The sequence below is a fragment of the Watersipora subatra genome, chromosome 9 (genome assembly GCF_963576615.1).
Source record: "Watersipora subatra chromosome 9, tzWatSuba1.1, whole genome shotgun sequence".
NCBI classification, from domain to species: domain Eukaryota; kingdom Metazoa; phylum Bryozoa; class Gymnolaemata; order Cheilostomatida; family Watersiporidae; genus Watersipora; species Watersipora subatra.
Window position 1 is genome coordinate 54,613,239 of NC_088716.1, and position 72,089 is coordinate 54,685,327.

Consider the following 72,089-nt stretch of genomic DNA (forward strand, 5'->3'; position numbering starts at 1 on the left):
GGGCCTTTTATGTTAAAACAATAAAATCAGTTACTTGAAAAGAAATTTCCTGTAGATGAATGTATTCAATTTCTTAAACTATTAGTTATTTGCCAGGAAATAACTAACAGAAATCTCTACATTACATACATATACTCACGTAGTTTAGCCGACAAAGATCTCTACTAAACATTAGTAGAGAATCAATCGACATCATTTAATTGAATTAAAAGAGACCTCTAGTGTAAATCCTTTACATATTTTAATGCTAAATTTATAGTGAACTGTCACACCAGAAGTCATAGCGGAAGGTAAGTTTGTAAGGATGGTAGATTTGTGTGATTCGTGTGATTACTTGTGTTGCTATAATTGTTCTGAAAAAAGACTATGCACAATGATGTCATACATCACTCATTATTGAATCACAAGTAAAAACAGCTTAAACTAGAATGAATAATTGTCACTTGAAGTTGGTGTGTTTGAATTGACTGACTTTGGTCAGTCACATATCTATGCTAACATCTATTATGTGGAGACGTTAGGTTGAATTATAAAGGTAAAGGACTCCGATTAAGGCCAGCTGTAGACTAACTCCTTTGGTCATGTGTGGGCAAAGTGTTCATATACATCTAGTACATAATAATGGGTATCAGCAGAAATGCTCAAAAGCCTTTCTTCAGTTTTTCAGTAAGCTACAAGCAGCTAAGACAGCCAACACAACGATTTTAGCATTGATGATTATCTGTATTTTGAGCTTTTGATGTGCAATGGATTGTTAGAAAGACATGGAATCACGCAATCACCCCAAAGAAAAAATGAAAATGCGTGAAAAATGCGTGAGATTTTTGCCCCAATTTTCACAATTTTATATATACTATCATTGATACATCAATTGCCCCAAAACCAAATCTCAAGCATTGCCCCACTCTTGGGTTGGCAGGCTTGTACTCCAACGTGACGATGGCTGAAAATCTAGTCACAAGTAAAATAAACACATTCAATGCGAAAAGAGTGTTGATAATAGTATTCTGGTATCAGTACTTGTTATCAAGCAGCCAATGTTTGTCTTTTTATCTTATAGACTCGTGTATGGTAAAGTAAAATGTTTTTGTTTTATCTCCTAAATTATAGAAATATAAAAACTTATAAATTACACGTGATATTAACAAAAATATGTATGTTTTCTGTACAGATAGCTTGTAGATATTATAAAGTGGTTGGACTTAGATAGCATATCTTATGGTTAGATTATCTATTCAATATTTCCTTCTTAGTAGCGGACAATCTCACTCTGACGTAATTTAATCAATATCATTTTTGAGCCATGCATTTTATTTGAGGTTATTTCACTTTGTATTCCCTAATGAAAAAGGAAGATAGCTAGAAGATGTTGCAGATCGATCAAATAGATGTTACCCTGTAAAAACAGGCTTTCAGGGACTACAGTGACTATATAGAGCTCAATCTCAATTTAGAAAATGCAAGGACATATATGAGAGAATATGGCTTTTTAAATCAAATGCACTAACTAATAGCCAACTTCTCACAAAATCATCTCTTACAAACAATAGTAGGTTCTAATTTATTTGAAAAAGCCATGACGGTCTGCTCTATAAATAGAAATGTGTTAGAACTTGCTGATGTACAAATCTCAGATTTACTTGCCACGATGACTGTCTCCTGCTAACAACTCCAGAGCAATTGATTCTCTTTTTTCAACACTCAAAACATTTCTTACTACCTTTTATGTATTTTCTCATCATCAACTTACATAAGCATTGATAAGGTACACTTTAATAGCATTAAGTTCAAGTCTTATGATCACCATGTGCAGACAACTTACAATCATACAACCTTTTGTTAAGCTGATGGGAAGTTTTAATCTAAACGTAAGCTCTAGCGTTCTAATTTCCACAACTTAAATAATTTTAATTAAATAAAAAGTATATATGTGACAACATAGAGAAAAGATTCTTGCTAGGGATAGATCTTGTTCAAAACAAATACATCATTTTATTTGTATTCTATGTTAGCCTTTTGAAACTTGACACTTTTTAATTAGTGTAAGTTGTACTCATTTTATTAAGACCCATTTTTACACTGTGGGATTATGCAGTTGGCCTATGTACTATGCAAAGCTTGCAGCATTATAAAGAAGCCTGTATGCTTTTAACTATTGTAGTAAAATTCATTTGAAAATTTAGAACAAAAAAGATAAAGCAGTACCATATTTGCTGAGGTTTTGTACTTTGATCTCAGTTGTTGAAAATCTTTGTTGAAAGTTTCAAAGGAAAATGCCAAAAAAACCTTTATAGCCTTGCACCTTTTACACTGTAGTGTATATTTGTCAGTAAGCATTTAGATTCCACACTATTGTATATATACCTGTAAGTAACCATTTTAGGTTCTATACTGTTGTATATACACATAAACATATATATTCTCGCTAAGCTCGAGTCTTCGCCACACTCCAGTCATACAACTACTACAGCTTTGATAATTTATAAGCACTCAAGATGCTGATCAGAATTAAACGCCTTGTTAAAGATGTGGTTGCGTCAAATTTGAGCTGATTTTAAAAGAAAGTATTTTCTTTTGTGTATCAGTTGATATGTTGTTTGTTGTGTTTAGCAATCTTATTGTCAAGATATTTTCAGGTTAAATTTGAAAAAAATTGATCGCTGTAAAAACGCACAGGCCAAAAAACATGCCCAGACTTGCCAAAAATGATGTAACACTTGATACAACTTGTCTCTATCTCTCGTATTCACATCGGCAATTGCGATAAAAGTTTTGTCCTACGCGGCTCTTATGGCCTATATTTTATTGTGTACTTGCTCATGTTGGCTAGAATAAACTTTCAAATCCAGCTACAGATACATTATTATCAGTGTCTCAAACAAGCGAAATTAAAAACGTGTCATATTAGCTTCTTTTGAACGCTGTATAAACATCTTAGTACCGACGACCAATTCTACTGGTCTACGGTGATTATGGCAAGCGAACTATGTGAAAAAAGGCCTTTGTATCAGCACAGTTTCGTCGCTACCCACACTAATGATGTACAGCTTTTCAAAGCCCCACCCACATGATGCCCGTAGCCTATTCTAGGGAAGGGGGCTGTATATCGTTGCCCACACCAAAAACTAGTTTCTCACTAAGTAAAATAAGCAAGCAGCATTTTTGAAAAGAATAGGTATGCGGCAAAAAAACTACATCCCTAAAAGTCATGTACATTGTATAGTCGACTGTCAATATTGTCCGAGTCATTATTGGTATCATCTTGTAGAAAAAAATTAACTGGTCACATTTGATTAGTTGATTCAAGTACTAAACCAACGGCCGAGCTATGCAAAGACGCCTGTCCATGCAGCTCTGATTGCACTTCATAAATCCATCTATCAGACAAGATTTCAGCACAGGTGTCAACGGGGATATGATGTATTTAATGTTCTGCAAATCATGTTTTGCATTATCTTCAACAATATTATTTTAACATATAATTTTTACAAGCAAAAAAGTTCTCATACCATCATAAATCTTTTATTAAAAATATCCACCCAAGTTGTGGTCACTCACATAGGTCCAGCTCATACAATAGGGCAAATTCATCTACTGCAGCAAACTCAAACAGAATATCATGGTTTATGCAGCACACATTCAAGTCTCTCTTTCCCACTTATGGCAGTTTCCACAATGATAAAGCTGCTTCGGCTGGTGGGACCACATAAACATCCTGTAATCAATAAAACAAATGCAATAAATATATGTCATTCATAGATATGCCATTCTAACGAATATCTACTGAAAGCTCTCAAATTGGGAGTTATAAATCTTTAACAAAAGCATAAGTACGCCAAGCCAACGATTCGAAGCTTTGGTTCCGGAAGTTAAAGATGTGCGTTGATCAATTGATTTTCTTCATTTTCTACAAGTGAGAAGTGAACATCTAAAGTCAAATCATAAATCTAATTTACTAGTTAAAACTACCATAGAAAATTTGAAGCACATATAGCTAGGTGATACGATAAAAAATTATAAAACGATGATTGGTGATAGCAAAAAGTTATAATTTTATTAATTAGTAAACGTGTTTGTGAGTACTAAAATAATTACTTTTAGTATATTCATCAATCTAAGCCATTGTGTTGCTAGATGCTATGGATTAAAAAGAAGCCGTCAAGAACTCACTGTGCGTCCTTATCTCCTTATCTCCGTTAAATTACATTATAACCTATAACAGGAAAATATAATCTGAATGTAAACACAACAGTGTATCTATAACAGACTCAAAGTAAAAGATAAATTTACCTCCATTCTCCTATTTTTCTCTGTAGCACTTTAACCCCCTGATGCTCAAAAAACTCGGGACTCACCTTCGCAGTAACTTTACAGTAATTTTAAAAATTCTGCTGTTCGCCAATAAAATGTGTCGATCGAGTAATTCATTAAAGTACCGATGTTAATTAATTTAGTAAATACCGATGTCCATGCAATTTAATAATAGAGTAAAATCTTAAATTTGATATCGCAGACAATGCGTTTTACGAGTGATAAAATTTATTATGACCTATATAAAAATTTCGCACTGATGATTGGCTAATGAAGCGATCTTATATTTATCACTCATTGACTCTTTTCAGATGTATCACTAGTTACGTCACAAATGAAGCACCGGCTGGAATGCGAGCTTTTTAAAAGATGAGCTCATTCAAACGCATATACCTCTGGACAAGGTTGTCTACAAAGACAAAGATGACATCAAATCGTAACTGATGTTTTAGCCTTTTATTGGTTTTAATTTCATTAAAACGACCTTTTTGACGCAACCACATCTTTAAGATCGCCAATAAAGCTCAAGCTGTCCAGATGCCTGCTAATGATCATAAAAAAAGACAAAAGTACTAATGAACCGTGCATGTAAACAAGCTGCAGCCAATATAATGGTTTAATGCCATCAACCATTAGTGTCTAGACCCTAGTGTATCAGGATCATCCAGGGATTGTATGACCATCCTGGATTTTAATAGCATGTCACTATACAACTTCATGCCATCTTTTCTTATAACTTTGTGTTCAATTGTTTCAACATCTCTACATTACAGCGTATTAGGCTTTGAGGCAGCATATTTCCCATGTTTTTTATAATTATCATACCTCTCATCTCTTGTACTGTATGTAGATTCATTGGCACCTTTCCAACTTCACATCGAAAATTTATTTTAATAATAGTAATAAAATGGTAATACAGGACATGACCCATAATCAATCATGTAGTGCACAATTGAAATATTCAAACAAGCTTTACCTGTGTAATTTCAAGAACAGGCTCCATTGTGATGAATTAAGCTTTAAGAACTGAAGCTAAAATAAAACATCTTAAAGATCAAAGGTCAGTCTGAAACTGGAAAGGTTGAAAGTCAGCAACATGATCTGGGTAGTCTAATTCAATCTCTCGCAGAGCAGGTCCCAGTAAAACTGCCTGGTAGCGGTTGTCACAGCTAGCTATTCTTGTGACAACCATAGCGACGGCAATCCTCTTCACTCCAATCTTGAAATAAAGGATTGAGCCACTCTCTCCAGGTTCTAGACGCTCACTGTGCAAAAAAAGGTTTGTTACATAAGAAAACTTTGGATTATTTTAGAATATTCACATTATTTATTCTTTGTTAATACTGTTAGGTTTAGTTGTAAAGAAACTATCATAGTAGAGGTAGCAATCTTGACATCCAGCTTTTAGGCAATAACAGTTAATCAAATAATTATAGAAGCATTTTGCTTGAATTTCAAGAAAATACCTTAACATCCACACAATAACCTATTTGCCCTTCTGCGCAGAAGCTGAAATCCAGATATTTTGCGTACGTTTGTCCTGTTGTGTTATCAACCATTTCGTAGGGTGGGTTGATACTACATTTTCTTTCTCCAAGAAACACTTCAGATCCGTAAAGGTCAGTAATAGCATCACTAGGCCTAACATCAAGTATGCCATCAAAGTGAAAATTCATATCACCTTTCAACTCGGCACTCAGTTTTAGCATTTCATCGACACATATAGGAAACACAGCCCAGTCATTAGCAAAAACAAGTGGGGCGGCGTCATTGTCTCGATAGCTTCGACTTTGGGCACGGTCGGGGATGCAACTCCTATTATCATAGTACACCCGGTATGCGATCATTATGCGCTGTTCTAGGCTAGCGTATAGGCTGACCAAGTAATTGCTGTCTAGAACACGGACTTTGTAATCCGTATTGAAAAGCTGAGAAGCAACTTCTTGTCGTACTTTTGTCATGGTCTCCGTATGTGCGTGTAAGTTAACTTTTAGACGATAGCACTGGCTGCTACCTAAAAGTAGATGCCCTGCAGTCAGCAGATAGGCCTTTCTCTTATATGAACCCGGAATAGATTTGTCAATAGCCGTAACGATCAGCTGACATGAGGAATCTTTAGACGTAGTCCAAATATTTAAGTTATCATCAGCCCTTCTCTGAAAGATTTGAGTGTTTTTGAACAAGTGTTCCATTTGTAGAGGCCCACTGTCTGTAGTCACAAATGTGAAATCTGGAAACTGAGATATCTTCCTTCTTTTACTAGCCTCCTGTGTATTTTGATAACACCAGAACCATGAATGTGGATCTCTTTGCAGTTGCTTGGTGACTGCGTCTACACGGCATCAGTAATTCGATTCGCATCGCAAAGCCTGTGAATATCATTTGGCAAAGTCCATGTTTGATCAACCAGCGCAGTCATATTGAGTGTATATAGTGTTCAACAATCTACTAGTAAACTTTTATAGCTAAGGCTAGTTGTAACAACACTTGAATTTACATTTAGTTTCCAGTTACAGTCAGAGAGTTACACAATGTACACAGCTGAGAATTGTTTACCCTTGCTAAAAAGTATACAAATATATAGCTGCCAAGGGCTCAAACTTGTTTTTATTTCCTTCTTTGAAGACATTGATTCTAGTAAATTGCATTTTGTGCCAATTCATTTTAAAGCTTCAGCACAGATTTATAGTAGCAAATATAACAATGTAAGTGAATAATATAGATTTGGGTAACAGTTGGCTCATTGCTGCAGAAATTTTCTATTGTTATTCACTTATTAATACTCATAGAAAGTATCACACTAAAAATATGAACAGAATACATATGACTTTATACCTGATGACAATCTTACGGATTCCGTCAGGGATGGGGTGGTAGTTTCTCCCAACAATCGAGCTCCTTAACGAACCAACAATGTCTTTTATACAATAAGGTCTATGGAAGGTCTGCTAGTAGTGATGATCATCTAGCTGAACTAACATCTAGCTCTCCATTGAGCTATTGGATTTGACAACTGTCGACTTTGTCAAAATTTTATAAAAATAAGACACAGCCGAGTGCTGTTATTTAACAAGTTGGAATCACTAAATTTTCCTTTTAGCTTTTATTTTTTTATACGTGATTATAAGTAGTTATATTATATATATTATTATATGTTATATATGTTGTTATATATATTATATATATTATAAGTAATATAGTTGAGTCCCTTTTATTATACAGCCACCATTATCAGGATACAATCAAGCAAGGGAAGAAGAAATAGAATTGTGGGTAAAATATAAGTTGAATAATAATAAAGACGAGCAGACAACTCTAAAACATAATCCAACATTATCTAAACTACTATGATATAATAATATTTGAACACTCCCACATAGTTTTGATAATTTCACAACAAAATAATGTATGCAAATACGAAGCGTACACCTTGTAATAATAATGTTCCTAGTTACCAGCCAGCCAGGCGTCTATCCCACATTTAACATAACACAAAGTTTCTCGAAACGAATTTTAGGTAGAGGTTTGGTGAAGATATCAGCTATCATATCATCAGTTGGACAATATTCTGTGACTATATTGTGGTTTTGGACTTCTTGTCGAATATAATGATATTTTATATCCATATGCTTGCTGCGCTTACTAACGTTAGTGTTGTTTGCTATGCTGATGGCCGATTGGTTGTCTATGCGGAGGACTATTGGTGGTAATGTCTCTCGAGTAATGTCAACGAATAATTGCCGTAGCCAGGCTGCCTCTTTTGCAGCTTCGAAAGCTGCGATATACTCGGCTTCTGTTGAAAACAGAGAGATTGTCGATTGGCGTTTACTGAACCAGCTGATTGGCCCATTGCTAGACATAAAAACATTTCCGAATATCGAGTGTCTAGATTCGTCGTTCTCAGCCCAGTTAGCATTTGAATAACCAATGGGTTGTGTGTCAGTTTTGTTGAATGTAATCCCATAGTCCATGGTGCCTTTTAAGTAGCTGAGAACGCGCTTTGCGCCAGTGAGGTGCGTTTGGGTCGGCATGAAATTGAATTTCGACAACACTCCCACAGAATGTGCGATGTCTGGTCGTGTAGCTGTAGATGCGTAGAGAAGGCTGCCTACAATCGATTGATATAGAGTGTGATCCACAGATTTACTGCCATCATTCTTCACTAGTTGTATATCTGTAGCGAACGGGGTTGCTACACTTTTGCAGTCGGACATATCATACTTCTCAAGAATCTGCTGAATGTAATGTTTCTGGTGCAGCTTCACTGAGGTGTCTGTGAATTCCGCGTTTATACCTAGACAAAATTGCAGTTGCTCTAGGTCTTTCATCTGAAACTTTGAACTTAACGATTCTTTGATTATTTTCATTGATTGATCAGTGTCACTTACGATTACGATATCATCAACATAGACCGCTAATGTCGTTTGATTGCCATGGTCGTTACGTACATAGACACATTGTTCAATGCTCGAAGGAGAGAAGCCAAGCTGCCACAGATACTCATCGAGGACTAGATTCCAACATCGTGATGATTGCTTTAGGCCATATAGAGAGCGATTCAATTTGCATACCAAATCTTCATTTCCAGGCGATACAAATCCATCAGGTTGTGTCATAAATAATTCCTCAGAAACTTTACCATTGAGAAAAGCTGTTACTACGTCCATTTGATGTATCAACATGCCTCTATCCGTGCCATAATATGGCACGGATAGAGGCATGTTGATGGAAGCGTACCCGATGGAAGGCATGGAAGGCACCCGATGGAAGGCACCCGATGGAAGGCACCCGATGGAAGCGTGGACAGATTTAAAGCTAGATTAGTAGCCAAAGGGTATAGTCAAAAACAAGGAATAGATTACGATGAAACATTTGCACCAGTAGTGCATCGGTCATCACTTCGAGCGCTTCTATCATATTATGATAGAAGCGCTCGAAGTGATGACCGATGCACTACTGGTGCAAATGTTTCATCGTAATCTATTCCCTGTTTTTGACTATACCCTTTGGCTACTAATCTAGCTTTGAATCTGTCCACGCTTCCATCGGGTTTGCACTTGGTTTTGAACACCCACTTACTACCAATGGCTTTACGACCAGCCGGTAGTTTTACTAATGTCCAGGTTTGATTATCGATTAATGCGGTGTATTCTTCGGAGGCAGCGTTCATCCATTGCTTCAATTGGGGACTAGACATAGCCTCTGACATTGTTAGCGGTTCGGTTATATTGCTGGTGAGGCAAGCCACATGATTGACATACTCATCAACCTCGAATCTTACAATAGGATTGGGGTTTTGCTGTGATTTTCGTGTAACTGCTGAGTGATTTTCAGGTTCTGGTAGTTCAACTGTCAGCTTTTCGGAGTTGTCTTCATTCTCACATTGGTTAGTCTCGGACTCTGGTAACCCTAACCTATTTTCATCTATCACGACATCTCGGCGTACTACGACTTTCTTAGTAGAAGGATTATATAAACGATAGCCTTTCGATCTAAGGCTATAGCCAACAAACATCATTGTCTCTGCTTTATCATCCAGTTTCTGACGGAGCTCACTTGGTACATGAGCATGGGCTAAAGAAACAAACACCCTTAGATTACTAATATCTGGTTTACAGTTGTACCATTGCTGGTATGGAGTTGTGGGCTCATGGTGAGCAGTAGTGGGGGCACGATTCCTAACATAAACAGCTGTTGAAATGGCTTCAGCCCAGAAATGTTTCGGTAATGCGGCGTCGATTACAAACGCGCGGGCTAATTCACATACAGTGCGATTATACCGTTCTGCTACACCGTTTTGCTGTTGTGAATATCTAACGGCTAGTTGATGCTGAATACCTTGAGAGCGCAGGTATTCTTCAAATTCGCTTGATACGTATTCCCCTCCACCGTCAGTTCGAAGGGTTCCGATTGGCTGGCCGGTTTGGTTGGTCACTAAGGCTTCAAACTCTTTAAATACTGAAAATACATCCGATTTCTCATTGATAAAATACACATACGAAAATCTACTAAAATCATCAATAAAACTCACAAAATATCTACTGCCACCAATTGATTTATTCTGCATTGGACCACATACATCGCTATGAACTAGTTCTAGCACTCTAGTAGATATAATACCATCTCTAGCTATAAACGGTTTTCGAGCCATTTTGCCTTTCACACAAGGGTCACATATGGTACCTACACTTGCGTTAGACAGATCGGCACCTGTAACAAGCTGTTCACGGTTCATAAGTCCGATGCTAGTAGGATTGATATGAGCGAGTCTCTTATGCCATATATCGTTACACGACGACGCTAGATTAGCTTTATGATCAGACGACTCCAGATCTAAATAGTAAAGTTTCCCAACGAGCGTTCCCATAGCATGTATTTGGTGGAGTTTGTTCTTAACCCAACATCTACTGTGGCCAAATTGTACTATCATACCCTTACTAGCGGCCGACTGTACAGAGAATAGATTTTGTTTCAAATCTGGTACATGAAGTACATCGTGGAGAGTGGCTTTTCTTTTCACTTTCCGGCTAACGGACACTGATATCATAATGCTACCTGAGCCTATGGCATCCAATACTCTGCCGTCCGCTATAGCAACTTTCTCAGGCTGGTCAAACTTTGTGTATGTACTGAAACCACCGTTTTCAGGAGTCATGTGACGAGTTGCCCCGCTGTCAATGAGCCATTCTTTCGCTGCCGCTATATTTTCTCCTACTAGAAAAGCACTCTCCTCACTTTGAATTTCAGTTGCTTGGGATTCAGTCACAAATTTAGCTCCATGCTGATTCGTCTGACCACGGCCCTGACCACGACTACGGCCCTGACTACGACTGTAGTTTCCGCAACTATAGTTTCCACGATTGTAATTAACACGATTGTAGTTACCTCGATTATTCTGTTGCGCTGTGCAATCTCTGACCATGTGATAAGGTGAATTGCAGTTATAGCATTTTCTCTCATACGTGTTATCTCCGACAGTATATAAGGCAGTGTCAGAATTTGAAGTCGTTTTTCCATACTTGCCACTTTCCCCAGAAATCATTTCGGAAGCTTTTACGCCATGTTTCTGCTCTTCATTGAGTAACGCGTTTTGAACAAATTCTAATGTTAGGGTTTCAGGCTTTTGCGCTTCTAAGGCTGTCACGACAGTTGCATAGCTACTCGGCATACTGCCCAACAGTGTTACTACCTGATCTTCCTTGCTCACCGGGGCTTTGATAGCCGTGAGCTTGTTTACAATATCCTTCGTATATTTTAGATGATTTTCTATAGATGTACCATCACGCATGATAGCTCTGAAATATTGTTTCTTTAGATATATCCGATTTGCTAGTGTGTCTCTTTCGAAGTGAGACTGTAGCTTCTCCCACGCTGCTTTCGGTGTCTCACACTCAGTGATCAAATATATGAATTCATCACTGATCGCCAATACAATATGACTAAGAGCTCTCTGTGATTGTTTTATATAAGCTTTCTTAGCATCTGCACCTTCCGTTGGCTCTGCAATACTACCATCACAATGTTCATAAAGTTCCTTTGCAATGAGCAAATGTTTTAGCTTGAATCTCCAGGTAGAATAGTTGGACGCAGTAAGTTTATCCACAGACAGTTTATCATCCATGGTGCTTGCTTGATATTAGAGTCTTCCTGGGCCCATAACCTATTGTTTTATACGTGAATATAAGGGATTTATAGTTGTGTCCTTTTTATTATACAGCCACCATTATCAGGATACAATCAACCAAGGGAAGAAGAAATAGAATTGTGGGTAAAATATAAGTTGAATAATAATAAAGACGAGCAGACAACTCTAAAACATAATCCAACATTATCTAAACTACTATGATATAATAATATTTGAACAGTTTTTTGCCACAGAACTGTTGAAGAAACCTTCTATCTATAAAAAGACATGAAATAGGATCGAGTCAGCTGATACAACAAGGGTATATATGACATAACTAAAAGGTACGACAACTCCAATTTATTGATGTTAAAAGCATTACTTACAACACTGCTGATAACTTCATCCACTAGGTGGGAGTAAGGCAAGGAAAGAGATTAAAATGATCAAACAAGATCAGATGAGAGGTAGTAACAGCATGACACTGCGTGGTAAAAATACTGACCAAGTAACTAAAATGCATGTTATATTATTTATGTAAACAATCTATGTAAAACTACAGACTTGAAAACATGAAAACATAATTTTAAGTTTAAATATCTCTCTTTAGAACTATCATTTCAAGACTAGACTCTTTCTATGAAACTAAAAAATTCAAGCTTGTAGCTCACAGTCTAATCATGTAGATTGAAGCATTATAAAGTGAAATATTAGCTTTGTCACTCCCAGTAAACTATGGTTATCATTACATGAAACTAAATTTAAATTTTAAACTCAATTCAAACTTGAGCGCTCAAAAGAACATGGTAAAACAACTCCGAAAAGACAGTCTCACATGCAAAGGTTTATATGAACTACCGTGGATATTTTTTAGACTAAATTCTAAAACAGAATTGATAGAAATGGCACTCCAACAATGTAATCTATCAATCCTTCCTGAACACAATTAACGAGTTGTAATTTAATTATAAATCTACTTAGTGTTTCGATTAAAAGGTAAAAAGTCTGTTTTTACTGCGTATTTACTTTGTATATATCGCTAGATTTATTTACATAACAAGCAGAGGCCATTCAATGAGCTTCATATAATGTTACTCTTTATGTTTCTGTGCTAACAACATGTAACTATGTTATATGGTTATTTAAGGAACTTGCTTCACTCGAATACCACACTAACATCAGTGATTAATAACTACCATTTCCACTTCAATCTAGCCAAGTTGCTATGGTTGTTTAGGCACAGGCAAGCTGCCTTGTTTCTTATGATTGTCAAAGGTGGAGAGTTCAATTTATAGGACTTGACTCAGATCTTTAGTGCAAGTCTAACTATGCTAAACCTCAGATGTTTGGTATAGCAATCAAAATATCTTTTATTCTCATGAACCACAACCTAATACACAAGTAGCAACATTCTAAAATATACGATAGATAACAAGTAGTAAAAGCTAAGTAAAATAAATGTCTTACGCCAACAGCTAGCTGTAACTGCCCTTAAGCTCGGTCTTGTACGTCTACAAGATGTCACTGTCAAAAGAGGATGAGCGAATAAATTAGTTCGCTTTTATAGGCATTTAGGATAGCCTGAGGACGGGTACATATAATGTTCATATCATATTTTATGTTGTAGGAGTAAGTCCATTGGAGGGAACACTGTCTTTGGGTATGTCATCTGAAGAGCGCTGTTTTTGTGGGTGGGGTTCCAGGATTGCATAATATTGCTTCCGTTGGCGCTGTACATACGTCAGGGAAAGGTACTGGATAAGTGTGAGGGTAAGTTCAGTTATTTTTGGTGGTGCTCGGTGGGGGATCGGAAGATGCCATTGTTTCTATTTCCCTTTGGCGGTTTCCTCTGGCGGGTATTGATGCGTTTTCCATGGTTGATGTCATTTCACTTTGGCGTTTCCAACTAGTGAATCTTTTGATGTTTCTTAGCTGGCTTGCTGCTTGTGGGTATCACATGCTGTGGTTCGGCTACATCCCCTGTTGGTATCTCGTTTTTGCAGTATTTCCATACAACAACTATCTTAATAGCCAAAAACAATATAATATTTTTAATTTAGGTAGCAAGTCATGACCTTGAAAACAATGGTGACAATGATAAGCAATGTCCTTCAGCATCTTTAATAGTTTGTAGAATGTGAGAGCAGCTGTGCTAACAGCTGTATTTTAAAAAATATACTCAACTAAAGTTATGCGCGACATCAAAAGCAATATACACTGATGTCTCTAAGCATGCTACGATCAAAACAAAAGAAGTTTTGCCAGCGATTATTAAAAACCTGTATGCTTTATTATTGCACTCCATTACACTGCTGACCTCGACTTTTAAAAATCATTGATTATTTGATAAGTATTGATATGTAGCAATCACTAGTGTTACATGCTACGAAGTTTTGAGCTTCGAAGTTGCGGTTTTGATCGGAGGAATGAGTAGGACATATTTACATGAAACGAATGAGTGGTCGCACAACTTCGAATTGTTCGTAGCTGGCGAATTTACGTGCTACGAAGAAATTGTCGCACGATTCCGCGTTTTCTATATTAGCCTGTTGCACTTTTAAATACAGCGGGGCGAATATTTTATATCGCAACTAAAATAATAAAAATGCGTCCAAGGTCAAAAATCAATGTCAAAACGTGAGAAAATTTTGCTTGCAAAATCGGCTTTAGTATCGTACGTTCTGATCACCAAATCTAACAAGCTATGCTTTCACTTGGACTATTTATCACTATACTCTCTTCACTGTTGATTGCTAACTTTCTCGTTCAACAGCATTTAAACTTTTTAAATTTCATCCAGTCGAGAGAAGAGGAAGAGGAAGTTGTTATAAATGCTTTTGTCTTAGGAAACTAAAGAATAGATGAATGAGGCAGAGTTGTGAGAAGGTCTGCTAGAAGACAAAGGAGAATGTGGATGAGCTTACAGTCTAGTAAGCATTTAAGTAAGTATTTAATACCCTAAAGTACAATTACTGTGGTAGCCACTGTTTCAGAGCTCAAAATCTGATGCATCTAAAAATAAAATGAACTTTTAGTTTAGTAATAATGTGGTGTTGATTACATAAAAAAATGGTAAAGTCTAAAGGAAAGCATTTATATACGTTTTTGCTTATACTATTTGTACTTGCTTATACTATACCATTTTAAGGTAATAACATTAAACCATAATGTTATTACATAGAATATAAACTCATTCTAGAGAACACCATCCTGGTATGACAACGTGCTCCTTAACAGTGAGGACTCAATCTGCCAAGAGGAAGTGTTGAAAATCTATGTACCATCTTGGCAGAGGAACTTTCACCTGCTGACCTCACAGTGCGGGAGCCACTATCACTCATGAAGAGGTAAATAACTAAGATATGGATATTGTTTTTTTAATCGCATGCTCTAGCAGAAATAGAGTAAACCTATATTTTAGTGCAAATTTTCAGTACCTATTTTTGCACAAACATGTAGGCCTACTAGCTCAGTTGACCAGCTCATGATATACATTGCATTCAAATGGTTTTTTTCAATTACAGGGTCTGTAGAGCATTCTATAAACTGGCTAGTTGCGCAGAATATAGAGCAGTGGCTGCCGTGTTTGGTGTGAGTACTGCCTCTGTGCATATCTACCTCCACAGATTCACCAAAGCCATTTGTAAAATCAAGTCACAGTACATACAATGGTACACAAATGAAGAAGCCATAGACATGGCTGCCTTCATAGAAAAAAATTATAAATGCCCTCAGGCTATAGGTGCTATAGATGGTAGCCACATACATGTCAAGCCACCATTGGACGAAAAGGCAGACTATATCTGTCGAAAAGGCTACCCTTCAATTGTGCTACAGGGTGTTGTTGACGGCCACTATAGACTTAGAGATGTGTACGTTAATACACCAGGCAGTGCGCACGACGCCGCTGTTTTTGCCAGGTCACCCCTCTCATGTAAGCTTGAAGATATATTCCCAACAAATGACATGGTCATTGATGGTGGTGTTGTGCCTCTTCACTTAATAGGAGATCCAGCATATTCTATGTCGAGCATGATCGTGAAAGGATACATAGGAGCTGGCATCACACCAGAGCAAGACAGCTTCAATGTTTATCAATCGAGTGCGAGGATCTGTGTGGAGATTGCTTTCGGCAAGCTGAAGTCTCGGTGGCGAATTCTCCAGAAAAGGATTGATGTCGACACACCCTTTGCACCGATGATTATTACAGCTTGCTGTATTCTTCACAATATGTGTGAAAATCTCAGAGTTCCATCTCCTGAAACTACTGACGAAGACCAGGAAAATGAAAGAGCATTTCCCCAGCCAGAACACTTACCCACAGTGAGAATGCTCAATCCTGAGGGTGCCAGGATTAGAGAGAGGATCACCAACTTTCTAGGTACCACTCAGCCTTTACGTCGGTCTTTTAGATCTTAATCTCGATGACTCACTGTATATGTTGTGTTTTGTACTACCAAATGGTATTAACAAATTTTTTGTTTTTCTATTCTCAACCTGCTTTCATTATTACTAATAACTCATTTTCATTTAGTTGTTTGCACTTCTAACTAATTATTATTATCGTATTATATTGCTGAATAAATAGCAACTTGAAAGTTTAATATGAAATATATTATTATATTTGTAGTAGATGAATATATACACACAGTAAAACTATGACAAATAAAAGCGACGGACTATATAATACAAAATAATAAATGATTAAAATTAGAATTATGCATGCGATAGTATTATGCAAACAGTATAAAAAAACTAAAAACTAAGGAGAGTAATGGACAAAATAATAATGGAGAGCAAAGGACTAATAATGTGTAAATTTTTCATGCAATGTTATGCTACTTATCTATTAAAAAAATTGCTATTTAGTGGTTGGAATGGCGGTGGTTGCAAATTGTTGGGCGGGTGATTGAGAAAATGGTGGTGGCTGTTGAAATTGCATAGTTGGCGATTGCCATGGTTGAGGAGGGTGAAACTGGAGAGTTGATGGCTGTGATGGTAGAGGTGGATATGTGGGTTGTGCATAGAGTTGGCTAGTCCCAGGAGTAGCAGCAGAAGTAGGTTGAGTAGGTGGAGGGCAGCATGCTTTTATGGCTTGACTAAACATATTCGTGATGTTGCTTAAAAATTCGCCTTGTTGTTTCGCCATCATCTCCATGTAATCTTTCATTTCCTTCGATCGCTCCTCACGAAGGCCCTTCAACAGGTTTTCTAGGTCACTCAAGGTGGATGGCTCCCTATCACTTGTGTTGGAGGATAGTGTCCTTGGTGGTTTGTCCGTATCCGCGTCTCTACTTCCTGATGTCTTTGACTGTTTCTGTAGCTCTTCACGACTACAATGATTGCCAAAACTGCTCATGTAATAACTAGCCTCACAATTAAATGTCTTCAGTAACGCTAAAAAGATCTAATACCTAAAATGGTATACAAGCATTCTTCCAATTTTCCATACATCTATATGTGAGTATTAAAATTTTTTGTATGTATCAAAGCTGCCCATGATCATTTGAATACTTATAGTATCTTGACTAGTATGAACCCTCCCCCCTCCTTTCCTATTTTTCCATGGCAGCCAACTTTTCAGATACATCGTTAACTATCGGTCTATGCCCCATCACTCCATGCATCTTTTCGTAAAATCTCCATGTTGACGGAGTTCTACCTATTAAAACATTGTGATCATTATTATCTACATTATCCATGTACTACGATTAAACACCTTATGAATCACATTATTCTGTCAAAACAATAATTAATTTAGCATTAACAAGCTGCCCATAGTAAATAAGAGTAAAAAGAAAACAAAAAGTTTTTATTTAAGCCAACACACCTGACTTAGAAGACTTAATCCTCTCCTCTTTATTAGTTGACTTCAGAGTCTTCCATTTGGTGTTGATCTGCCTCCCGGACAGTTTGGCCTCTCCTTCCAATTTGCGATGCTCCTTAACGGCATCTGCTAGTTGGTTATAAATAGCCGTATTTCTCTCTCTTCGGCCATCTATCTTTACAAAAATGTTTAGAGCGACAATTAGATCGAGCATCACCGTCACCAACTCGTCTGAAAACAGTGCATTCACCATATTAACGATATTATAAAAACAAGTGCTTTAAAAACAGTTGCACCGAGGATGCCGTAAGGACAAGTACCAATGAAGAACGGTTAAAATCCAACCTCCGATCGCAAAGATTTGTGTAAAAATACGAATATTTATGTTTACATCATGCGCAGTACATCGTTGTTGATTTGGCGTTTTCAAAAATACCCCTCCTTGAAACAGAGTGATTCGACGTTTTGGACCATTTACATGCTACGAAGATGAAAAATACAACAGAACTTCGTAGCATATAACACTAGCGAATATGTGCAGCTCAGGAAGGGTCCAAAATCATTTCTTTTTATTTGTTGCCAACAGAAGAATACAAATTCTAACAATTTAAAATCAGCTGAATAATACAAACAAATTACTTTCTAACGTTACTACCAGATACAGATAGGTACCAAACGTTTTTCCACAGTATCACATTCCAATAGACAAACATGAAACAACAATTGTCACAACTCCATTATGAAGATATTCTTCTTGTAGTGCAGATGGGTTAGTGTTAATGACAAGTAAAGACAAGTGTGTGAGGAACTGTAGTTAGGTTATTTGCAATGACAAGAAATGACAAGTGTTTGAGGAACTGTAGCTAGGTTATTTAGAGAGGAAAATACCATACAGAAACGGGAAGAGACGATCACATAACTTGGTCTCCTTTGATCCACTGCATGAAGAATACAGCGTAAGTATGTGTAGATATTACTTGAAAAAAGATGTTCACTATTATTAAATATTACAGTTTGGACGGCAAGTTTTAAAATGATGCATTTTGTGCTCCTTTAATTACAGTTAAATTTGTTTTGCCTTAAATAGCTAAAGATGGTTTTATTTACAATGCATATATCTAGCTAGTGCACCATAATGATTATAACTTGACTAATGATATTCATATAAGCACATTTGTTACACAGCAATATAAAGGTAAAATATACTTTAAACAGTAGCCAAATTGTACAAATAAAATAATTTTAAAACACATTTTTAAAAGAGTTGCTTAAAGCACATCTGAAGAATGTCGGTTTATGAAGGACACCCAATCAAAATTAACTAGCTTGAACTTTAAACTTGACTAAAGACACTGACCCACTTTGTGAGCAACAAGTTCACTTATGTATAACCTTTTATCAGCATTTATAATCATCACCAAAATGATTTTTTTTGTTACACGCCTAAAAAAGGAAAATGAGAATGAAAAACAAAAATCAGGAATTGTTGAGTGAGTTAAAGAGATGTATTTTAATAATTGGTATTTTAATAGTATCGATTATTATTAATATTAATCGAATTATACTCTAATCATTTTGTAACTTACTGTCACAGATTACTCAAACTGTCCAGATAAAGACAACTCCCAACTAGTTCAGCAAATGATTGGCAACCTACATGTAATTACGGTCATTCAGAATGAAAGACAATAAAAGAATTTGCTGAATATATATGCTCTACAAAACTATCTGTGAAAGTCAGTTAAATGAAAGTCTTGAGCAAGGTTGTAGACTAGGTTATAACTATAGACTATAGTTATTCTATAGTTATAGACTGTTGTCTATAGCTTAGGGAGATATAGCAAAGGAAGAGGCAACAGAAAATATATTTAATGCAGTAAGGCTATCAAATCTCATGAAGATTAGATTTCTATGGTCTGGCCTAAAAAGTTGGATCAGAGGCTTTAATGACGCTCCAATGTGTATTCTCTCTTAGAGCTAACCTGTGTACTCATTGATTATGTGTACGACAGCTGCGTCTCTCTGATTCCCCAATCTGCAGAATACAGATTCCTTAAGCAGTGACTTCTGGCTTTTTCGTAATTTGTATGTTAAACTTATTGTTAAACAGTTAACAACAGACTCTATGTCTAGTGTTTTGGACTGCCTCTAAGTCTAGTGTTTTAGACTGCTTCTAACTCTAGTGTTTTAGACTGCCTCTAAGTTTAGTGTTTTAGACTGCCTCTAAGTTTAGTGTTTTAGACTGCCTCTAAGTCTAGTGTTTTAGACTGCCTCTAAGTCTAGTGTTTTAGACTGCCTCTAAGTCTAGTGTTTTAGACTGCCTCTGAGTCTAGTGTTTTAGATTGCCTCTAAGTCTAGTGTTTTAGACTGCCTCTAAGTTTAGTGTTTTAGACTACTTCTATGTCTAGTGTTTTAGACTGCCTCTAAGTCTAGTGTTTTAGACTGCCTCCGAGTCTAGTGTTTTACATTGCCTCTAAGTCTAGTGTTTTAGACTGCCTCTAAGTTTAATGTTTTAGACTGACTCTGAGTCTAGTGTTTTTTACTGCATCGAAGTCTAATGCTTTAGACCGTCACTAAGTCCAGTGTTTTAGACTGACTCTAAGTCTAGTGTTTTAGACTGCCTCTAAGTCTAGTGTTTTAGACTGCCTCTAAGTCTAGTGTTTTAGACTGCCTCTAAGTCTAGTGTTTTAGACTGCCTCTAAGTCTAGTGTTTTAGACTGCCTCTAAGTCTAGTGTTTTAGACTGCCTCTAAGTCTAGTGTTTTAGACTACTTCTAAGTCCAGTGTTTTATACTGCCTCTCAGTCTAATGTTTTAGACTGCTTTTAAATCTAGTGTTTTAGACTGCCTCAATGTTTAATGTTTTAGACCGCCTCTAAGTTTAGTGTTTTAGTGTCTAGCGTGGTATTTTAGACAATGTCTCGGTTGTTGACTTGTAAAGGGGTGTTCACATGTTTCATTGCTGCCCTTTAAAATTCAGCAGCCTTCCATTGATCCTGTGTAGTTTGTTTCTAGTAGCCACGAGTGTGGCGAAGGATCAAATGCTTTGTTGTAATCAATAAAAGTCATAGATAACCTGGCCTTCCTTGTCTTTGAATATCTGATTGTCTACTTACCTAATATCTAAATATCTAATACCTAATTGTCTAATATCTACGGCTGGTCTTATTTACCAGCCGCGGATATTTTGCTCTTCGAGTTTAATTTCATTCTTTCTGGTTTTTGGCTATCATTGGTTATTGATAATCTTTGCTGAGGTCTGATTGAAGACATTTCATACGCTTTCCTGAAGATTTCAGTCCATCTTGGTGTTTGATTCTCTGGTATAAGTTAGCTGAATTTTTTGATTATTTTAATATGTATCTCTGTTAAGTATTTCTGCTAGAAGGATCAGGATCTGTTGATGTTCTAGTTGATTAATAATAGTATTAGTGTTCTAGTATATTTAGATCTTATTGCTTGTCTGCTATATTAGGCTCGTCATGCATCTTCTAATTGTTATTTTCTGCTGCTTTTGTGCATTTATCTTTTGTTCCAAATGTTGTTCCGAAAGTGTTTTACTGCTTGCAGTTAATTGTTCTTTAATTAATTAATATATATAAAGTTAATTGTTAACTTTATATTTTTGTGAAATTGTTTAGTGTTGTTCAAGAATAGATAGTTTTGCTTGTGTTGGTTTTCGCGATTGATGTATCTCTGTAGGCTTGCTGACGTTGCTGTTAGTTGTTGCTTAGAATATTCATAATTAATATTCTAAATCATAATTCATATTCAATAACTTTGCTCTGCCAAAAAAACTGTTTAAACGCTAATATCAACTAGTTCAGCAGCCCAGAAGAAGAGTTGAAGCCAGAAGATATTGTGGAAGGTATTGGACAACTAGAAGATGTTCATTCCATCGAAAGCAACAATCAGAATGCATCTATCCGAGCAAACGATGGAAATATTTTTGTTTTAAAAATATAAATTTATATTTTTTCATGTAATATAAGTATGGTTCATTTAAGTCACTTGTTCATGAATATATATTTGTATCATTTAATAGATTATTGTTGTATAACTTATAAATATGCAGATTTATAGCATGTTATTTAATAGCATCCTTGCGGCTATCTTAACACAACTTACAATGGATCAATGCTCATAGCTTCACTTCTATTGCACATAAAAAGCTAGTTTTGGCTGCAAACTGTAGCTAACATATCAGTGAGTGCAATGAGCTTTTATTCCATAGTGGTAAATATAGATATAAAATAAAAAGATGTCTTCAAATTTAGAATGAAATAAATTTTGAAAATTCCAACAAATTGAAAAGAAGGACACAGGCTATAATATCATCGCAGGTCAATTGCAAGCAATAAATATTATCTGGTGGACATTTCTCAGTTTCTCGATGCACATTTATTAAGATATCTTTGACAAATTAAAGGTGAGTTAGTAATTTTATTGCATTCAAAATGTTCAATATTAGTCCACCGGAATAAGAGAGCAAAATACAGGTGACTTCCGCTTTGCCCGTAATAGGGGCATTTTTATCTTCCAAAAATTCTGATGAGCCATTTGAAAAATAGATCGCCAGCCTCTATTTGAAAATGCACTTTCAATTGACCCCCACTATACGCAGATGACAGGTTAAAAAATAGAGCGCCATGGCATTCAATTAGAGGTTTTACGGTAACTGTTGTTGTCTTCCACATCCGTTTTACTTTCAGTGCCAGGTCCTAATATTTCTCAATCTTGCCTGATTCTTTCTCTCTCACTTGGAAATCCCTCGAAAAGCAATATCAACAATCACTGCTTTCGACCTCAGCTTATCTATTTATTACTTCCTAGCCTCTAAGACCCTGTCAGTGCGTATCATTAGTATTATTATTATCATTATTATTATGACGGTGATGATGATTGTTATTATTATTCTATCACATTCTGTTACATTGAGCACATTACTTGTGGTAAAAGTATAATGTTTATTCATTTTTATCTCATACCAACAAGGGAGAGTTTGTATCTCTCGAAGGCACTTGATTTATTGAAAGTTGTACTCATCAATAATAGACTGTAGTAATTCACTTTCTCTCATGCTGATTATTAGCTAAGCACTTTTGTAAAGTCATAGACACTATCTTGACCTCTCACTGAACCTGCAGACATAAACTCAAGTATCTAAAAGGCTGCAGGCTTCGCTGACCTGAAATTCTTTTGAATTGGTACTTACTTCAAGTTGCAGTACCATAGATCTTGAAATAAATGAAAACTCCAACTTACAACTGTTTTAAGATTTGAAGTTGCCTCCTACCATTATAGAAAAAGTAAACAAATCTTACGTTCAGCTCAATTTGCATAGCCCTATCATATAGTTGGTAGGAGAAAACCTGTTTAGTCAAATTTATGACAGGGTAAAATATACATATCTATGATATTACGACAGCAAGAAAAAGTGAATACACCCAAATGTACTTAACCTCTCCTCTCCATTACTTACTACAATGTTGCACTACATGTACATATAGGCCTACTTTAGACAAGAGTGTAATAACACTTCTCGGATACATTAAACGATGGACAATGGATTGGTTTAATTAAAATTAACTTGCTCAATAAGTTAACTCGTGATAGATAGTTGAATTATAGGCTGTTTTTAGTTAATGAGTTTATGAAATTCGCATGTGTGCCTCTGTAGCGCAATCGCTGGTGGTTTCCAAATTAAAGAGAGTAAAACTGATTGTTCTTTTTATTTTAACATGATTTCAACAGGGAAATAATGAAACAGGAAGCTTTACTATAATAAGAGCTGTGTCCATCCATCTGCCTGTTCATTCGTCTATCTATTTGTTTGGAGTCACCATAAGAATGTTAGAAAGAGATTGCATAGCTTTAAAAAAAGATCACACTGAACAAGAATCGAACCCAAATATTCAGATTCAGAGGAAAACTCTACCACTATATCACTCAATCACCTGACCATATCTAGAATAATTGTACACATAGTTATTACACATGGTCTGTCTGATGGTCACTGTACTAGTAGATATAAATTATACAAAGATAGATAATTTTAATGACAATGAAGATATTTTATGAAAGTTCATCATTTAATAGTTTATAGTTTGTTTGCAAAATTAGATAATGCAGGAATCAATAACTACATATTAAGTTATCAAGTAAGCATTTCTACATAATATAAATAATATAAATAAATATAAATAATAAGGTAATATAAATAAGTCTAACCTAATTTGAATATACAAAATAGAAAATATAAATAAACCAAGATACACAGAATTAGGTTAGGAAATATAGCTAATATATACATATAGATATATATATATATATATATATATATATATATATATATACAGGACTTACTACCTATAGAGCCTACTAACTTTTTTTCTGTACAAAAATATATACATATAAATAAATATATACATATAATATATACGTATACAGACGGTTCCCTACTTACGAACATCCGAGTTACGAACAACGGTACATACGAACGCATGTACGTTGTTCGTAACTCGATTAACTTTCGAATTATTTGTTTGAACTTTACATACATATTGTAAAGAGATTTGCCGGCCTTTACTTGGCAAGATCTCTACTAATAAATAAAGATAAGAGAGTGCCTGTAGTTTCATTCAGCTTTTAATTAGCGAAATAAATTCCACCAGCCGAGGAGCATACGGCTATTTGCTCTGCTCGACTAAATGCGCACACTCATTTATATACAATAATATCAACCGTTCCGGCTAACGGCAAACGGCAAGAACACCGGCTAACAAGGTGAATGAATAGGACCGTTAGCGCGTTGGTATGACAACAATCTAAGTGACGATAAGTGATAAGTGTTATGACGGTATATCAGATATAACAATAGCATAACGAGTGAAACAACGATATAATAAACAGACAACACATACAAAAAATAAGACAACAACGATAAGTGATAGCATAACGATTAAAACAACAATATAATAGAAAGGACAATAAATAAGAAATGCAGTGTCATGGCCCGGCGTCCACCAAAGTATTATTTCCATTTTATTAAATATTTTTTTCAGTACAAACCAATACAGGTTAATTATACAAGCCTTAAACATACTTATATAAACCTTCAATATACTTATATAGGCCTTAAACATAAATTATAATACAAAATATAGCACTGAAGCAACATACGAACAAATTCACCTTACGAACAATCGTTTGGAACGTAACGCGTTCGTAGGTTGGGAACCGTCTGTATATATATATATATATATATATATATATATATATATATATATATATACATATATATATACAACAGAAAAAAGTTAGTAGGCTCTATAGGTAGTAGGTCCTGTATATATATAAATTGTTTCCTCACCCCGGATACCCCGTATGGGTGGTAAATTCTGCTCTAACTCGGGTCTCCTACCAGAGACCTGGGAGTTTGAGCACTCGCCTCAAGATCTTAGCCGTTCCCAATAGCGCACTTTTCTGCAACTCACCTGAGTTGATTGTTTTTGGTATTTGGGCAAGCCACATTTTATGCGCCGGTGTTATTGCACCCAGTGCCCCAATGACTACTGGGATTACAGTTGTTCTTACATTCCAGCATTTTTCAATTTCTTCTCCAAGAGGGAGATATTTCTCTACCTTTTCTTTTTCTTTGCTGGCTATATTGTAGTCATTGGGTACTGCTATATCTATTATAGTAGCCCTCTTGTTCTCCTTGTCTACCACCACTATATCTGGTTGGTTTGCTGGGACATGCTTGTCAGTTTGGATGTAGAAGTCCCAGAGGATCTTAGCGCGGTCATTTTCATTCACCTTACCAGGAGCTTCCCACCAGTGTTGTGGTTTATTAAGGCCATACTCATCACATAGACTTCTATACACAATACCTGCGACATGATTATGCCGCTCAGTGTATGCGTTCCCTGCTAGCTGCCTGCATTCACTGATGATGTGTTGGATGGTCTCAGGTGCATCTTTGCAGTCTGCTTCTAGGATCGTCTCTAGTGTGATAGATTTTCGTTTGGAGTTGCCTTGTTGGGAGCACTTGCTCCTGGGCTGCCATGATTAGCGACTCTGTATTGGCCGTTAGGTTTCCTTTGTTCAGCCACATATATGTCTGGTGAAGATCGCCAACCTTAGATATTTGTTGGTGGTAAGCACCATGAAGCGGTTTCGTGTGCCAGTCAATTTCCTCATCATCCGGGCGTAGGTCCGTTGCAAGAGCAGCCGATTGAAATTCAGCTAGCAACTTATCTGAGATGGCCATGGAGGCTGCATATGCTTTGATGCTTTGCTCCTCTTCTTTCACTGTCTGCTGTACACTTTTGAGTCCCCTACCGCCATCTTTTCTATCAAGATACAATCTAGTAGTATCAGGTTTTGGGTGGGGTGCTCCATGCATGGTCAGCAGTTTACGAGTTGCTATATCTGTTTCTTTGATGGCTTCCTCAGTCCACTTTATTATGCCCGCTGGATATCTTATTACTGGCAGTGCGTAGGTATTTATTGCCATGATTTGGTTCTTGGCATTGAGCTGGCTCCTTAAGACCTGCCGAAGGCGTTTCTTGTATTCGGTAATGGCTTTGTGACATACCTCGGCTTCGTGGTTGATGTTGCTTTGCATAATCCCCAAGTACTTGTACCCTTCTTCTATATCTTTGATGGTACCAATTGGCATTCTTAGGCCATCTGTGAGCACAGAATGGCCTTTCTTAAAAATTAGCCTTCCACATTTCTCAATACCGAAGGTCATTCCGATGTCCTTGCTGTATACCTGAGTGAGGTGTATTAGCGAATCAATGTCTCTTTCTTTGTTAGCGTACAGCTTGATGTCATCCATGTAGAAGAGGTGGTTTATCTTGGTGCCACTCTCAAACTGGTACCCATATTAAGTCTCCTCCAACATATTGCTTAGAGGGTTTAGGCATATGCAGAAGAGCAGCGGTGATAAGGAGTCACCTTGATAGATGCCTCGCTTAATTTGTACACTCGCCAGCTTTTTGCCATTAGCCTCCAGTTTCGTTTTCCATTTGGTCATTGACATCTTAATGAATGCCACAAGAGCAGGGTGAACATTGTACATACTGAGGCACTCAAGTATCCAACTATGGGGAATTGAGTCATAGGCCTTTTTGTAGTCAATCCAAGCCATGGCAAGATTGGTTTGCCTTCTCCTGCTGTCTTGACAGACCGTCCGATCCACCAGTAACTGATGTTTAGCTCCTCGGGTGTTGCGCCCAATGCCTTTCTGAGCACTGGTCATATAGTGACTCATGAGCTCTTCCAGTTTGTCTGCAACTATTCCTGAGAGTAGTTTCCAAGTGGTGGGCAAGCACGTTATTGGTCGATAGTTTTTGGGAATCGGCCCCTGCTTTGGATCTTTTATCAGAAGTACAGTTCGTCCTTTGGTCAGCCATTCTAGATGGTCACCTTGTTCTATTAGGCATTCCATCTGCTCAGCCATTCTAGTGTGAAGTGATGTCAATTTATTTAACCAGAAGGCTTGAATCATGTCATGGCCAGGTGCTGCCCAGTTCTTCATACGCTGCACTCTGCACTTGATGTCCTCTTTGCTGATGGTGAGTCCTTGCTGAGCCACAGTGTGTTGATGGTTCTCTTTAAGCCTCTTCAGCCAATTTGCAGTGATGTTATGAGTAGTCTCTTTCTCCCAGATGTCCTTCCAGAACTTTGAAGTGCTAGATCGGGGAGGCTCAGACATTGGCCTCTGCAGTTCACCTTTGAACTAGGAATACACTCTAGATGGATTATTGATGAACAGTTTGTTCATTCTCTTATTATCCCGCTCTTTGGTGTACCGCTTCAGTTGTGTCGAGAGTGCTACTAGCTGCTGTTTGGCAGATTCTAGAGCTTCTATTGTGGCCTTCCCTTTTTGGATGCTCCAAACTGTGGTTAGATCTTTCACTGAGCCTACTAACTTTCTTGCGCAAGTCCTTGATCTTATTTTGTAGCCTCAGCTGCCAGGATGGAATGACTTGAAGCCTTGTTGACAGTGGCTTAATAGTCATCTCCTCCAAGATGACGGTTGCTGTACTGTAGATTAGGGCATTAGTCTCACTGATCGATCCGGTTGAGATCGACTCCAGTGCCAAGTTAATGTCTTCTAACAGCTTCTTAGGTATGGCTTTGCTAACTCTTCGTAGTGGTACCCTGCTTTCATAATCATTAGCAGCTGGCATCTTGTTGATGATATTTTCCACAAGCTCTTTCACCCTTGGGTCAAGGTCCAAGTGCATGTCTTTTTCAACCTGTGAGTCAACACACGATTGTGTATGTGTGACAGTGTGTGTTGTTATGCACTCCTCGTTGGTCGAGGTTACCTGGGTGAACCGTTCCCTAATTTCATCTACCTCAAGTTCCGATATGAGGTGCCGCTTGATTATGTTACACCTCTGAGCTACAAGTTGCTTAGCGGTTAGTGGCAATTCAGGGCGCATGTTTATCCACAGTTGACGCATCCTTTCCATGTAGCCCCACTTTTGAGGTTCACTCATAAAGTAGCACTGCATGAGGTCCGTGTTATCAGTCCAAGTTCATTTCATCCGTTTTGAACCAGTAGCCCATTTTTCACTGCCTTGTCCTGGTTCAGCTACAGGCAGCACGGACCTTGTTTGACCGGGCGACGTCCGAGCCGGCATGGCTTTGGTTATTGCACTCATCATAGAGGTTGTAGACATTATACAAGCAAGGGTTTTGTTTAAGGACCACCGGAAAAGTGCAGTTGTTGGGGTTTGAACAGAGGACCTAATGATCACTGTCCCAATACCTTACCAACTGCGCTATCTGTCCACCACTATGTCTGGTTGGTTTGCTAGGACATGCTTGTCAGTCCGGATGTGGAAGTCTCAGGTTCATTGACCTTACCAGGATTATGTATCCTTACCAGGAGTATTCCCACCAGTGTTGTGGTTTATTAAGGCTATACTCATTACATAGACTTCTGTACACAACACCTGCGACATAATTATGCCGCTTGGTGTATGCATTTCTTGCTAGCTGCTTGCATCCACTGATGATGTGTTGGATGGTCTCAAGTGCATCTTTGCACAGTCTGCATCTAGGATCGTCTCTAGTTTGATAGATTTTTGTTTGGAGTTGCCTTGTTGGGAGCACTTGCTCCTGGGCTGCCATTAGTAGCAACTCTGTATTGGCCATCAGGTTTCCTTTGTTCAGCCACATATATGTCTGGCGAAGATCGCCAACCTTATATATATATATATATATATATATATATATATATATATATATATATATATATATATATATATATATATATATATATACCAATATTTCAGAGTTAGGAGTTGAATAAATATATACCAGTTAGGAGGTTTCGGAATATAAGGGATTAGGAGTTAACGCAAATATATATGGGTAAGCCACCTATATGGTCTAATTTATCTACATTGTAGATATATATATATTTATTCACCACCTAATTATTATATATTTTTATGGAAATTTTAGGAGAATATGGTATCATACAATATATATTCATCGCCTTATCATACTTTGTATATATGCATTCTAGAAAAACTGTCAAAACTTGGAGAATGTCTAGATGGTTGTTGTAAATTACATATCAATTTGAAGGTAAAACAATTCATACCTCAATGAGTAAGCAAAAATAATGATTACCAGTTAGCAGATTGCTACAACTTACACATAAATTAGAATGTTACCATTGTAACTTATGTAAGAGTCACAATGGAAACATTACATAGCATGGCACAGCTTACCTACCCTTTAGTAAGATGCCGTAATCTATATCATTTAGGAGTTTGCTATAACTTGTTTGTTTGAGAGGCTGCTCTGATTTACATATAATAAAGTATGTTGCTATAACTTATAGATCACTTGAGAAAATGCTATAATTTGAATTTCACATAGTTGGTAGCAATTATCTATATATCAGTGAAAAGGCTGCTATAAGTTATATATTATTTAGGAGGCTGCTGCTATTTATAAATTGTTTTGGAGGTTGCTATAACTTACATATCATTGCAGAGGCTGCTATGAGTTACATATAGTTTAGGATGTTGCTATCACTTATAGATCACCTAAGACCTTGATATAATTTGAATTTTCCATAGTTTATAGCTATTATTTATATATCAGTTAGGAGGCTGCTATCGATTATATATTAATTAGGAGGCTGCTGATATTTATATATAATTTAGGAGGTTGCTATAACTTACATATCACTGCAGAGGCTGCTATGAGTTACATATAATTTATGATGTTGCTATCACTTATAGATCATGTACGACCTTGCTATAATTTGAATTTTCCATAGTTGATAGCTATTATTTATATATCAGTTAGGAGGCTGCTATGGATTATATATTAATTAGCAGGCTGCTGATATTTATATATCATTTAGGAGGTTGCTATAACTTACATATCATTGCAGAGGCTGCTATGAGTTAGATATAATTTAGGATGATGCTGTCACTCATAGATCACCTAAGACCTTGCTATAATTTGAATTTTCCATAGTGCATAGCTATTATTTATATATCAGTTAGGAGGCTGCTATGGATTATATATTAATTAGGAGGCTGCTGATATTTATATATCATTTAGGAGGTTGCTATAACTTACATATCATTGCAGAGGCTGCTATAAGTTACATATAATTTAGAATGTTGCTATCACTTATAGATCACCTAAGACCTTGCTATAATTTGTATTTCCCATAGTTGATAGCTAATATTTATATATCATTTAGTAGGCTGCAATGAATTATATATAAATTAGGAGGCTGCTGCTATTTTTACATGATTTAGGAGGTTGCTATAACTTACATATCATTGCAGAGCTTGCTATTAGTTACATAGAATTTAGGATGCTGCTATGACTTATAGATCACATAAGAGTTTACTATAATTTGAATTTCATATAGTTGGTAGCTACTATTTATATATCAGTTAGGAGGCTGCAATGAATTATATATTAATTAGGATGCTGCTGCTATTTATATATCATTTAAGAGGTTTCTATAACTTACATATCATTGCAGAGGCTGCTATGGGTTACATATAATTTAGGATGTTGCTATCACTTATAGATCACCTAAGACCTTGCTATAATTTGAATTTTCCATAGTTGATAGCTATTATCTATATATCAGTTAGAAGGCTGCTATGAATTATATATTAATTAGCAGGCTGCTGATATTTATATATCATTTAGGAGGTTGCTATAACTTACATATCATTGCAGAGGCTGCTATAAGTTACATATAATTTAGGATGTTGCTATCACTTATAGATCACCTAAGACCTTGCTATAATTTGAATTTCCCATAGTTGATAGCTAGTATTTATATATCATTTAGTAGGCTGCAATGAATTATATAGTAATTAGGAAGCTGCTGTTATTTATATATCATTTAGGAGGTTGCTATAACTTACATATCAATGCAGAGGTGCCAAGGCTTACACATAATTTGGGATGTTGCTATCACTTATAGATCAACTAAGAGTCTGCTATAATCTGTACAATAAAACAACAATCTGTATAAAACAACAATAATTGTTGTTAGAACTTACATATTTTATAGTATGTTAAACTTTAATGTAGGAATCAATAAATTTGTATTTAAAACAACAACAGCCACCATGCTTGATACTAAAAAATTCAACTAGTCAAGTACCATAGAATGGTCGTTGCTTAGTCACCAAACGGAGTAAATTTTTTCAGACGTCAAGTTTAATGCGATATTACAAAAGCCTCAACAACAAGAAGACCCTGCTGCCAGTTTAATTTTGCAGCTTCTTGAGTAAGTTGTGGGCTCGGGCATAAGTCATCATTATAATTTTCAAACACCAATTTCTTTTAACAGTATACAGCTCTGGCATTTTTGGTAGTTTGCCTCAATTTTCCGATCATGGCTTTTTGAACTCTCAATTTTCTTTTAAGCTGCATAACTTTCTGCTCACTAAAATAAACGAATAATGTAACTCAATATTTATAAATATGGTCTATGTTATAGTTTCTTATTCAGTCACATATCGCTGCTGCACTGCATACAAAAACTTAAAAAAATTAGTTGGTAACAATGCTTGGACGCAACTCAGTTACTGTGATTGCTAAAATGAAACACACACATCGTTGCTTGCTGTGCATATTATCTACAGTAATTATATGAATTACTTGCACAACATACTTAGTTACTCAATCTAACATACAATAACAGCAATGTCTTTCTATTCATCTTAAGCCACTCTTAGAACGTTAAGTAAAAACATTTCCCCTCTCGGGAATGGAGTGTCAGGTTGCAAAACCTGCGCAATACCACAGCACCATAAATTGGGTAGATTCCAAACAAGCCCATTGTGCCTATGTAGAACCCAGGGAAAAACTTAATGTCACATAGAGAGCCAATAAAAATACAATAAAATTCTATCTTGAGGGCATTTTCGCTTTTCAAAACTTCTTTCTTACTGCAATTTATTGTTAGCAATGATCAGTCGGGCTGGACCCAGCACAGTACCAAATTTTTTCTAACTTTAGATTTCTTGACTTTGGGTGGTTTTATTGATCAATAGTAATACTGAGTGCTATTATTCACATTTTACCAGTAATAATAATGCCCTGAACTGTCAAGAAATTGATAGAACATTCTACTCAGACACATTCACTTAAATTTGGAAAATGACCCAAAAAGATATATTTCTCATTGTGTAGTGAATTTCTGATTGTTTTTAGTCAAGCACAGCGTTCTAAGTAATTTTTTGGGCTTGTCGGTTTGACAGTAAGTTGTCAGTAGACTGGCTGCTGCGGCATATTTTCTTATATTTGGTTTTTCTTTAAAAGAATTATTATAATTTATCTTAGAGCTTGTTGCTTGAATAATACATCATAGTGTACAGTGCAGTACAACAGATAATATCTATTGTCGGTATTGTATTATCTATCATAGTCATTGTTTTATGCACATTTTCTGTACATAAAATAATAGCTAAGACTGCTTGATACAAAATAACTATACAAGGGCATTACTGCGGAGTTGGTCTCTTTTAGTCTTCAAAAAGAGCACATTTATTGACAAATACAACGCAATGATAATAAGAAGGTTCAACAACATAAAAAATTCAGCTGGCATTTTTTCTCGCAGCCTTCTTTAGCAAGTTGTTGGCTCGAGCCCGAATCACTATAACACTTCTGTTAGGCAGCATTGAGTGTATAGCATCCAACACTGATCTTGTTGGCAGTTTGCCTGATTTTTCAGTCCAGTGCTTGTCAAATTCTGCTATTTCCTCTGCACTTTACCGTTTTATGCTGACTGAAATAGTAAATAATGTGAATTATCATTTATAAAAATCTGATAAGCTATGGCTTTGATGAATCACATATCATTGCTCAGCTCCATTCAAAAGTTAAATAAGCTGGTTTATGTGCGGCAAGTCAAAACAGAATTGACGGTTTCTCAGATACAAGTGAACAATAAAGACATTAATGCTCGTTAGTGTCATTTCTCATTTAGTAATATAATACTTAACCAATGCATTGTTATTCAAAACACACATATACTGTAGAAGGTACTTTGATGACCACTTCTATATACTACTTTAGTAGCTATTTATGAAGCTAAATGGTGTGCCACTTGTGTGCATGCAATAGAGCAGTTTGGATTTCTATTTGCTTCAAACTATTAGAGAAATGATCAGGATTAACATTCATTGAGCAGTCTCAATGGCCAGTGTTCAGAACGATTGCTGCTAAGCTTAGTGTGACCTGACTGGGTAGCTATTTATTGAGTCATTAATTAGGCTAATACTTGACCTATGGGGTCAACCACTGTGGTTAAACACGCATTGTTCAGGTGTTCATTGAAACCACTAATGCCTAGATTGCTCTAGATACCTAAATGCCTCTGACTAGGAGAGCTATGTTTTGTAACCTGACAGCAGCAGAACACAAAGACTAGTGTCAGCATTTATGTAGGCAACAAATTTGACTGAAATACTTGAAAAGTTAGACACCTTTATTTTTTCTACTGCATTTGAGCTACAGCAAAATAATCACGCTTGTTTCCCTAGTACATTGTGTTAGTTTAAAGCCACTTATCATAGCATCACCCACATTTAATCTGATGTCTGAAAATCACTCTTCGGTGTTGATAATCCATGTATGTCACTCTGCACTTATTTAAAATCAATGCATTTTTGATTAGATGCTACTACACAAAGAGAAATATACCCTTGGGTTCTTTTTTTAAATTCATGCATTAGTGATTTGCAAATATATGAAAGCAGAGCCTTGTTTAAAACTAAAATCTTTTTGCGTCGATATTTGCAAAGTTATGCTTGCTATTTTAACCTTGACCCAAAACTCCAATATTATAACATTCTGAAATACAGCTAAATTGACATAAGGTAGAATCTTAATTTGAAGGCCATGTTCATTTGAGTGCTACTCTAGAAGTGTTGAAAACTAGAGTGTCACCCTTTAATTGACAACCACTTCCAGCTGACTGCGACTTCAACATTCTTTGATCTTTGGATCCGATTTTGGACAGAATGGATAGAAAAATGTTGACAAATTTTTACTAACAATGACTCAGTTACAACAATAGCAATTAATACTTTTGTCAATGCATATTGAAGCGAGTTTTCTAACTTCTAAGCTTTACAGTGTTTTCGTTAAAGCTTTGAAAGCAGCACCGTGGAAATAATTAATAACTCTATCAGGCTGATAATAATTTTATTGTTTAAGCGGCCTTGATAGTTCGGCATATATGAAAAAACGGTTTAGCAAATATGATGAAATCTGTACTACTATTTGAGGCTAAAATTTCTTGCACATGCTACAGCATTAAAATAAGCAGTTAACGATGGCATTTTGCAAGCTCAACGCCAGTGTTAACACTGGATCACAGCTTAGTTTGTGTGTTATATAGTTTTTATGTGTTTTTTTCAAAAGAAGTAACGTTCACTTGAACGGTGGCGTTCTATCTTTAACCGTCATCTATTATAGTACAGGTCTAGTAGAGGGGCGTTTAAATGAATGGGGATTCAATTAGAGATTACATAATATTTTATTAACCCTTTCACCGCTGCATGCGCATTTAGGCGAAATCAATGGACGACCGGCATATGTGCATGTTGCGAATTTCCTGGCAATTGCGTAGTAACTTAATTTTATTATTCGTTGACAACATAACTAACAGTCTTTACCACTTTTTATGGTATTGACAGTGTTGTCCAAAAGTTTCCCTGTAAAATTACCCTAAACTCACGGAGCAGTTTTAAATTTTTGTTTAGGACTTTTCAACATAAAAAGAAACATTTGTTCTTTCTGATTTTCGAAATATTTAGTGCTATTATAGCTTTCGCAAGTACATCCAGAATTGAAAACAGATAATTACTTATGTTGATAACATTATTGATGATTGTTGATGACTGACGGATTAAGATTTTAGTGATTACACATATAATTAAAGTAGCAGCTCCAATAGTGACTCCAATGGTGGTCAAAGTAATAGTTTCGTAAGAGTAAGGAACATGGTAGAGCATTGTTTTTTGAGATTCGAAGGGATCGTAGCTTCACATAGCATTAGCAATGCACGAAGTAGGAATGCATTAAGTTTTTTGAATAGTACTATTTTTTAACGTGCTGGAAAAATAAAATCTATAACAAAAAGGTTTTAGATAGAGTTGAAGCTAATAAAGATTGAACATATATTATGAAGCACAATCGACAATTTTTGCCACTATAATTGGAAGGGTTAAAAAATGCAGTGCCATGGCATTCAAACATAGATTTTATAGTAATATTATTTCTTATAAATTTTTTAAAATAAAACTTTTATTAATGTGGCACACTCTTGTGGAAATTAACCGTTAATCAGCAACATACCCCCTTCAAGAAAGCGTCCAGCTGTGCTTCGTACCATTTTCCATCTGGTGGATATAGTGCTTGGATGCGGTGACCAGGTTTCTACCAAAATAACCAAAACAATTTTAATAGCCCAAACAGATATTATGCAGATTAAAAATTGATGCAAAAGATGCCTGATGTTTTTAGGTTTTTCAGCAAATCCGTGTCCCTACCTCCCATTACTAAAATTCTATGAAGCAGTAATATTTTATCTCTTGCGATATTCTTTTACAAAATTGAAACTTAGATTTTAAAGCTTCAACAATTTAAAGGATTTCATTTACTCCAGTCACTTACTTATGACTCAGCCTCTAATTTAAATCCGTATCAAATTACGACTAAATCTGAGATCACCAGAAATAGCACTTTTCACAATGTGCAAAATGCCATATCTACATTTACCACACATAAAGTGGCAATCAAAGCTCTCTATCTGCAGATACAGCGTTTTGATTGGCCTGAACATACACAAAGTTGGACATTATGAGCAAAGAGTATATAAACAAAGGGAAGCGAAACTGAAGCATATATATTTGGCTGTTTTAAGGCAGCTCATACAAGCTAGTGCACTTCTAAGTGCTCATCTTATTGCTATATTTTTTATCATAATATATTTATTATGACAGGACGATATCTAAGTGACAAAAGTCTCGATTTAAAGATCCGACTCAGAGATTTGATGAAAAATTTGTTTTAATTACATGTCCATTGGAAGGTTTTGCTTTTTTAAAATACTGACATTATTGCACTCAGTTGTTTGCTTTAAATTATTTTCAATAAAAGCGTTTGATCTTTTTTAAACTACTATTTTACTTACTCCTTTCATTTCATGACATCAGGTTTGAAGGATACCTAGATCTTTGATCATCTCTTAACTTTTGAGCTAAATATGGCTATTACAGGGCTTTAATCCATGTGTTGACTGGATGAGTAATAGGAATTGCAACATATATCATTTTGTTGACTAATGGCGGGTTAATATCAGAATTTAAACTTGTAATCCTTTGATAATCCAGTCATGGCAAATGGTCTTGTGGCAAACTAACAATGAGAAACCAGTCCAATTATGCAATCAAAAGGCCCTATCTGCAGTGATAGGGCGTTTTGATTGCCTAGTGCCAGCTTAGTAAATTGTCAATTTAAGCAAACAAAATGCCCTAAGTGAAATAAATCCTTTAATTTTAAAGTTTCACGAAAAAAAATTCGGTAAAGATTGTTGGATATCTCACCATAATAAATAAAAAAAACAACTAAAATACTGCTAATACTGATGCCAGGCTCGACCAAAACGCGTTTGTGCTTGTGCTGAACAATTTACAAATATCAAGATACAGTGTGTTGCTTGCTCAGGGCAGTAAAGTATAGGCTACTAATAATTCTGCCTGTTTGGTGCTATCAATCAGCTAACACTACTAATCAGAATAAAAAGCATCCATAATTATTTTAATGCTTTTTAAAAAGTTACAAAAGTTAGGAGCATCGACAGAGTCACAGATATTCATCAATTGCTGGCTACTGTGCTATATGTTACCATAACTATTTTAATGTGTGTCGGTTAATCTCACAAAGCTACCCTCGTGTATAATTACAAAGTTATCATTTTATGAAAATTAGTAATAATTTCATTCTTTTAGCATTATAAAGTAGGGGTTTCTTGACCTTTTTAACTTGACAATATTACGATCTTGCAATTAAGGCAGTAAAATCCAAATCCAAATTAGCTGCGAAAACCTATGCATTGTTGTTTGCCGTTGCAATTTGATGACATGAGTAAGTTGCTTTGATATAGTATTTAAAGTGGCTCGCCCTAAAGGTCAAAAATGGCCACTACCGGTCTAACCTTTTGCATTGGTATTGAGGCGAAGTAAAATACTTTTTCATGATGCCTTTTCACCATAATATAGTACAATTAATTCAATGACAAAATTGGCAAAAGTAATATAAAACAATTGTGACAAACAAATATACCAATTGTGACATGATTAGTCTGTTCTTCTGCTGCTGCAAAACCCTAAATGGCTAGACGCGTGAAAAAAGCAAAATGTTTAGCGGCTACAATCTCGCTAGAAGGTTGAACTTATGTGATAAGTCTTTAGGTTGTGTAGGAGTGAGAGGTTGGCTTGTTTCTTACAATCTATTTAATCAATCGACTAGCATGCAAGAAGATAGCAAGCCATGCCACATTAGGAGAATGAGTCACTTTAAGCACAAACCACAATTGCATAAGTACATAGGTCATTTCTGCTAGTGAGAAGACCTTGGAGAATAAGACCACATTATGCAATTCTGTGAAGATTTTATTACTGCAGTTATACTTGTGCTGCAATACTTCTAATAGAGTGAAAAGCAAATGAGCTGCCCAACCACAACCTCCTTCATTATAAAGTTACAAAGAATAGGAATAACAACAATAGCTTTCATTCGGAGGCTGAGGCTATTGAGAAGTAGAAAGTGAATTAGCTAAGCAGGCAATAGTAGAACACACATAATAAGAGCATAGGCATCATGATTGACGTGTATGCAGGCAATGAATTTATGTACAATTTCACTACCAAATTTTTTAGTAAAGCTAGACACCTTTGGCTAAAGAGTGCTAGATATAGGTCAAAACAAGCCAGTGACAAATCTCATGTTATGCATCCTTGTTTGGACACTTTATTTCTAAAGTGTTTAATGCATTGGAAGTTTAACATAAAAGTGTGCCAAGAATGCACAAAGAACATTGACAGCAATAACTGCATAGTACTGACAACAATAACTGAATAGAACATGATGTTTAATTAAAATGTAACATAAAAATAAACGTTTTATTTTGTTTTGGTGAGCTTGCAACAAAAATGTTTGCTGTGCACATAAAATATTGTTTTGCTCCAAATACTTTACAAACAAGTAATAATAACTTTATTGATGCAAATTGTACTGAAATTATATTTGCTACGAGCACCAATGGAAGTCAAAATAAGTAATACAATTCTTACAGACCTTTTAAAAACAATGGCCTTTGCTGCTACAGAAAAGTGAGTAGACCCATAGGAAGAGAAGTATATGTTCTTATACTGCTAAAACTACCTTTGGTTCAGAAATCAGATTTGAAAAGAGCAATGAATTATTATAAGCATTGGCAAAATGTTTGGGATGGATAGGAAACAAAGCTGGGTATTGCACATGCTGGTAATTTAGCTAATGTAAATAGATTTCCTACACTACCTAATTGAAAGCATCAATGCAAAATCTAAATACATGTAAATACTTACTAGCCATAGTACAGAGTGACCGTTTAATGTTTGTCAACATAACATCCGTACCGCTTCGAGCATCTTGAAATTATATTAAAGTTGCTTTCATTATGAGCTCCCTTTGACATTTTCAAGTATTAAAATGGGCAAATACAAGTTGCATTTTCAGAGAACTTTTAAATTCAAGTCAGATGCCACAAAAAGTTCCTCTGCGTTGTTTGTAGTATATTCTAAAAGTGCTAACACTACATTTGTTTTAAATCTTAAAGTTGACACAAATAATTGAGCAAATTATGTAGCTTATTAGTAAAACTTTTGTTAACATCAGCAAACAAACTGCATACATGCTGCTCGATACCAAAGGCCAAAAATAATAATATATATTGCTATTTATATTTTAACCAATAGTTTTGCAGTTTTGTTATTGTATAGCAATTTGTATAAAACCTACTGTATTTCAGGTTTGAGTAACTATAAGTTTTAGTAGTATTCTGGCCCTTCCTATCGCGTGTTTTCAAAATTTTGAGGTAATAATTAAAAGCCATGAGTTGAATTGCGCAACTTCAGCAGCATCTTATACATATATATCATTTGCCAAACTCATTGTCTTGAATCATCAAAGTTCACTAAATCATTCAAAAGGAAATACATACACTTGTATCTCTAATTCTGTTATATCTTTACCCTTTTACTGCCACCCATGAACAAACTAAGCTACCGGCCTACCGCCAGCAATTTCACCGAAAATTGCCAATTTAGCTTCATGATATGTATATGAAGCATGTATACAATTTTGTTTCAACTTCAAAGTTTATCTAGAAACTTTTTGTAATATATTTTATTTTGCTAAAATGTTAACATATAGTGCTATGCAAAAATCAATGTACCTTCACTTTGTGCATTGCTAAAGCTATGTGAAGCTACAATCGCTACGAAGCTAAAACGATGCTCTACAATGTCCCTTACACTTACAAAACTATTATTTTCACTATCATCAGAGTCACTGCTGCTACTTTAATTATCTGTGTAATCACAAAAATCTGGATTTGAATTGGCTATAGTGTCATCAACATACATGTAAGTAATTATATGTTTTCTGACTTGCGCGATACTTAACAAAACTTACACAAAAATGTCCATTTTTATTTTGGAAATTCTCAATAAAAAATTTGAAACTGCTTGGTTATCTTAGACTAATCTATTAGAGAAATATTCAAACCACACTGACAATACCATCAAAGTTTTAAAATCATCCGTTATGTTTTTAACGGATAATAAAATTAGGTGACCACGCAATTGTTGGAAAATTCGCAAAAATGTGCATACGGCAGTTGCTGATAGATTTAGCATAAATTCGCATACGGTAGGGTAAGAGTAAAAACCAACAAAATATTTGTCAATCTCCTGCCTCTAAACATGATATCTCAAATCTGATAATTACTCTCAGTGTTGACTGAGTAACTAAAAGTGGTAATGAGTAACCATGGAAAATTTCATTTTATATAATTATGCAAGTGCTCAGCAATTGCAACCATGACTCATAAAGACTAAGAAGAGCAATACTAAATCTCTTTGCTATGCTACATTCCTTTGATTGGTTTGCGCTATTTATATTATGTAATCTGCCAATAATAGATGAATAGAACACAAAAGTGGCATAATGGTTTATGTAAGCGTTTGAAATAATACAATGCCTGTAAAAATTGACAACTTTTCTTACTGAAGCTATGGCTATATCAAATTATCACTCTAATTTTTGGCTCGCATGTATAATGTGCTAGTTGACAGCAACTTATTGCAATATCGCATACCTTTAATTTTATGTCTGCAAATCAGTCTTTGGTGTGGGCCATCAATGCTTCTCATCCAGCAGTTATCTATAACTAATTGATTAATTTGATTATGAAGCGTCATTGATTATTTGCAACTATACAAAGAAAAACTAATTTTGGGCATGCTGTTACATTCTTACGTCAGGTATACATTTGCTAGTTACAGTAAAACTTTGTAAAGTATATTTTGTGTTGGTGAATTTAAAGTTTTGCTTATCATAGTAACTTTGCCAAAACGTCAAACATTACTACATTTCAAAATACAACCTTACTGATATAATGTTTTATAGTTTGTAATCTATACTTATGTACATGTTAAAAAATATTATAAAATTCGATAGATGAAACCTTGATTATTTTGACATATTTTTATGCAAACCAACGTGTAATTAGCAACATACCTTTTCTAGAAAAGAACATCCAACTTTGTCTAATACTCTCTGCCATCTGATGAATATACTGGCATTAATGCTTACCAAGTTTCTAAAATAATGAATAGATAATTCAAATAGCATAAACAGCTATACAAACCAAAATGAATGCAAAATACACATTTTAGTTCACTGGTTAGGTTTTTTGGCAAACTTGAATGTCTGCCTCCTACTACTGAAGCTCTATAAAACAGCTAAGCTCTTAATTACTACACAATTACTACACAAGATTCAAACTAAATACTAAAAGTTTTAAAATTCAAAGGCCGCATATACACCACTTACTTGCTTATGCCTATGCATGAACTACTATTACTTACAAAATCATAACTGAAATACGCAAACTCTCACTATTCATGATAACAATAATACAATTACATAATGATCGTGATATTCTAACAACAGTTTTGACTGTTGGTAGAACCACATTAATAACTTTACTTATCATTATAAAAAAACATCAAAAATTATTATATTAATAACTGAAAATAGATTAATGTTAGAGAATTAACTAATTCACTAAAATAACTATTAATTGTCAGCTGGCGTGTCTGTGTTGATGTTACAAAACCGAACATTCGTGTAACAATAATAAAGTCCAAAATTAGGATTTTACAAAAAGTTTTGATATTCTCCTTTATGGTATTACAATGCTGAACTTTCTTGACTTTTCTATGCAGAACAATATCAGCAGTTGGATGACATAAACAGGTGTAAAAAAATATATATCAAACGTGTTCTATGCTACATTCCTTAAAAATTATAATAATTGAAACATACTTTTTTCACGCTAGTCCTATTTCTTTATTAAATAAAATTTATACTGCTTTTCTACAACTGTATGTTTCAAGTAAATAAACTGTAAATTGACTAAAATAACATGAACAACTTACCAAATGTGACGTGCTCCCTTACATGTAGTTATTCCGCTGCTACCAAGCTCTAGTAGACTACATGGGTGAAGAACTAATAGTCTTAACAGCCACAGCAACATTATGACAGCCACATCTCGCTAGCTGTTATATACTGTGGTTATACTTTTGCCACTTTATTTCAATGAATTTAAAAAATCAATTCTTCGACTAAAAAACCATCTCTCAGGTATTGCATTCGGATGAAAAGTTTCAAAAAAAGATTTATTTTGTGGCTGGATGCAACGGCAGCAAAAACATGAATTGTACTGATTATACACTTATTTAAACTTTTACTACAGCCATGCTTAAACATCAGTGGAAACCATAATGTGCAATTATTGTGAATTTTCACAAAAAAGAGCAGATCAATGAGAAACCGTGCAAAAAAAGGGAGTGCTTAAATGGCAGTCTTGAAAACTATAAAGAGGGTCAGCAAATAAATTGTAATGTATTGTAGTTTGTTAATATACAACTTTATTTCCCAAATCTAATAAAGCTATCATGAGTATTAGCAAAACTGACTGTATCCGACAAAGCTGCTAATTCCTTCTATTGGCTGATGATTAGTCATAAGCTTATTGCAATATGTTTTTAAATATATTGTGCTATTAACTGAAACGATACCAAAACACTTAAAAGTAAGAATATTTTAAAATTGATATATGCCTCCTAGTTCCATATATAAGAGCCTCCTAGAGTTTGTAATTTATTGATAGAAAATTACACATTTTTGTTGGAGTTGTCTCCTCTTTTCCATATATATGAATATAGATATATAAGGCAATTATGGGAATCATGTTTAAAATACTTCTATAGAGTTGTTAAGCACTATAAACACTGCTAGAATTAGGAGGCTCCCCGGACGCCTCCTAATTTTTCAGAGCCTCCTAACATGGATTATATATTGATAGAAGCCTCCTAGTTGGGAAATATAGTTCTATATATATATATATATATATATATATATATATATATATATATATATATATATATATATATATATATATATATATATATATATATATATATATATATATATATATATATATATAGTCAACTCATAGTATATATATATATGGAAGTCAACTCTCATGGGTAATGGGATTTGTGTCCCTTGCTTAAGCTCTGAGCTGCACTGATGAGGCTTCAATAGCCGAAACAGTACTGTCTGTAGCATGAGTATACGCTCCCTCACTTCGGTTTGGTTGAGCACTCTATGAGAGGTGCGGCACTATTAGCCTTTGTGCAAAGCTCATCACTTTTGTGATTTGAGCACTCTGGTGCCAGCACATTGACTTTCTTAAAGTCTGCGAGGCAACTTAGTTGTTTCGTGGCAGGAAGTCAACTCTCATGGGTAATGGGATTTGTGTCCCTTGCCTAAGCTCTGAGCTGCACTGATGAGGCTTCAATAGCCGAAACAGTACTGTCTGTAGCATGAGTATATATATATATATATATATATATATATATATATATATATATATATATATATATATATTTTTTTTTTTATCAATTTTTTTTATTATATACAATATATAATACATATAAATATATATCATTTATAATACATATAAATATATCTATATTATATATATAATGTTTATATATGTATTTATATTACTTTATTGGCAATAATTTTAATTCACATGAAAATGTTTTTCAAATTATGCCATACAACCACACTAGAACATGAAAAAAAGAAAAAAGGGAAACAGTTAGCCACTAAAATCAAATTAATGGTTTGACAAACAGTGTTTAAAATACTGTTCTCTGCTAAGAGAACAAATATTAGGTGGATATTATTTATTGATAAAATTGAAAAAGTTCATAGTGACTTCCAAAAAGAACATTAAAATTTGACCTTATCATTTTTTGTATGAATAAGTAAGGAAATAAGCAAATAACTCCTGCTAACAACACAAATAAACTTGAACTGTTATTTCAAATAAGCTTCATGAGATTTTATGTACTCAACTGTAATTGAGATATACCTCATACTGCTTGTGTTTAAATTGATATCAAAGTGATAGAGCAAGTAGATAGATAGAGCAACTATGGATAGAGCAAATACTGCACTACCGCTTGTACTTAAATAGAATGCTTTTGATCGGTTAATCATGATGAATATTCTTTTCATTAATGCTTGTCTCATAGAAGACTCTCTATGATAGTTGTATATGTAATATATACTGTTGTCTCATAGAAGACTCTCTATGATAGTTGTATATTTAGCATATAGCTGTTGTCTCATAGAAGACTCTCAAAGATGGTTGTTTATATGTAACATGCGCTGCTGTCTCACTGATGGGTTTTTTCATGATTCATATGGCAGATTTTGAGCAGAGGCGGTTCTATAGAGAATCTTGTTGACAAACTGCCTTTTAATTTATAGCAAAGTACATTACTACTTCTTCTAAATGAGGTATTTTATCTACAACTATAATTTATGTGTAGGTATAAGCTATCTGGGAGTGTGTGAGCTAAAGCACTGCTCCTAAGAGGAGTAATTGGGCATAGCATTCTTCTCACCTGACACCTTCACATTAAAAGTGGACTACTCCAGTTTACAATGAGAAAGGATAACTGTGTTAGCAATTCTTATGGAACCAATGATCAATCACCTATAATTACAGTCAAATCTATAAAAGTATAAATGATCCGTAAATGAACGTAACAAGAGGCTATCATAATGTATGAATCATGTGATAACATGCTCACTGTCTAATGACGTATTTCTTGGTATAAATTTACTCTGTGTTTGTACTTAACCAGTTCTTCCTTGATATAACATTCTAATGTCATAAATTTTGTATTCTCAGGCTGTGGTTTCGAATACTGGTAGACATACGTTTCTTTTAATTTTCTTAGAGTAAATACACTTTCTTTGTTGTTATGTTCAGGTATTATTCTTTAACAACTCACTTTGTTTAACACTTCCTTAGGGTCACCAACCTTTATAAGACCAACTTTCTAAGCTACTTCAGAATCTATCTTTTAGACAACCTATCACAGTAATAGTTTTAGATAGTACAATCAATAGATTGTAGCTTTTTTAAAAGGCACTAGTAAAATCTTGATGACAACAGATTGGTCAGAGACATTGGCATCTGTAATCCTAGTAGATACTTACATCAATCAGTATGTTAGTATTTAAACACTACTCACTATCTATCGTGTACTGCGTGTTAGTATAATGATTCATAATGATGTTTATATAATGATTTAAAAATTTTAAATTATCTTGCCATGCTACAGTCTGTTCCCTTTTTAAAACTTTCTCCAATTTGCTTTGTTGGTTCTACTAAGCTGCTTGCAATCTCTAAAGACAGCAGCTGTTATTTTAAGCTGCTTAAAGCTACCATGTGTATTGTATAGTGTGTTATATTCTTGTCATTGTAACTCTCTGAGACATCATCTGGTTATTGTGAAGTTTGTTGTCTTCAAACTAACCTTATACCATTCTAGCTAAATGTCCAGCATTGTACAGGTAATAGAATAATTACTTAATGAAATTGACTAACTTACCTGGAGCGCTAGATTTTTACTAAAATCTTTACTAAAACAATACTCACATTTTGGGTCAGTTTAACAATCGGTATGCGTAATGTTCAACAGTGCTAGTTATTAACTCCAAGCAAGCGCTTTAAGCGTGAGTATGTTAACCAATGTAATGACTATTTGCCTAATTAATCCAGTTTAATCCGTGTGGCTTAATGATCAAGTTGGCAAGCTTCTCATCTGGAGGTCTCAAGATCAAATCCAGTTCCATGCAAATTTTTCATTGCTAGATTTTATTATCTATACCTGGACACAGGTTTAACAAAAAACCAAAACACCTATATATAGTAGAATTTTCTGATCAAAGATTATAAGAATATAGTATGGCCATCAAGCACTGAGCAACATACATGTATGTCATCAATACAGGCTTCAGACAAGCAATTAACACCAGCAAGTTATTCTGACTGATACATCGATTAATGTCATCAATTAGCAATTGCTATATAAACACAACATAGGACAGTATAATAATCTGCCAGTATAGAACCAAAATAATAGACAGTAGATGAAATCACAGTCAAAGTGGGAATATATTGTTTGTTAGGCACTATCACTATCTGGTGAACAGGTGAATTTATGTTTTGTGTTCTAGTCTAATGTGTGTAGCACAAATTATTTTTAGTGTAAACAAAGAAAATGGCATTGATAATAAAATGATCAGGTCAGAAGTCAATGTGTATGCTGCTTGACAGAAGAAAATGAATCGACACAGTACCAAAGCCCCTGGTAAAAATATTTTCAATATTTCCAGAACTTGTGAATATCTATATTAATAACTAGCGAAACACCCAGCATTGCACGAGTATTAAAAAACAGTTGCAGGCAACTACGTTACCTGCCACTAGCATTGGCAAAGTGCGATTAGCCTGTCACATTGCCAATGGCTAACTTGAGCAAGTCAGCATTTGTATTGCTAAACTTACTAATAAGAGCCGTGAGAGCAAGCATAAAATGATGTGGCGCCATTACGCAGAGCTGTAACACAGAGAACACACGCACACGTACACACACTTTGAGATTTATGTATACTGTAGATGTTTGATGCCATCACTCTAGTCTATCTTGGTTTTCCTAAACATCTCTTTTGACATGAGAGTTACTACATGTTACTTATAACTTTATTAAAACTATGTATATAAAGTATTATGATGTATATTACCTCTTGTCCAATATATATAGCTTGTTTAGCAATTTTATTACATGTAATTAACAAAATATGGAGTTATCTTCCTCAACCCCATAAGAGGTAAACAACTCTTAACTTTAGTTCAATAGGCTGTTAACTTACATCCTCATAACGCTGCTATAACAAAGCCAAACAGATAAATGTATTTTACTGATCCTCGAGTACTTGTCAATATGTTGCATTATTGTACAAGTCTTATACAGAATTAGTAATATTACACATTTATTATAAAAGACAGCCATTATAATAGTTTAATTGATATTAGCATGATTAACATTGTTCATACAGTTAGACTAGTTTTAAAATGTTGAGTTTGCAAAATTAACTTGTGGCTTTTTATTTAATTATAACAAGAGAATTCCTTTTTTTCGTAGCTTAAAGAAGAAGAGATCAAGAAAAGATTTTTATTAGTTTTGTCTAACTTCCACAGAAATTTCGGTAAAGAATTGTACCTGGAAAAAAAATACATAAGGTTCTCATTTATTCGGTGTATAATTAATTGGTATACCTCTGCTACCAAGGACCTCTTTTGATAAATCAATAAAATTAGTTATTTACATCAACAAAAGTCACTATTCTAGGTGAATGCATTCAATTTCTCAAACTAATAAAGACCTACAAGTAACAGAAAATAACTAACAGAGACCTCTACTGTACACCAATATACTGAAGTAGTCCAGCTAACAAAGATCTCTCCTGTACATCAGTTTACTCACGTAGTCTAGGTACCACGGATCTCTAATAATAATTTGTATACTCAGTTAATTCAATTAACAAAGACCTCTAGTGTGAATCCTTTGCATATTTTAGTTTTCAAATTTATGGTAAACTATCAAAAATATCTGTTTAAACAAATACAATGATACAATTGATGACAATCTAAAGAAGACTGGCAGAGATGAGTTGCTAGTCACTCCTAGACATTGAAATTTTTGGTGAGGAAATGCCTTGTATACAGATAAAAGTCTTGTTGAGACTGCAGGCAGTGATAATTATTTTGTTGACTTGTGTGAGTAGAAGGGTAACTTACCAGTCAACCAGAATTAGATGAAGATTTAACAATGGTTTTAGGTGCTTTTATATGTGCTTTAACCGCTCCTGCTTGTGTTAGTTTACTGTTGGAAGGGTTGAAAACTGACAGAAAGTCGTAACTGGTACAACTCACCAACAAGCCTTCCTTACAACAATCATGTTATTTGTGGCAGTTGTTGGAGAACTACTTTCTCAGTGAGCAAGAACAATAAAGTTACCAGCTATGCCAACTATGCCAATAGTTAATGCAATACAATGAATGAGTTGTACAGCTCAGTGATTACAAAAACAATGGTTTCATGACAAAAGGAAGCTATTTAAAAAAAGGGTGAATGAGTTTAAGTGAAAAATCTAAAAGATAAAATATATAAGCTGGTTAGTAGATTTGAGCAAGCAAGATAGTTGTATATGTGATATTTTATTATCTCAAGAAAGACTATCTAAGATAGTTGTACATGTAATATACACCGTTGTCTCATAGAAGACTCTCTATGATAGTTGTATATATAATATACACCGTTGTCTCATAGAAGACTCTCTATGATAGTTGTATATGTAATGTATACTGTTGTCTCATAGAAGACTCTCTATGATAGTTGTATATATAATATACACCGTTGTCTCATAGAAGACTCTCTATGATAGTTGTATATGTAATATATACTGTTGTATCATAGAAGACTCTCTATGATAGTTGTATATGTAATATATACTGTTGTCTCATAGAAGACTCTCTATGATAGTTGTATATGTAATATATACTGTAGTCTCATAGAAGAATCCATAAGGTAGTCGTATAATTAGTTGCCCTTAAACTAGTTGCCCTAAGCTAATATTTTATGTGTGTTGTGCGTGTGTGTTGTGTGTGTGTGTGCGCATGCGTGTGAGCAATCTCTCAAATATCAATGAAAATGATTTTTGCTTGGCAGAGGCTCTTCGCACTTTTTAAGAGCACTTTTGCACAAACAATGGCTCTGTGACTGTGGCTGACATAGTTGTTTCTATTGGCTAGGAAACCTCAACGACAGGAGACATGCTCAGTTGCAGAGTGCAATTTAGTGTTGAATTTCGTTCCTGTCACCATCAGTGGCCCTTTATGGGAATTGAAACTCAATCTGTTGTTGGCAGGTCAGGCATTGTAGACTAAACTCTTGCTCTATTGTCTCACTCTCAAATCAATATATGAATCATAATAAAGAATCCCTGTGCAGTATTAATAAAAAGGCTCAATACAGAATCAACAATGTTCTGTTGACACTACTCTGTGACCTGACTATCTGCTGACACAAATAAATTATTCATATTGACAAAGAGAATTACATTGCATTCTTCTCAGCATCAATTTAGCTTAGCGAAGTTGTCAGTATCGATTTCTACATTTACACTAATGTGTTCAAGAAATGCTAAGGATTATGTATAATTCTAGTCTGTTTTCTATAAAAACTGAGTGTGACTGATCAAATATAACGTACATGATCAGATATACCTGATTTGGCTGGACTCGAAGATAGTAACAAAAAGTGCTGCTACACTCAGCGTTATAGTGCTTATATTTGGGTGAAGTGTACTTGTGTCATATATTTGTCTTGTGGCTGCTTGACTTGTCTCATCTCGGCTGAGTTTTCGTCTTTGGCTTGAATCTTTACTATAATAAGAGCCGCGTTGGTCTGTCCAAAGTCATGCTTAAAAGTTAAGAAAAACACCCCTCACATGAAAATGGAACTCAAATATTTGACTTAGCAGCAAGATACACATTCAACTCCGCCACTTAGGCACCTCGCTCAAGTAAACTTTTAATCGCGCTGGTTAAATACCTTGCTCAAATAAACTTTCAAACTGAACTACTTAAATACCTTGCTGCGTCTGGAATATTTTGCATATACCTACTACACATGATGAACTTTCTGCCTCTAAGTCTGAAGGTCCAAGATCAAATCCATTGCAAATTCAATGTGGGCTTTTTATCACTTTTCGCTATCACTTTCATCAGTTTAGATTTCTATTTTTATGCCTGGACACAGAGTTTAACAAAAACCAAAACCCAAACTATTAGGAGCCCTATTAGCGCGCATTAAACTCCTTCCAAAGTTCTGATTACTCATCGAATGAGTCATTGATAAATCACGGTTCTCACAATCTAACATAGCTAGCATTTTTGGACTTAATAGCGTCCAATTATTTTTTGCTAAACATTTTTTCAAGTTTTGAGATGGCTGAAGGCTTTGTAATCTGTAAAATAAACTGCAATAAAAATATAATGTGGTATGCTATAATATAATAATATAAAATAGTACAATAGTATAATACAATGTAATATAATGCGCAACTTCAAATGATAAATTAAAATAATTAAAGGATAATTTAGAAGTTTCAGTTTCTCGTAGAAAAATCAATTGGCATGCTAAAAACAGTTTGAAATGACACATGTTCATATTACCAAGTAGCAGCTACACTATTTGCTATGACATGTTCTTAGAGTGCAGCATTAATTAGTCTCTGGTGTCTACTGCTGTAATGGCCTTAATACACTCAGCAGTCAGAACACTCAATTTTCTTTTTTCAGAAAGGATTTTGATGTGATTTGATAAAGTTGACAATATGTAGAAGTGTAACTGCTCAATACATGACTTTAGTCATTGTGAAAAATTGCCGTTGCTTTTTATGAAGAATGGCTGATAACATAAAAAGATTTTATTGCCATAAGTTTTACTTTTGAAATTACTATTATTCCTAAATATTACTTTGTTACACTTATAACTACTATCTTCAATAAAAGTCTGAAAGCTATCAGACACTCTGGCTTTGTTTAGCTACAATTTGTTGAAACCGCTAATAACCTTCATTGGCACCTTCACTTATTGCTGAGTTATGATAAATTAATTTAATAGTCAGGCTACAATACATTGCAATGTTTAATCTGCTTAATAGAAATAAATTTATTTAGCAAAGTTTTACATAATTGGAATAAAAGAGAGCGATGTCAAAAACATTCAATGGAGAAGAACATTGCTGATGCGTAATCTTAAAAGTTCAAAGATTTGTTGGTGAAAACGTTTGAAGTGAAAATTTAAGTGAAACTTTTGGCTAAAAAGAAAACAGCTAAGTTTGGTTTGAATTTTAACTTTACATAAACGAAAGCCAAAAAAAGATGTATAAGATGTAAAGATGTAAAAAAAAAAAGATGTATAATATGTAAAGATGTAAAGAAACCAAAAGGAAAAGTGTGTTTTTTTGGCTTCCTTCAAGGCTTTGCAGTCTACTCTGCATGGCACCAGCACCATAGTACCAGTTCTTTTACAATGTGTAATGACAGAAAATGACTTGACTTTCAAATGCCAATTCTAATGAAGTTTAAAAGTTACAGTTGTTTGGCAAATTTTAAAAGCCGTCACAGTTGTTTTATTTTTTCTTTTAATTTATTTTAATTGCACAACCCCTTTTCTCATCATATGAAATTTGACAGTTAGAATAGTAACTGTTATTATATATTAAACGAAAATAAGTTTTTTTTTGTGCAAAGACTTCACCTAGTCTTTACTATTATAAGAGCTGTGTCTGTCTGTCTGCCTGTCTGTTCGTCTGTCTGTTCAAAGCCATGCTATGAGCATTAGGAAAAAATATCACCTTGCATTGTAGTTGAACTTAGAAACCTCGGTTTTGAGACAGGCGTGCTAACTACTACACCACACGGCCAGCCTATTGTTCTATGGAATAACTGTGCATATACTTATTACACCTGCCATTATTTCATACTGCATGGGACTGCCCATGTACTCGTGATCTATAATAAACAGTATTTACCTTCTCTCATGTCGATTACTTGCCATACATGTCCCTAAAGTCATAGACACCTTTTAGGCTTCTCATTGAGCCTGCTGATAAGAACTCAAACATCTAAAAGGACAAAAATATGCCCATCGGATGCTGGCAATTTTTTAACGGAAATCGAAGGCAATGAAGAAGTGTGGGTCATTGAAAGTCAACTTTGAATATGGAGGACAGCTATTATACTTATTACAATGTCGCACTATTGCATGTATATATGCTTTAAACGGAGTGGGATAAAGTTTATTGGTTCCGATAAAATATGGACATCGGATTGATTTAATTAATAATAACTTTCTCAATGGATCAATTTGTAATTTATAGTTGAATTATAGACTGGTTTTTAAATATATCGTTTATGAAATTGACACATGGTATCTTGTATAGTTATCTGTAGCACAATCGCTGACGGTGTCCAAATCAAAGAGAATAAAAGTGATTGTTCTTTTTATCTTATTTTACTTTCAACAGGCAAATAATTAAAGAGTGATCAATTCTCTACTATATTAAGAATTGTTTCCATCCATCCTTCTGTCTGTGTAAAGCCACAATAAGAATCATTGAGCAAAAGCTTACACGGCATGATAAGAAAGCTTACACTGTACAAGAATCAAACCCAAATATTCAGATTCAGAGGCAAGCACCACTAATGATGGGACACTTTTTGATGTCCCATCGTTGCAAAGTGGGACAAATTGACATAATTTTATTTCCACATGAATGTGATATAAATAAATTTAATTAATTTCTGATATACAAAATAAAAAATATAAATAAACCAAGACACACAGAGCTAAGTTAGGAAATACAGCTAAAATTCAGTGTATATATAACATTTAACATTCTGTTAAATGTTAAACTATGTTATCACTATGCTATAATAATAACCCTGCAATCGAAGTTTTTAGTACCATCGATCTGTCTACAAGACCAATAATTTTTAATGCTTTTTGATCAATGGAATTTGCAAATAAAAAATCATTTAGGAACCAACTAATGGAAATACAGATTCTATGGTTTAGTTTATTAATTTGTTGTAAAATAATCAAAAAGCAAGCTAGTAGAAATGGTCATACTATACACTGAAAAATAAAAAAAGTGTAATGGCTGAAAAGATTTTTGTTATTAGTTTTTGGTGTAAATTGCTGTCATTTTTTATGAGCTAAATTGTAGCTACTCAAGGTATTCTTTTACCCGTGCAATAATTTTATCAAGCATTTAATATTCTGCAATGCATTCTGCATAATAGAATATGCATAATAGAATATGCAGAGAAAAAAGTTTCTTACGTTGAGTGAAGAAACTTTGCTGCTAATAAGATAATCACCTAGAATATGCAATATTAATATGTAGTCAGTTCTGTAGTATAACTATCATTTTATGTACTGTTATATAAATACACCTTAGCTATCTTAACTGTATATTTTCAATTATATAGTAACATGGCCTATTCTCTATGTACTAGATTATGAAGCTGCAGATACACCAAACAATAGAAAGATAAGAACATCAAGGACTGTTTTACTGATACTATGAACTAAAAATGTGAAAGTTAGAAGAATCTTTATTTGTGCTTTAGGCATGCAGTTGTCTAATATGAGTTTAAAAACAAGATCTATACAAATCATTAACAAAAATGAAAAGCGGCTTACAGAAGAAGCACTAAAACTTTCATATATCATTGTTTTGTATGAATAAGAAATCAGGAAATAACTACCCCTAACAAGCAAATCAACTTGGTGAACTGTTATCTTCTTCACTGTTATTATCTTCACTGTTATCTTCTTCACTGTTATTATTTTCACTGTTATCCCCCAACTGCACTGAGTATAACAAATAAAAGATAAGCTGTTCACGTACAGGTATTATGTACATAAGGGTGGAATTGATATCACTAATAGCTTTATCTTACTTTTTCTTATCTCTGAATAGAATGCTCTTGATCGCTTAATCATAATGACTATCTTTTTGACCAGCTGACACCAAAAAAGAACAGGAGCTAGGGTAATCTTAACTGTCAAGCTGTCAGGCTTGACAGACGGCATCATTCGAGGCTTAAAAGCAATTGCAACCATGAAACGCAAAAGGGTCTCATAGTAGCTCTACCTAACGCACCCCTGTAATGTGTAATCTGTATATATAAATTTCAATGTTTGTCTTTTGTTTGTCTTCTGTCAGTCTTTGGTTTTTCTGTCATCTATGTGTCCAGTTATAGCATTTAGAATTTTTGAACAAAATTCATTTCCCACTAAATGTGAACTTGCGACAATCTAAACGCAAATCTACAAATATGCGCACGTAACCAATATGGTAAGTCGCTCTTAGAAATTTTAGTGCTTTTACCATATGTATCCTTATTGCGAACATGTTAAATTCGCACTTTTTATTAATAATTAATACTAGCTTTTGCATTTGCTATTTTTTAGAATGTTTTTAAAAGCTTATTGTTTACCATTATATATTTTTTTAGTTGGTAATTTTTTAATACGCCATTTCAATTTCAAACTTCGCGTCACCTTTAATTTTTAGTTATTCTTCAGGCATCTGCTAACACAGTAAAAGCTAAAAAAATTTCACATTCGGTCGGACAAAGATAGCTTTTTATACACACATTTCTATGTATTCATTGTTATTATTAATTCAACGTATTGATGATTTTCATTTTTTCTCAGTTCACCTTAATTGTATCAAATCATTTTCTATTGTAACTTTATTGTAACAGACTTGATCTAGCCATTACTTGCTATTTATTTCACATGTAAACACCTTTACAGTTGTTTTATTTATTTATTCTCGTAGTTTATTAGAACTGCACAAAACACTTTTCTCATGGTATGAAGTTTAAAAGTTAGAATAAGGAATGCTGTCTATGTTAAATTAAAGTAAATTTTCTGTGCCAAGACTTTTTTATTACCACCACAAGGTCGAGCATTAATATAAAATATCACATTGTAGGCTCAATAAGGTATTTGTATATGTAATATATATTATATACTGTTATCTTTTGGAAGAATCTCTATGATAGTTGTACAGTAGGTGCTCCTACAACGTAAATAATTTGTTTCAGGAGCATTAACGTTATAGGGAATTTATGTTATAAGTACAGTGAAACACATGTGAATTTATGTTATAAGTACAGTGAAACACATGTAAATTGCCTAATCCATCCCAAGATCTTTTCAAACTCACCACTTTGGCCATGCAAACATGGAAATTTTGACTTAACTCTTTTAATTTGTGGGCTGTATACTGTCACTGCAGTATTATTATTTTGCATCGACAACTTTTCTCTTTTTTATATCAATCTCACTGGTGTTATAGACCATTATTGCGATAATGAACTATCTATGGACATCAAAAAGAAAATAGTGCTAAGCTAATCTAAACCATCATGCTGTTGAGCTGTGTAGTAAAGGCATGATCCACAGTTTGGGAAAATAAGACACTTTGAAACAGCAAAATCACATCACAATTATAGTCCTACCAAATGCACCACTGCAACATGTAACATACATGCTGGTGGTTTTAATAAGATAGTTGTATATGTAATATATACTGTTGTCTCATAGAAGACTCTCTATGATAGTTGTATATGTAATATATACTGTTGTCTCATAGAAGACTCTCTAAGATGGTTGTTTATATGTAACATGCGCTGCTGTCTCACTGATGGGGATTTCATGATTCATCTGGCAGATTTTTAGCAGAGGCTGCTCTTTAGAAAATCTTGTTGACAAGCTGCCTTTTAATCTTTAGCAAAGTACATTACTACTTCTTCTAAATGAGGTAATTTATCTACAACTATAAGCTACATGTATGCGTAGGTATAAGCTATCTGGGAGTTTGTGCATTAGAGCACTGTTCTTATGAGGAGTAATTGGGCATAGCATTCTTCTCACCTGACATCTTTGCATTAAAAGTGGACTACTCCAGTTTACAATGTGGAAGGATAACGGTGCATGTAAGCGATTCATATGAAACCAATGATCAATCACCTACGGTTACAGACAAATCTATAAAAATGATCCGTAAATGAACGTAACAATAAGCTATCATGATGTCTGAATCATGTAATAACATGCTCACTGTCTAATGATATTTCTTTTGGTATAAGTTTACTCTGAGTGTTTGTACTGAACCAGTTCTTCCTTGATATAATATTCTAATGTCTTAAATCTTGTATTCTCAGGCTGTGGTTTCGAATGCTAGTAAAAAAAAGTTAGCTTTATCTTTTTTAGAGTAAATACACTCTCTTTGTTGTTATGTTCGGTTATTATTCGATAACAACTCATATCTTGAACACTTCCTTAGGGTCACCAACATTTATAAGACCAGCTTTCTAAGTACTCCAGAATCTATCTTTTGCACAACCAAACACAGTGATAGTTTTTGGAAGGACTATCAATAGATTTTTAGCTGTTTTTGAAACGCCCCAGTAAAATCTTGATAACAACAGATTAGTCTGAGGCATTCACATCTGTAATCCTGGTAGATACTTACATCAACCAGTAAGTTAGTATTTACACACTTTACTCACTACCTATCATGTACTGACTGTTAGTATAATTATTCAAGGATGTTAATTGTTAATGTTAATAGCTCTCCATGGGGCGATTGGATTTGACAACTGTCGACTTTGTTCAAATTTTATAAAAAATAATCAGACATAGCCAAGTGCCATTATTCAAACTAAATTTCCCTTTTAGTTTTTTACCACAGAACTGTTGAAGGAACCTTCTACCTATACAAATTATTCCTAATTGCTGTATGGAATGTAAAGTTTGTTGTTTTCAAGCTAACCCTATACCATTCTGGCCGAATGCTTGGCGTTGCACTGGTAATAGAATAATTACCTAATAAATTTGAGTAACCTAGAACGCCAGACTTTTACTAAAATCTTTGCTAAAACAATACCCACATTTTAGGTGAGCTTAACAATTGTTACACGTAAAGGTCAGCAGTATTAGTTATTAACCCAAGCAAGCATGAGTATATTAAGCGTGAGTGTGCTAACCAATGTAATGACTATTTGCCCAATTAATCCATTGTGATCCGTGTAGCTGAATGGTTAAGTTTGCCACCTGCATATCTGGAGGTCTCAAGATCAAATCTAACTCCGTGCAGATTTTTCATTGCTAGATTTTATTATCTATATCTGGACCCAGTGATTAATAAAAACCAAAACACAAATACTCAGATTTATATATAAAACTATAGATGAACATCAAAGCACATTCGCTGTAATTGAAACCACTTAAAGAAGTCACACAATAATATCAGTGCAATGTTATTACTTTTACTGTTACTTACAATAACATCAGTTCACCGTTATTAAAGTAAAAGTATTTGTTACTAATGTAATTATTAGATAAAAAATAATTATGGTTGCTTAAAGAAGAGAATGAGTCGATGCAGTAACAAGTCTATTGGGTCCTTTCAACATTTCCAGGACATGCTTAGCTCGACGAAGGTTATTTAATCTTCTTGTGGTGGCCTAGGGCCAATCTGAAACTGGTAAGGCTGAAAGTCAGCAACATGATGTCGGTAGTCTAATTCAATCTCTTTTAGAGCAGGAGCTAGCAAAACTGCCTTATAGTGGTCAGGATCTATCATTCGTGTAACCATGGCAACAGCAAGCTTCCTGTTAGCATGTTTGATATATAGAATTGATCCGCTGTCTCCTTCAACGAGACGATCTCTGCATAACAAAATAGAAAAAATTCAGTTAACACACTTTGTAACAGTTAAGTGAATATGTGCACTAGTAGTGAGTCCAATTCAAGTTTCTAAGTTGTTGATAATCAGAAACACTCAAATAATTGATTCTTGAAGAAAGGTGAATTTTATTATACAATATTGTGTATTGTGTATACAGTATTTACAGTAAAACATCTGAATATTGCTCCTCCTTACCTTTCATGAGGGGTAAAGGTGAAAGCTAGATAATCAGCCAAAACTGTCTCTGCTTCTTCATCGACTGTCTCATACGGTTGAATAAGACAACAGCGTCGGTCTTCAAGAAATGCTTCGATTGGAAGTTGACGGAGCTCCCTTAACTCTTGAGCAGTTACGCGCAGTATCTCATCAAAGTGAAAAACGCTAGATCTCACTATTTTTTGGGCCAGCATCTGCATCTCATTACGACTTACCGGAAACACAGCCAAGTCATTGGCAAAGACATGCGGACAACTTGTCTGCATCTGGCTAGTGCACTTCCTTTCCGAGCATCGATAATCTGCAGCGCAAGTCGGTAGAATATTGGCATTTCTGTGATTGTATCGATACGCCACCATTACACGTTCTTCTAGTTTGATATACGGATTGACATGATTGGATCCTTGTACAACTCGAACCATGTAATCAGTATTGAAGAGCTGTGAACTAAGCTCTTGTCGAACATTTTCTGTTTCCTCTAGACGAGTTCTGCTTAGGAGACGATGACATTGGTCATCCTTTAAAACTAAATGAGCCGCAGTAAGCAGAAAGGCCTTCCTCCTGTTATCTGAAGTAGGATGAGATCTGTCAGTGGCTGTGACAATCAGCTGACATTTAGAAGTTGCTGCCTCCTGCCATGCATTTGAGTGCGGTTCAACATTCACATCAGGATTCACATCGACATTAGGATCAGCCCTTCTTTGAACAATCTCAAGCTTTTTGGACAGCTGCTCTCCATGCAAAGGCCCACTATCTGTTGCTACAAATGAGAATTCTGGAAACTGAGACTTTGCTTCTCTCATTAGCATCATCTGTATTTTGGTAACACCTTGACCTCGAATACGGATCTCTTTTGCGTTGCTCGGTGACTGAGTCCATACGGCATCAGTAATTTCATGTTCTTTGCAAAGCCTGTGAATATCATTTTGCAATTTGATTTAATCTTTCGTAAACCATAGTCTTAACAAATTATCTTTGAATATTTTACTAATTTTTTTGTTTAAACAAAAACGCATAGTTTTGATTTTATACTTCAAGTACAGACTTGACGTTTGAAAACAAATTTATAGAAGGTAAAAAAACAGAAAGTTAGAAGAAATTTCTGTCTGTATTTAAAGTTTAAAACCTGTAACTTTATGTGTAAAATTGTGTGATAAATTTTCGTTTTACCACTGAAAAAGTAAAAATAATAAAATTATCAAGGTGCATATTTTCTAACAAACAAATATAATTTCTAACCTGTTGACAATCTGGCGAAGACCATGAGGAATTGGTTGATAGTGGGTTGTAGAGTCTGAGCTCTTCAGTGAACCAATGATGTCTCTTATACTAGTAGTTTTTCTGTTGGGAGGCATAAAGTAGTGATAGTCATCTTGTTGTCTTTTGTGACTTGAAGGGTGGGTTGCAGGCCGGACATGATGAGATGAGCCTTGAATGTATTTAGGGGTCTTTCTACATTCACCTCCCACTTTTTTGTGGTTAAATGGTGGAATTGATTGATTGACTACAGGGGTTTGGTGACTCATAGTGGATGATCTTAATTCAGCAGTTTTTAGTTTATACTGTCAAGTTTGTTGAGGAACTCAAATCTATAAAAGATGTAAGAACTTACTCAGTCAATACAATGTATAATATTTATCACATATAAACATGATGTAAATCCAAGTACAGACTTTTAGTTGTGACCATGGAAATTCTTAAATCAAGAAAAAAAGAATTTGTGGTCTAAAATGTTTTTGAAGATCACAATGCATTAGAACCATGAACGTAAAGGCATTACTCTCAATACATGGTGCAATATAAAAGTGTATATTGCTCTCAATTGTTGTCTTGGTATACAAGTGTACATCACTCTCAATTGTTGTCTTGGTATACAAGTGTATAGCTTATAAGTGTACAATATATAAGTATACGACTACTGGAGTATATGAGTGTATAGAATAAAAGCGAATTTTATCACCCTCCATGAGCTAAAATTATGTATTTTAAGAATACTTTGTAAGTTTGTAAAATCTCAAAACTTGGCTTTAGTCTGAATAAAGTCTAAACAGCATAACAAGTCATTCTTCCAAAATGTAAAAATGCTTGTCACTCCTTATATTTTGCTTAGTTGAAACTAAAAAAACTCTGAAAAATTTTAAATTAATATCTTTTAAACAGTTTCAAAAAGAACGTAATTGTAATGAACACATAATCTGAGAAAATGATAAAAAGTGTGTTCGCAATAATTCGTCAATATCCGAATAAGATTTCGACTTGCCCACTCTTGTGCTTGCGGATGACCCCCATCTGTCACCCTGGTCAACCGATCTGTAATGTTGATTACTGATTAGCCAGCTGGTTAGGTGTGTCACTAGCAAAGTGCAAGCTAATGAATTTCATTGATGGACTGAGAAACTTTTTTATAGACTATATGATTTCCAAAGAGCAAACAACTCCAAGATATATGCATTTAACTCCCACAGCTCTTCCATTATTCGCATATCATAAATGTTCCCTCAAAACTTATCCTTTAGGATTACTACCATACATTGGAGTAAAGTACTTTAGTATATAAGAATATAGTATAGTCATCAAGCACTGAGCGACATACATGTATGTCACCAATACAGGCTTCAGACAAGCAATTAACACCAACAAGCTGTTCTGACTGATACATGTTACCTTATCAGTTAACCATTTCTATATAAACACTATATAGAACAGTATAACTATCTACCAGTATAGAACCAAAGTAATAGGCAGTAGATTAAATCACAGTCAAAGTGGGAATATATTGTTAGTTAGGCACTTTTACTATCTGTTGCTTGATGAACTCATGTTTTGTGTTCTGGTCTAATGTGTGAAGCACACATTCTTTTTAGTGTAAACAAAGGAAATCGTATTGCTTATTAAATGATCAGGTCAGAAATTCATGTGTCTGCTGCTTGACAGAGAAAAATAAGTCAGCACAGTACCAAAGTCAGTGGTAAAGGTATTTTCAATATTTCCAGAATTTGTGGGTATCTATATTAAAAACTAGCAGAACGTCCAGCGTTGCACGGGTATTAAAAAACAGCTTATAAAACAGTGGCAGGCAACTACATTACCAGCTACTAGCATTGGCAACGTGCCATTTGCCTGGCACCTTGCTAATGGCTAATTTGAGCAAACCAGTATATGTATTGATGAACTTACTAATAAGAGCCATGAGAGCAAGCATAAAACGACGCGGTGCCATAACGCAGAGCCGTAGCGCAGCACATTTTGAGATCTATATATAGTGTAGATGTTTGATGCCATTAGTCTTGTCTATCTTGGTTCTCCTGAACATCTCTTTTGACATGAGAGTTACTACATGTTACTTATAACTTTATTAAGACTATGTATATAAAGTATTATGATGTATATCACTTCTAGTCCAATATATACAGCTTGTTTAACAACTTAAAAAAGTATGGAGTTATCTTCCTCAACCCTTCAAGAGGTAAACAACTCTTAACTTCAGTTCAATAGGCTGTTAACTTACATCCTCATAATGCTGCTATAACAAAGCCCATCAGATAAATATATTTTACTGATTCTCGAGTACTTGTCAATATGTTGTATTATTATACAGGATTTATACAGAATTGGTAATATTACATGTTTATTATAAAAGACAGACATTATGATAGATAAATAAATATATTCACATAATTAACATTGTTCATACAGTTAGACTAGTTTTAATATGTTGAGTTTGTAAAAGTAACTTGCGGCTTTTTGTCTAATTATAATGAGCAGAGTTGCAGTTTTTTGTAGCCTAAAGAAGAAGAAATTAAGAAAAGATTTTTATTATTTTAGCCGAACTTTCACAGATATTTCAGCAAAGAATTGTACATGGAAAAAATTACAAATGGTTATCATTCATTTGGTGTATATTTAATAGGTGTATTTCTGCTACCAAGGACTTTTTATGTTAAAACAATAAAATCAGTTACTTGAAAAGAAATTTCCTGTAGGTGAATGTATTCAATTTCTCAAACTAATAGTGATTTGCCAGGAAATGACTAACAGAAATCTCTACTGTACATACATATACTCATGTAGTCTAGCTGACACAGATCTCTACTAAACATCAGTAGAAAATCAATCGACATCATTTAATTGAATTAACAGGGACATCCAGTGTAAATCCTTTACATATTTTAATGTTAAAATTATAGTGAACTGTCACACCAGAAGTCATAGCGGAGGGTAAGGTTGTAAGGATAGTAGATTTGTGTCTTTCCTGTGATTACTTGTGTTGCTATAATTGTTCTGAAAAAGACTACGCACAATGATGTCATACATCGCTCATGATTGAACCACAAATGAAAACAGCTTAGTACATTATCATGGGCATCAGCAGAAATGCTCAAAAGCCTTTCTTCAGTTTTCAGTAAGCTACAAGCAGCAAAGACAGCCAACATGACAATTTAACATTGACGATTATTTGTAGTTGAAGCTTTTGATGTGCAATGGACTGTTAGAAAGACATGGAATCTTGTATGGGTGTCATTTGTTATATATGCTCTATGTGTGACCTTGAAAAGCAATGTTATGGGTAGTGCATGTACTATTGTTATGACTCATCAGTACAGAATAAGCAGCAGAGTTTGGCAGTCTTACCTTACATCTGTCAATACATTCATACAATAAATTACCTAGTGGAAGCTCACACTGTAACATTCAATTTAAACATCATTGTAATTGAGAATCTAGAATCTGTCTCTGATTATTACATGCATGTTTGTTACAGAAGAGACCAGTATAAGTTACTCCTCCGATCTTTCTATTTTTGATAACAGAAGAAACCAAAAAGGATGAACAGCAAAATGGTACTCCAATGTGACGATGTCTGCGAATTTAGTCACAAGTAAAATAAACACATTAAAAGCGAAGAGAGTGTTGTTATTAGTATCCTGGTATCAGCACTTATTATAAAGCAGACAATGTTTGTCTTTATTATCTTACAGACTCGTGTACGGTAAAATAAAATATTTTGGTTTTATCTCGTTAATAAAACAAATATAAAAACTTATAAATTATACGTGATATCAACAAAAATATGTATTTTTTCTGTACAAATAGCTTGTAGATGTTATAAAGTGGGTGGACTTAGCATATCTTATGGTTAGATGATCTATTCAATGTTTCCTTCTTAGTAGCGGACAATGTCACTCTGACGTAATTTAATCAATTTAATTTTAGAGTCACACATTTTATTTGAGGTTATTTCACTTTGTATTTTCTATTGAAAATGGGAGATAGCTAGAAGATGTTGCACATCGATCAAAGAGATGTTAACCTGTAAAAACAGGCTTTTAGGGACTACAGTGACTATAGGGCTTAATCTCAATTTAGAAAATGGAAGGACATATATGAGAGAATGTGGCTTTTTAAATCACATGCACTAACTTAACCAACTTCTCACAAAATCATCTCTTACAAACTATAGTAGGTTCTAAGTTATTTGAAAAGCTATGACTGTATGCTCTATAAATAGAAATGTGTTAGAACTTGCTCATCTACAAATCTCAGATTTATTTGCCACGATGACTGCCTCCTACCAACAACTCCAGAGCACGCGATTCTCTTATTTATTTTCTTAGCACTCAAAACATTTTTTTTATTACATTTTATGTATTATCTCATCATCAAATTACATAAGCATTGATAAGGTACACTTTAATAGCATTAAGTTCAAGTCTTATGATCACCATGTGCAGACAACTAACAATCATACAACCTTTTGTTAAGCTGATGGGAAGTTTTCATCTGAATGTAAGCTCTAGCGTTCTAACATCCACAACTTAAATAATTTTAATGAAATAAAAAGTATATATGTGACAACATAGAAAAAAAAATTCTTGCTAGGGATAGATCTTGTTTAAAACAAATACATCATTTTATTTGTATTCTATTATTAGCCTCTTGAAACTTGACACTGTTTAACTAATGTAAGTTGTACTCATTTTATTAAGACCTATTTTTACACTGCAGGATTACAGAGTTAGCATGTGTACTATTCAAAGCTTGCAGCTTTATAAGGAAGCCTGTATATTCTTAACTATCGTAGTAAACTCGTTTGAAAAGTAAAAGAAAAGATAAAGAAGTAGGCCTAACATATTTGCTGAAATTTCGTACTCTGATCTCAGTTGTTGACATTTTTTGTTGAAAGTTTGAAAGAAAAACGGCCAATTACCTTTCATAGCCTTGCAGCTTGTACACTTTTGCATATACCTGTAAGTAGCCCTTTACATTCTATACTGTTGTATATACCTGTAAGTAACCCTTTACATTCTACTGCATTTAACTGTGAGTAACCCATTACATTCTACACTGTTGTATATACCTGTAAGTAACTCTAGATTCTACACTGTTGCATATACCTGTAAGTAACTCTAGATTCTACACTGTTGTATATACCTGTAAATAACCCTTTAGATTCTACACTGTTGTATATACCTGTAAGTAGCTCTAGATTATGTACCGTTGCATATACCTGTAAGTAACTCTAGATTCTACACTGTTGTATATAACTGTAAGTAACTCTAGATTATGTAACGTTGCATATAGCCTGTGAGTAACCTTTTAGATTCTACACTCTTTCATATACCCATAAGCATATTCTCCATACACTCGAGTAGACTTCACCACACTCGAATCCTTAGCACACTCGAGTTTTCGCTACACCCAAATCCTCGCTGAAGTTGATTCTTTGCTACATGCAGATTCGGACCGATGCTGAATTTAAAATACAATTTTTATTTGCTCCTGAACACTTGATTGTCAAGTGCACACAACTACTGCAGCTTGGATAATTTAGAAGTAATCAAGATTAAAATTGCCAGTGAGGCATAAGTCGTCACGGATGCCTGTTAACGATCACAAAGAAGACAAAAGTACTAAGGAACCGGGCATGTCAAATGCAGCTGATATAATGGTTTAACACCATCAACCATTATAATTTGTCTAGTGTATCAGGATCATACAAGGATTGTATGACTGTCCTGGATTTTAACAGCTTGTCACTATACCACTTTTATGCCATCTTTTCTTATAACTTTGTGTTCAATCGTTTCAACATCTCTACATTACAGAGTGTAAGGCTTTGAGGCAGCATATTTCACATGTTCTGTATATCGTACCTCTCAATCCTTTGTAATGTATGTAGAACCATTCCAACTTCACATCGAAAAGTTTATTCAATAATAGTAATAAAATGGTAATACAGGACATGACCCATAATCAATAATGTTGAGCGCAATTGAAATAATCAAACAAGCTTTACTTGTGAAATTTCAAGAACAGGCTCCATTGTGATAAATTAAGCTTTAAGAACTGAAGCTAAATGCAGGTTGGTTGCGTCTAAAGCTAAAATGAAACATCTAAAGGTCAAGGGTCAGTCTGAAACTGGAAAGGTTGAAAGTCAGCAAAGAAAGAAAGCTCTCTCAACTTTTTAACAGTTACACACAGTATTTCATCGAAATTAAAGGTGTTGATGATTTGTACTTTTTGGTGCTGCGTCTGCATCTCATCATAACTTATAAGAAACACAACTAAATCATTGGCAAAGATATGTGGAAAACTTGTCTGCATCTGGTTGGTGCACTTCCATTCGGGGCACCGATAATCTTCGGCGCAAGTTGGTGGAATATTGGAATTTCTGTGATTGTATCGATACGCCATCATTACACGTTCTTCTACCTTGATATGCGGATAGAAATGATCAAAGCCTTCGACAACACGAGCTATGTAATTAGTTGTGAAAAGGTCTGGTATATATGGAACTTTTTATGTAGTATGAAGCAAAAACTTCTCTTAAATTCTTTACGTTATCTGGAATTTACATTTTAAGAGCGTCAACTGTATTAATAAAATATAAGCAAAAGTTAAACTACTACATAAGTTAATTAGGCGGTAATTCTTCCTTTGAAGGCAATGCATTAAATTCTTTGATTTTCTCAAATGTTCGACATTTCTGCTTCTCTAGCAGCATTAGTTCAGTCATTTATGAGTTTAAGCACTCGTTTCGCAAAATAGCATTCAATACATAACAGTACTTACATTTAACGCTGATTAGCAAGGTAGCAGCCATTATATTGTTTTAAAAGACTAGCAAATGAAAAACATGTAGAGGAGATTCTGAGAATCAAAATGGCACCAAGCTTTTGTATTCATGTCCTTTTTAAAGCTATAATTCCAACTAGCTACATGTATATATCTTTCAAAAATATTAGATTAACGTAGAGGGTACTATACTTTTGCACATGACTGTATTTTTGTGGTACAGCTCACGACCTTTGGATAGGTTTCATAATACCGTCTCGTTGGACTTACTCTTCGTTCTCTGTGGCTCTCTGCTGTGATCACTACAGAGTTCTACTGGTTCATCTTACCCTACCTTCAGCCTGTTACATCCTAGTTTTTTTATCTTTCTTTCTTAACTTATTTGAGACAAGTGTATACGTCTACGTTTACATCTACGTCTACGTCTTAGCCAATTTTTTATTCAAGTTTCATAATCATTATTTATTTGCTCATCTACATATTGGTATGTAACTAATTTACACGGAATGATTTCATACAGTTTTACATCTTCGCTGCTTATTGATTAACAGCACTAATTATCAGCATCAGATAATCACCACCATAATCCATTTTGAATAGCTCTGTAATGACTTTGTCTTGTTGCCAGTTGATGCTATCATACCTGACATCACAATCTACCTTTAGACAAAAGAAAAAACAAAATAATACAAATTACACCACCATTGCAATTCTCGTAGCAGATTTAATACAAAAAACATTTCCACGCTTATAACATCTGCAGGCTCTGGATTTGAGATAAATCATCATTACAAGTGAACTTCCAGACTATAACCCTCCCATCCGACGAGTACAAGATTAAATAATGGGCATAAGGAAATGTTTGCTAGTCACCAGAAGCTTGTAATTAAAGCCTAGATTGAAACCATGAACTAACTCCTTAGCAATTTAAGATCCACAACTAACTGGAGCCTCTACCAGAGACAGCGGCCAGACGATAGCAACTTACATCATGTGGTATATCAAGAGCTGCATCTGGTACCAATATACACCAAACCAGGGATTATAATTAAAGATTACATATGACGAAATCTCTGCTGGCAAAAAACAATAAGAAGTAGCCAAGAAATCCCAAAAACTAAAAAGTTCACAACTGAAGACCTGAAACATATAGTTTCACTCCCGGGCACTGAGGCTAATGATTAGTCAATATAAAAGGACCAATATTCATTTATACTCTGCACTCTTTCAATACAGCTTCATTATGGCAGGCAGACATGTCAGCAGAACAAGCCAAAGAGTTGATTACTGAGAGAACATGAAGATGACTATATCAAGCTTCAGACATTTACTCTTCTAATTGTATAATTTAGTCTAAGAGTATAACCATTATATCTGTTTTTTGTTGTTAAAATAAAAATGGGTTTTTGGAAAACTTCTTGACGTTCTTTACCTTAGGAATCACATTTTTTGGAAACCGGAGTTCTAGATTGCAGCATTTGGAAAGGTCAACTGTAAGATATTAGTAACATTAATCAACAAGATAAATTGGTTAAAACAGTCAATAATCCATATCAGACCTTATCTAGGAGCTATTATAAATAACCACTTGAAGCTGTCTATCAGTATTTAACAATAAACTGAGCCATTCCCAATACATTGTAAAGTAATTGGCAAGATAATCCAGTTTACCAATTGCCAACACAACAATGCTATTGTTGGGTGATTGATCTGTTTTGTTATACATGTTCAATCTGACCCTTCTTGCCCATTGAGACAGAATCGCGGTAATTAAATCAGCACTTTCTCACGCTAGCATAATCTTTTGAGCCTCATTCAGCTATTGGATAGTTCTTTTTTGTATTGTTACAATTGCTCACACATTCGATCTTGATTAATTACTAAGACTAATGTTTCTTTCTGGATGGCGCTAGTTTTGTGTCAACACAAAAGATGCATAGTACCTCTATTCAGGCAGAACTTAGCTAGCGATATTAATTTGAGCAAACTCGGTCGATCAAAACACCTATAATAAATATTAAGAGGCAAACATAGGAGAGACAAAGTATCTCAGCGCAAGGGTAAAGGAAATAAGCAATAAAGTTGGAACTCAGTTTCATGTAACGTAAAGTGAACAAACAGCTAAATAAATAGTTGAACTATAACATTAGATTTGAAACCATTCAGTGATCAGTATTTAAATTTTTGGTATTTTCATTGACTTCTTTGATAGCTAAAATACTTTCCCTCCATCAGACAATGTGAGCATTTTAAGGAGGCAATAAAAATCATATGCTTAAATACATTGTTCACACAGAGTTTTTTTTGTATCAATATCTCAGTATTAACAGATTCTTGTTTGTCGTAACTAGAAGCTGTTTATGTTATTTTAGCTTGCTATTATAAAACCAACCTTTAAAATAGATATAGCTTGTTATATGGGAGTCTAAAAAAGGGACTACAAATTTTTAACGAGAGCAAAAATTTTATATGGATGGTTTAGCATTCTGGGCATAGTTTGTAGGAATGGCCTATTAGTAGTAATGGCAGTATGGCAGTAGTGGTAGTGATGGCAGTATGTTAGTAGTGGTAGTGATGGCACTATGTTAGTAGTGGTAGTGAGGTTAGTAGTGGTAGTGATGGCAGTATGGTAGTAGTGGTAGTAATAGCAGTATGGTAGTAGTGGTAGTGATAGCACTATGTTAGTAGTGGTAGTGATGGCAGTATGGTAGTAGTGGTAGTAATAGCAGTATGGTAGTAGTGGTAGTAATAGCAGTATGGTAGTAGTGGTAGTGATGGCACTATGGTAGTAGTGGTAGTGATGTTAGTATGGTAGTGATGGCAGTATGGTAGTAGTGGTAGTAATAGCAGTATGGTAGTAGTGGTAGTAATAGCAGTATGGTAGTAGTGGTAGTGATGGCACTATGGTAGTAGTGGTAGTGATGTTAGTATGGTAGTAGTGGTAGTGATGGCAGTATGGTAGTAGTGGTAGTGATGTTAGTATGGTAGTAGTGGTAGTGATGGCAGTATGGTAGTAGTGGTAGTGATGGAAGTATGGTAGTAGTGGTAGTGATGGCAGTATGATAGTAGTGGTAGTGATGGCAGTATGGTGGTAGTGATGTTAGTATGGTAGTAGTGGTAGTGATGGCAGTATGGTAGTAGTGGTAGTGATGGAAGTATGGTAGTAGTGGTAGTGATGGCAGTATGATAGTAGTGGTAGTGATGGCAGTATGGTGGTAGTGATGGCAGTATGTTAGTAGTGGTAGTGATGGCACTATGTTAGTAGTGGTAGTGAGGTTAGTAGTGGTAGTGATGGCAGTATGGTAGTAGTGGTAGTAATAGCAGTATGGTAGTAGTGGTAGTAATAGCAGTATGGTAGTAGTGGTAGTGATGGCACTATGGTAGTAGTGGTAGTGATGTTAGTATGGTAGTAGTGGTAGTGATGGCAGTATGGTAGTAGTGGTAGTGAGGTTAGTATGGTAGTAGTGGTAGTGATGGCAGTATGGTAGTAGTGGTAGTGATGGAAGTATGGTAGTAGTGGTAGTGATGGCAGTATGATAGTAGTGGTAGTGATGGCAGTATGGTGGTAGTGATGGCAGTATGGTAGTAGTGGTAGTAATAGCAGTATGGTAGTAGTGGTAGTGATGACAGTATGGTAGTAGTGGTCATGGTGGCAGAATGATAGCAGTGGTAGTAAGGACAGTATAGTAGTAGCGGTAGTGATGACAGAATGATGGTAGTGGTGGTGATAGCAGTATGATAGTAGTGGTAGCGATGGCAGTATGCTAGTAGTGGTAGTGATGGCAGTGTGGTGGTAGTGGTGGTGATAGCAGTATGGTAGTAGTAGTGGTGATGGCAGTATGTTAGTAGTGGTAGTGATGGCAGTGTGGTGGTAGTGGTAGTGATGGCAGTATGGTAGTAGTGGTAGTAATAGCAGTATGGTAGTAGTGGTAGTGATGACAGTATGGTAGTAGTGGTAGTAATAGCAGTATGGTAGTATGGTAGTAGTAGTAGTGATGACAGTATGGTAGTAGTGGTCATGGTGGCAGAATGATAGCAGTGGTAGTAATGACAGTATAGTAGTAACGGTAGTGATGACAGAATGATGGTAGTGGTGGTGATAGCAGTATGATAGTAGTGGTAGTGATGGCAGTGTGGTCGTAGTGTTGGTGATGGCAGCAGTTCCATTTGAATCAAGGCGTTTTTAATCTTTGTGCATTTTTGTTCATTTTTAACATTGTCTTTATTTTCTATTCTCACTGTCATCAAAGGAACAACGATGACATTTTATCACACAGTTTTTGTATTAGCAAATCATGTTCGTTCACAAAAGTGATTCTTTTAGGATAATTATTCTAAATAGAAGTAAAGATTTGAAGATATAAGAATATAGTACAAACATCATGCACTGAGCGACATATGTCATCAATACAGGCTTCAGACAAGCCATAAACACCAACAAGCTGTTCTGATTGGTGCATGTTTCCTCATCTATTAACCATTCCTATATAAACATCATATACAACAGTATAATCATCTGCCAGTATAGAACCAAAATAATGGACAGTAAATGGAGTCACACTCAAAGTGGGGAATACATTGTTTGCTAGGCACTATTACTATCTGACAGCCTGCTTGGTGAGTTTTTGTGTTCTGGTTTAATGTTTGGAGTACAAACAAAGAAAAGGAAATCGCATTGCTAATAAAATTATCAGGTAAGAAGTCATTATTTGTTAGTTTACAAAAGAGAACATGCTATCATGCAACAATTATTTAAACTTGTTGTTGTGGCGTAGGGCCAGTCTGAAACTGGTAAGGTTGAAAGTTGGCAACATGATGTCGGTAGTCTGATTCAATCTCTCGCAGAGCAGGAGATAATAAAACTGCCTGGTAGTGGTCATCACCTATCTTGTGTGTAACCATAGCAACAGCAAGCTTCCTGTTATTATATTTGATGTATAGAATTGACCCACTGTCTCCTTGAATGAGTGGCTCTCTGCATAACAGAATAGAAAAGATTCAGATTGCAAACTTTGTAAAAGTTAAGTGAATGTATACACTTGTAGCAAGTCCATTTTTTGTTTCTAAATTGTAGATAATCAGAGACACTCAACCGTTTGATTCCTGAGAAAAGGTGAATTTTATTAGACAACATTGTGTATACAGTATCAAGAGTAAAACATCTGAATATTGCTACTCCTTACTTTTCATGAGGGGTAAGGTTAAAAGCTAAATAATCAGCTGATATTGTCCCTGCTGCCTCATCAACTGTCTCATACGGTGGAATAAGATGACAGCGTCGCTTATCGACGAACGCTTCAATTGAAAATTGATGGAGCTGCCTTAACTCTTCAGCAGTTACGCACAGTATCTCATCAAAGTGAAAGACTGTGTGTATAGACCTTGTTATTTTCTGGGCCAGCATTTGCATCTCATTCCAATTTATAGGAAACACGACTATGTCATTGGCAAAGATATGTGGACAACTTGTCTGCATCTGGCTGGTGCACTTCTTTTCCGGGCATCGATAATATTCGGAGCAGGTCGGCGAAATATTGACATTTTCGTGATCGTATCGATATGCCATCATCATACGTTCTTCTAGTTTGATATACGGGTAAATATGGTTAAAGCCTTGTACAACACAAGCCATGTAGTCAGTATCGAAGAGCTGTGAAGTAAGCTCTCGTCGAACCTTTTCTGTCTCTTTTAGACGATTTTCGCCTTGGAGATGACGACACTGGTCATCACTTAAGACTAAATGAGCCGCAGTGAGCAGAAAGGCCTTCTTCCTGCCATTCAAGGTAGGATGAGATCTGTCAGTGGCTGTGACAATCAGCTGACATGTGGAAGTCTCTTTCTCCTGCCATGCATTTGAGTGAGGAGCAACATCTGCCCTTCTCTGAACAATCTGAATTTTTCTGCAAAGCTGCTCTCCATGGAATGGTCCACTATCTGTTGTTACAAATGTGAACTCTGGAAACTGATATTTTGCTTCTTTCATTAGCAACTTTTGTATTTTGGTAACACCTTGACCTCGAATACGGATCTCTTTTGCATTGCTCGGTGACTGAGTCCACACAGTATTGGTAATTTCATTCTTTTTGCAAAGCCTGTGAATAGCATTTTGTAACATCCTTTAGTAACTTGTAAATCATACATGTAGTTTTGTTCAACTAATTTCCTATGTTTCAGTACTCTTCCTTTCAGTTACACAAAATGTGAATACTCAGTTTTACTTCGCATAAACTGATTTTATACTTTTTGTACAGACTTATTCTTTGGAAATTAACTAGTGGAAGTTGAGAAAAACACAAATTTAGATAAAATATCTCTGTATTAGGTATTGGAAACATTTAACTCTATGTGTGAAGTAATTTGTATGATAAATGTTTTTGCTACTATCATAACAA

The 72,089-nt window shown here is 34.9% G+C and overlaps 1 protein-coding gene across 1 annotated transcript; it reads left to right on the plus strand.

Moving 5' to 3' along the window:
- Window positions 1-12,377: 12,377 nt before the first annotated feature.
- On the plus strand, window positions 12,378-16,354 carry LOC137405230 (uncharacterized). Its single transcript, XM_068091459.1, has 3 exons — window positions 12,378-12,443; window positions 15,135-15,253; window positions 15,460-16,354. Exons 1-3 carry the CDS (start codon window positions 12,378-12,380, stop codon window positions 16,352-16,354), a joined length of 1,080 nt encoding a protein of 359 aa, XP_067947560.1.
- Window positions 16,355-72,089: the final 55,735 nt, after the last annotated feature.

Excerpts from the sequence above, each read along its gene's own strand:
- LOC137405230 (XM_068091459.1), top strand. The coding sequence starts at position 12,378 with ATGATCAAACAAGATCAGATGAGAGGTAGTAACAGCATGACACTGCGT. Across the intron at positions 12,444-15,134 it reads GTGGTAAAAATACTGACCAA|AGAACACCATCCTGGTATGA; the intron begins GTAACTAAAATG and ends AACTCATTCTAG. Across the intron at positions 15,254-15,459 it reads TTTCACCTGCTGACCTCACA|GGTCTGTAGAGCATTCTATA; the intron begins GTGCGGGAGCCA and ends TTTCAATTACAG.